We start from the raw sequence: 70606 nt of genomic DNA on the forward strand, positions 1-70606 counted from the left end.
TCAGCCAGTGTGTTTACGTTCCATCGTCCGCTTTGAGACTTTTTTTTTTTTTTTTTTTTTTTTAATATAACATCTAGCTCTTCCTCTTCTTACCGCCATCATCATCATCATCATCGCCACAGACTTCTTAGCAGCATGTTTGATCACGACCAATATCGCCATGGAGACAAAAGCGACAAACGAAAAAAACGGAAAAAAAAAACGTAGAGAATTGTCATACTTATCCTCTTGATGATTGATTATTGTTGTTATTATTATTAATAATATAAGTTTGTTTTATTTCATCGCTTGGGATGAAAATATTTTTTTTCTTGGAATAAAAAGAGGAAAATGTTTCGGACAAGACGTGCCGAGTGGTCTTTAAAAAGTGACGACGTCGGACTTGTTTTGTGACGAAGCGCTCGGAGCTGAGGTCCGCACACTGAAAAATTAAAGCATGCGGGGGCCATTTTTATATATATTTTTTTACCTTTAGGGCTCTCCTCAAGTCCCGAAAAGGTTCCCATAAGTCAGATAGTGTATTTTTTTTTTTATTCAATGCTTGAATCTCCAGATCAGAGATGCCCAAAATGGGCAATTTGGCTCGTTGTGTCATTTTGTTTGGCCGGGGTGGCTACCAAGTTGAATACATATCATCACTGTTACCATGTTTCCATTTACAGTAAGGCACTGTGAAAACAGTAATTGTAGATTTTGCAGTAAAAATAACAGTGAGACAGTTTTTCAATTTATAGTGATGCACTGTAATGCATAGATTATACGGCACTTTTTTTTTTTTATGGCAGCTCACTCACCAAGATTTTTACGTAAAAACAGTGGTACAGTTTTTTATGATTTGTGTACTTTTTTGATAATATGAGCACATAATTCACTTGTATGACCCAATCCAGACAACCTATCCTAGTCATGGGGCAGGAAAAAAAAAGTCAACACACAAAACACAAACTGCTCACTGAAATTTGTGGATGTTATAAAAAAAACTGTCCCATCACCATAACAAAACATTACACCCATTTAAATCCATTCCTAGGCATGATGGGAAAATGCAAAACCCTCCACACATAACCATGTTTAACTTTTAGCTGATTAAATACAAAACTTTAAAGAGGTCGTCAAAGAAGTAAACACACACACACACACACACACACACACATATATACTGTGTAAATATTGGCTTCATTTTGAAAGCAAGTTACCCGTCAAATGAGTTACGGCCCAGGCCTGGTGGGAGTCTCGTATGAGGGGTTGAGATCTTGGCCGCAGTTTCTCTCTCTCCCTTGTGTGTGTTTGCAGGTTCCGCACCTGCAGCTGGTTGGGCCTCATCAGCGGGAATGGATATCAGCTGGGACCTCAGGACCTCAGCCCTGTTTTCTTGCACCATTAAACCGTCGTACTCTTTTTTTTTTTTTTTTTTTTTGTTATATAAATTATTATTTTGTACACGTTTACCTTCAGGCTCGTCTCCCCCTTTGTCATAAAAACTACATAAATGAAAAAAACAACAATAACTGGTAGCTCAGTCGCCAACATTTTACTGTAAATAAAAACACAACTGTGGTATCGTTTTTCTAAACTTAAAAATTAAAATCCCCAGTAAACAAAAACAGATCAAAACGGAAGTTTAGTTTCCTCTTCTGACTTTTTTTACTTTTTCAAAGTAAAAGTGGGGATATTACGTTACCCGTGTGCCTGGTTAAAATGTATTAGGATTTTGGAGCCCTGCACAAATTACTAAGACGTGACACGAGGACGGACGTCTACAGAAACCCCTACGCAGATATCACACGTAAGTGAAGGCAAAAAAAGATTTGTTCAGGAGCTTTTTACAATAATATAGTACAGTTTTTTTTCTCACAGGCCCTACTTTAACTTAATAAGGGGGCTATTAATATGCTATGTTGCATGTGACGTCACATCCGTTTATCTTAATTCACACGATGGTCAAGCAGATTGAGCATAGTGTAACATTTGATTTGGTATGTTATTCTTATTTATGTATGGAAAGTCATTTGTGTTAGGCACGAATTCTATGTACATATTAACGGGTCACATTACGATTATTTTCAGGTAACACATTTGGTGTATTGTGATTTATTTTATTTTATACAGTCCCGTAATTTGGTTCCTACCTGTTGTTTCCGCGTACCCGAATAGGGAACGGACAAGGGAAGTCAAGCGTGTCTTTACGCTGTGGTACTTTTAGCAAGGAAGATAATGTAACCTATTTTTATGGGCATGCCTCTTTATGATGTTAAGTTCCTGTTATAAGCTGTTTTACAGTATATGCTTTGAGCTTTTATTTGGAAGGCGCCTAGAGCGGAAGTGAGGTCATGTTGTGTGAAGCGGGGGTTTTTGGAGGGGAGAAAAATAAAGTGGTCCTCGTGTGAACTGGAGCCTCCGTGTTTGTTATTTTGGAGTTTTATACAGTATAGGCGATATTTATAAACCCTCGGTTACATTGGTGGCAGCGGTGGGATTTAGGTCCCGCAAAAGAAAGACGTTTAATTACTGCAAAGTTCTGAGAATCAGTTAGCTTCATAGTTAGCCGCAGCTAGCAACGGCGGAGCGTCGTCTTGTCAGGAAGCACGAAGACTTATTTCATCTTGCTGCTGCAATGTGGAATAAAAGCGAGGACCCGCTGGACTATAGCTACAGAGAGCAACGTGGAGACAGATCGTTCGCCAGCAATGTAAAAATTGAGCTCCCACAGCCATTTTCCGGTGAGGAAAAACAAAGTTTCCCCTGCTGGGCCAGGCAATATGAAGTAGCAGTGAAGGCGCTGGTTGGAGGCACGGGCAGTAGCTTTGATTATGAACTGGTGAGGACTTTACCCACGCGGCTGACAAAGGCTGCTTTTCTTCTATGGGATAGCTTTCCAGCTGCTGTTCAGGTGGACTACGATCAGGTGAAAGAGAAATTGCAGGAGGCTTTCGGACAAAAACGTTTCCTAGACTGTTTCAGAGCAAACATCTCTGCCCGCCTACGTGCTCCCGGAGAGAGTCTGGAAGTATACGCAGCAGACATAAGCAAGCTAGTTCAAGAAGCATTTCCAGGCTACGGTGATATAGCCCAGAAAGAGGAGAAATTTTGCAGATTTTTGGCTGGACTCGACCCAGCTCTGAGAGCTAAATGTCATGAGCAGGGAGCGACTGATTTGGAGGAGGCCCTGATCATCGCTGGCCGGTGTGAGATGGCCAGAGAGGCCCTAAAGATGGACTATGTCAGCACACAGGTACGCCCACCTCCCACTGAAAGCGGTACAGCGGCCATGGTGCACTCCATATCTGATGATGGCGGTGGGTTGTATAGGACTATGGACAGACTTACGGCAGATATGAGGGAAATGAGGATAGAAATGAAACGAATGGCAGAGGAAAACACCCGACTGCGATCCAGCCACTGGAAAGATGAACGGCGAGCACCTCATCCAGTACGTGGAAGTCAGTGTCAATGTACTTGTGGGGAGCAAGGCTGTCCGTCTCGCCCATGGGGTCAACAGAGAGGGCGTTCACCTGACCGTGGCTATGAACAGAGAGGGCGTTCACCTGACCGTGGCTGGCGCGAGCGGCGCACAGAAGGAGGGCCGAGGGAGAAACAGGACTATTGGGGCCCCTACAACAACCGAGCCAACTCCCCAAGTTGGCGGGGGCCAAGACCTGCTAGAAGCCCCTCTAATGAGGAAACACAGAGACGGCGAGGTGTGCATTTTCTCTCCCCCAGGAGGGAAGACGCAACAAACCAGTCGGGAAAAGAGATGTAGCTGATGTTGCAGCCCAAACGTCAGCTACAGAACCTATGGGCCCTATGGAGGGAGGGATGTTCATCCCCTCCATGAGCAATGCAATGACACCGGACAAGACTGAACAGCGAACCTCATATGTGAGGGGAAGCATTGAAGGGACTGAAATTAACATATTGATCGATTCAGGAGCAACCGAGTCGTTCATCAGTGACAACTTCCGCAGGTCTGTTCCAGCCCTGCACAAGCGACCTTTAACGGCGGATTTTATTGCTGCACGGGCAGTGAATGGACAGTTGCTCGACACACTGGGCACTATAACAGTGACTATGCGTCTGGAGAACACCTCCCGACAGCAGGTTTTCCATGTTATTAGGGGGTCCACACAAACAGCGCTACTGGGCTTGGACTTTCTTGTCGCAAATCACGCCCTTCTGGATTATGCCCGTGGCAGACTACACCTATGGGACACTGCACTTCCACTCCTGAGTGGCAAAGACCTGATTCCGGAGTGTTGTAATGTTTCCATCGCCACTGTTGTGACACTGCCCCCCCTCAGTGAGATGCTGGTGCCTGTGAGTGTGTCCCCACCTGGGCCCGTTGATCAACTTCCTGACTTTGTGGGTTACTTATCACCCAACCTTAAAGGCAAAAGTGAGTGTGTCATAGCTCACACAGTGACATCTGTAAAGGACGGGGTTACCACAGCCCGTGTGTTGAACCCTACAGATCAGGACATTATACTGAGAGAGGGTGTGCACCTGGGGGTGTTTTTCTCCGTGGATGAGGCGGAGATCGTGACACTTCCTCAGGGTCCAGCCGAGACTGTCTCTACCATTTCATCCAGTGAGGTGCCTGTTTTGTCACTGGAGGAGTCTTCTGTTAGTCAGCAACAGAAAGCACAACTGGCTGCACTGCTGGCCGAGCATCAGGGGATTTTCAACCCGTCAAAAGGGGGGACTGGCAGATGCACCCTTATCCAACATCACATCCAGACCGGTGATCATCCTCCTCTGCGGCAGCGCGCCTACCGGACTTCACCAGAAAAGAGAGAGGAAAAAGACAGGCAGGTGACTGCCCTGTTGGCAGACGGGGTGATTGAGGAAAGCTGCAGCCCATGGGCCTCGCCTGTGGTCCTTGTAAAGAAGAAGAATGGTGAGTGGAGATTCTGCATTGACCATCGTCGTCTGAACAGTGTAACCGTGAAAGATTCTCATCCGCTCCCCAGGGTGGATGAGACCCTGGATGCACTGGCGGGCTCCCTGTGGTTCAGCACATTGGATTTCACTAACGGATATTGGCAGGTCGAGGTCGCTGAGGGAGACAGGGAGAAAACTGCCTTCACCACCTCTACCAGTGGCGGTCTATGCCGATGGGCCTTACTAACTCACCTGCAACATTTCAGCGCATGATGGAGCTGGTGCTCAGAGGGCTCCCATGGCAAGTGTGTATGGTGTACCTTGACGACGTGTTAATATATAGCCCCACCTTTGAGGCCCATCTCACCAGTTTGCGTGAAGTTTTCTCCAGGATCCATGCAGCTGGCCTCAGGCTGAATCATAAGAAACGTCATCTGGCTCGAGATCATGTAGTGTTCCTGGGACATGTTGTTTCTCGCCACGGCTTACAGCCCGACCCTCGAAACACAGACAAAGTCAGAACCTGGCCCACACCACAGAACCCAACCGAAGTGAGAGCCTTTGTGGGTCTTTGCTCTTACTACAGACGCTTTGTTAAAAACTTTGCCCAATATGCAGCCCCTCTGCACCGCCTCACCTGCAAAGACACACCTTTTAAATGGACAAGTGAGTGTGACACAGCCTTTGAGTACCTGAAGGGGGTGCTTTCATCTGCTCCAGTTGTCACCATGCCTGATTTTAACATCCCTTTTAAAGTGTACACAGATGCCTCTTTGGAAGCAGTAGGGGACCAGGACGGACTGGAGCGTGTGGTGTCATACGCTAGCCAAGCACTCAGTTCCCCAGAAAAGCGCTGGTCTACATTTGACATAGAGCTGTGGGCCGTAGTGTGGGCTACACGGCAATTCAGACATTACATAGGATCAGCTGCTTTTACCATCATAACTGATCACAAGCCTCTGCTGGGCCTGCGTGGCATGTCCATTGACAAGGATCCCACGGGACGCCGAGCAAGATGGATACTGGAACTGGACCCTTATAACTGGAGTATGCAGCACAAGGACGGCAAACGGCATACTAACGCTGATGCACTTTCACGGCGTCCTCAAGACCCTGAGCCCAGTGTGGTAAACACAGGTGAGACAACCACACAAGTGAATGTTATAGGCTCAGATATAGAGCCCAGCGTTCCCCAACCAGTCACTCAACTGCTACAAACACCCACGGGAAACCCACCGACCTCTGACCTCCATACAGGGGAGCGGCGTGTGGAAAAGAACAGTGGGGCGCAGGACTTGTCATTCAAATATGTACTGTCACATGACGGAACGGAAATGAGGGGGCTACAACGGGCCGACCCAGATATTAATCGGGTGTTAGACTGGATGGAGAGAAGTGGCTCTCGGCCATCTAAGGGGCAGATGAGAGGTAGCTCTAGGTGGCTTCGAAAATTATGGACTGAATATCCCCGCCTCGCTGTTGTTAATGGACTACTTTGCAGGACGGTGAACTCTCCCCTCACCGGAGATGCTCTGTGTCAGGTTGTTATGCCCTCCTCACTTATCTCTGATGTGTTGCAGCATCTACATGGGGGCTCTACATCGGCACATTTTTCCGTGGAACGAGTGTGGGAACGTGCAAGGGAAACTTGCTACTGGCCGTTCATGTTCAAAGATATTCAGCGGTGGTGTGAACAGTGCATCCCCTGTCAAACCCGCAAGGCCCCGGTGCCTAAGCATCGGGCACCAATGGGGGGCGTCCATGTAACTCGGCCACTCGAGAGAGTGGCAACGGACATTCTTGAACTGCCAGTGACTGCTAAAGGAAATAGATACGTGTTAGTAGTGGAAGACTACTTTACCAAATTTGTGAATTTGTATGCTCTCTCTAACCAAACAGCACAGTCGGTAGCACAGTGTTTGTTCGATGACTATGTGATGGTGCATGGTGTTCCTGAAGTGATTCATAGTGATCAGGGGCAGAAGCTGAGATTGTTCAAAGAATGTGTCAGCTCCTGGGAATTAAAAAGACACGCACTACACCTTATAATCCCAAATCGGACGGAATGGTTGAACGCTTTAACCGCACGCTGATCGACCAGCTTGCCAAATCGCTGCTCGCCTGCGGTGGTGAGTGGGATGATTATCTGAAACAGGTGGCTTTCGCCTATAACACATCTGTGCATGCCTGCACCAACTACAGTCCGTACTATCTACTTCACGGACGGGAGGCTCGTGTTCCAGTGGATGTGTTGGTGCCGTCTCATTTGGTGCGCTCTGACTTGCCCTTTTCTCATGCTGATTTTGTGGCCTCTTTAGCAGAGAGGCTGGAGACTGCTTTTGCTGGTGCCAGGCAAGGTGGCGCCAACGCTCACGAGAAGCAAAAGCTCTACTATGATGGAGCTGTGCGTCACCGGCCGTATGCAGTAGGGGATCTGGTATGGCTACGTAATCCGACAGAGGACAGGATGAAACTTGCTCCCCACTGGAGGGGGCCCTACAGGGTCCTGTCTGTGTTGGACTCTCAAGGGGAACCTGGACTCACCTATCATATTGGCAACCCTTTGGAATTTGATGGACGGGGGCAGGTCGTCCATTATGATAGACTGAAACCATACACACTACCGATGGCTGCTGGTTTTTCAAATGGCATGCCTACTTCTCCTAGTCAGGCTCCCTCATTGCTGGACGAGGGGTCGCCAGAAGGGGGTGCTGGGGCTGACGAGCCGCTGACCTCTGGTGACACAGGGACTGTTCAGATTACAGGCATCAGAGAGCCACTACAGACTGTTTCTCGTTCTGGGAGGAATGTGAGACAACCAGTTCGTTTCAAGGACTTTGTCACTTTTGGTTAGCTGTTTAGAAATAGAAAGAAAATTAAACAAAAGTTGGGCTTTCGGTTGGAGGTTGTCAAGGTCACTTAATATGTTCTTACTATGATGGCAAATGTTTCATATGTGTATAGTATGTCTGGATGCTATGGTGTATCAGAATTTTCTGGTGTACGTGGGAATAGTGTGGCATGCGTGACTGTGCAGTGGTGTGAGGGGAACATGCATATATTTTTTTTTTTGTGTGTGGGTTAACTCCTGTGTTTTGACTGCCTGTGTTGTTTTTGCAGTTATTCTGTTATGGTGTTGAAACGAGGACGTTTCTTTTTGTAGGAGGGGAGGTATGTAACCTATTTTTATGGGCATGCCTCTTTATGATGTTAAGTTCCTGTTATAAGCTGTTTTACAGTATATGCTTTGAGCTTTTATTTGGAAGGCGCCTAGAGCGGAAGTGAGGTCATGTTGTGTGAAGCGGGGGTTTTTGGAGGGGAGAAAAATAAAGTGGTCCTTGTGTGAACTGGAGCCTCCGTGTTTGTTATTTTGGAGTTTTATACAGTATAGGCGATATTTATAAACCCTCGGTTACAATAACAAAACTACCCTCTAAACAACTCAACTGTGACCTGCCTTTAACCCACGGTCGTCGAAGTGGGTGAGACACCAAATAATAGAGTGACAGTAGCATTAAAGGCCTACTGAAATGAAATTTTTTTAGTTAAACGGGAATAGCAGATCCATTCTGTCATACTTGATCATTTCGCGATATTGCCATATTTTTGCTGAAAGGATTTAGTAGAGAAAATCGACAATAAAGTTCGCAACTTTTGCTCGCTGATAAAAAAAGCCTTGCCTGTACCGGAAGTAGCATGACGTCACAAGCGGTAGTGCTGCTCACAATTCCCCGTTGTTTACAATGGAGCGAGAGAGATTCGGACCGAGAAAGTGACGATTACCCCATTAATTTGAGCGAGGATGAAAGATTCGTAGATGAGGAACGTTACAGTGAAGGACTTGAGAGGCAGTGATGGACGTATCTTTTTTCGCTCTGACCGTAACTTAGGTACAAGCTGGCTCATTGGATTCCACACTCTCTCCTTTTTCTATTGTGTATCACAGATTTGTATTTTAAACCATCTCAGATACTATATCCTCTTGAAAATGAGAGTCGAGAACGCGAAATGGACATTCACAGTGACTGAACATGTAAATACACGATTAATAATTCAGCTTTGCGAAGCTAAAAAAAATAGAAGCTAACCTAGCTACGTAGCCAACTTGATAGCAGCAGTCTCAAATGCAGATAGAAACTAAATTTTAAAAAAAACCTGACTGGATGGATAGACAGAAGATCAATAATACTATTAAACCATGAACATGTAAATACACGATTAATAATATTCCGCTTGGCGAAGCTAAAAAAACAGAAGCTAACCTAGCAACGTAGCCAACGTGATAGCGCCAGTCTCAAATGCAGATAGAAACTAAATTTAAAAAAACCCTGACTGGATGGATAGTGTTGCGTTTGACCAGATGTTCCTCCAAGTGGGATGTAAAACGCTGGTCAGTCCCAAGTTCCTTAGATGACATATAAACTGAACTCAAATGTACCACCAAACACAGGATAGGTATTTTGTAATTTATTTTCAAATATTTGAGAATAGAGACCAGCCTCGAACAACACATACAAATGCATAGCCCAAGTTGATCTGACAACATCCCGGAATGCACTCTCCTCTTCAATATCCCCCCCCCCCCCCCCGCCCTCACTTGTCTCACCTCAAACACATGCTCATTGTGCTTCTTATCTAGAGTTGGGCTGCAGGAAAGCAAGGAGGATTCCTTCTCTCTGCCTTCCACCCCAAGGCCATCACCAGTGCAAGCACTTTGTCATGAGATGATTAGAAAAGCAAAGAGTACAATATGGAACATTAGCTATATGTAATATGACTATGAAAATTAATAAGTAACACAAAATATGGATGTATGAAGATATATATATATATATCCTTCAATAGACAGAAGATCAATAATACTATTAAACCATGAACATGTAAATACACGATTAATAATATTCCGCTTGGCGAAGCTAAAAAAACAGAAGCTAACTTAGCTACGTAGCCAACGGGATAGCGCCAGTCTCAAATGCAGATAGAAACTAAATTTAAAAAAACCCTGACTGGATGGATAGACAGAAGATCAATAATACTATTAAACCATGAACGTGTAAATACACGATTAATAATATTCCGCTTGGCGAAGCTAAAAAAACAGAAGCTAACCTAGCTGCGTAGCCAACGTGATAGCGCCAGTCTGAAATGCAGATAGAAACTAAATTAAAATAAACCCTGACTGGATGCATAGACAGAAGATCAATAATACTATTAAACCATGAACATGTAAATACACGATAAATAATATTCCGCTTGGCGAAGCTAAAAAAACAGAAGCTAACCTAGCTGCGTAGCTAACTTAGATGCGGCGGCGGGCGTTGTACGCTTTTGACGACACCCCGGCCGCCATCAGAGTCGGCAAGAAACATATATTTCCCCAAAGTTACGTACGTCACATGCACATATCGACACGCACGTACGGGCAATCGATCAAATGTTTGGAAGCCAAAGCTAGACTCACCATAGTGCGTCTGTTATCCTGCTCAAAACACAACACAACCTCCTGGTGTTGGTGTTGCTGTAGTCCGCTGCTCCACCGGCTCCAACTTTCTTATTTGCAGTCTCCATTGTCCATTAAACAAATTGCTCAATCGCTTTATTAACAAGCGGTAACTGGTTGTAGTTCAAAAAGTAACGCACACACATACACGAGCTGCTGTTAGCCAAAAGTCATGCTCACACACACTGAAGTTCTCCGCCAACTCACTCGCGCATGCGCGTTCTCCAAACCCTTAAAGACACAGTACACTAATGCAAATATCACGGATATTACAGTATTGTACTTAGCCGCTAAGACACCGATCGATCCCACCTACAACGTTCTTCTTTGCAGTCTCCATTGTTCATTAAACAAATTGCAAAAGATTCACCAACACAGATGTCCAGAATACTGTGGAATTTTGTCAAAGAAAACAAGAGGCTTTTCTATCGGGTCCGATGGGGTCCAACCACTTCCGTTGCTTTTGTGACGTCACGCGCATAAATCATATCCAAAGGAGTTTTTCAACCGGAAGTGTGGCGGGAGTTTTAAAATTGCACTTTATAAGTTAACCGGGCCGTATTGGCATGTGTTGCAATGTTAAGATTTCATCATTGATATATAAACTATCAGACTGTGTGGTTGGTAGTAGTGGGTTTCAGTAGGCCTTTAAAACAAGTGAATGTAGAGTTTGGACAGAAAACGTTGTATCGCTGTTTGTTATTGGGTATTCTAGTCGTTCAAATAGAGCGATAGGAAAGCGCTTTCATAGGCCCCGTTTACACTAAGGCTATGTCTACACTAAGTCGTTAAACCCCTTAAACGAATAATTATTTAGCCTAAGCCCCGTTTCAGCCACACTAAACCAGCGTTTAAGGTCCCCCCCTCCTCGGCCAAATTTTTACACGAGTAAGTCAGCCGTGTATTTCTTGAATCTCCAGCACTTAGCTTTGTATGGACTCGTTGATCGTTTACAAACTGAGTTCGGAGAGGAAGTGACGCCAGAAAGACCATGCCCACACAGGAAGTGACATCAGAAAGAACGCGCCACAGCCAGCTTCATAGTAAAGCGGTTTCGTAACTCGGAGCTAACCACTGGAAATATGAATGCGAGTCATCCAGACATGCCCGTGTTTCTCCTTTTTCTACATGTACAGACGCTTGTGGAAATCACACATGAATACCTTAAGACAGTGGTTCTTAACCTTGTTGAAGGTACCGAACCCCACCAGTTTCATATGCGCATTCACGAACCCTTCTTTAGTAAAAAATAAAATGTTTATTTTTTTCAAATTCAAGACAAAGTTATATGTTTTTGGAAACACTTTAGTATGGGGAACATATTCTAAGTAACAAAGACTTAATTTAGAGTTATTTGGACACTAGGAGAACATATTCTAAGTAATAAAGACTTAATTAGAGTTAATTGGTTAGGGTTAGAGGGTTAGGGTTATAATAAGGCCATTCCGAATAAGGCATTAATAAGTACTTAATAATGACTAGTTAAGAGCCAATATGTTACTAATTTGCATGTTAATAAGCAACTAATTAATGGCGAATATGTTCCCCATACTAAAGTGTTACCATGTTTTTTTACTGGTGCATAAAATGAACCGTGCATGAACATCACCTTGTTCAAACAACAAAACCAACACAGTGCATAAACTCACAACAAATTACACACCTGCAAATCAGTGTGACTTCTGCTGTTGCCGTATCCGTAATATGCCGATAGGGAGAAGTTTGTATTTACACGATGAGTCGGGTGTGTTTTGACCTCCGCCGAACCTCTAGGGTTCGATTGAACCCAGGTTAAGAACCACTGCCTTAAGAGAAAGCGATTGCAGCTACAAACCCCGTTTCCATATGAGTTGGGAAATTGTGTTAGATGTAAATATAAACGGAATACAATGATTTGCAAATCCTTTTCAACCCATATTCAATTGAATGCACTACAAAGACAAGATATTTGATGTTCAAACTCAGAAACTTTTTTTTTTTTTTTGCAAATAATAATTAACTTAGAATTTCATGGCTGCAACACGTGCCAAAGTAGTTGGGAAAGGGCATGTTCACCACTGTGTTACATAGCCTTTCCTGTTAACAACACTCAGTAAACGTTTAGGAACTGAGGAGACACATTTTTTAAGCTTCTCAGGTGGAATTCTTTCCCATTCTTGCTTGATGTACAGCTTAAGTTGTTCAACAGTCCGGGGGTCTCTGTTGTGGTATTTTAGGCTTCATAATGCGCCACACATTTTCAATGAGAGACAGGTCTTGACTACAGGCAGGTCAGTCTAGTACCCGCAATCTTTTACTATGAAGCCACGTTGATGTAACACGTGACTTGGAATTGTCTTGCTGAAATAAGCAGGGGCATCCATGGTAACGTTGCTTGGATGGCAACATATGTTGCTCCAAAACCTGTATGTACTATTGCGTTCTAACCAGATGTTCCTCCAGGGAATTTAAGTTTCTGGTCACTCCCAAGTTCTTTTGATGACACAGCTGAGCTCAAATTGTCCACCAGGCAGTAGTTGGTATTTTGTGGTTTATTCTCAAAGCTTTGACAATAAACGTGAGACCAATCCACATACTTGCCAACCTTGAGACCTCCGATTAGGGCGGGGGCGTGGTTAATAGGGGAGTATATTTACAGCTAGAATTCACCAACTCAAGTATTTCATATATATATATATATATATATATATATATATATATATATATATATATATATATATATATATATATATATATATGAAATACTTGACTTTCAGTGAATTCTAGCTATATATATATGTATATATATCTATTTTATTATACATATAAATAAAATAAATACTTGAATTTCAGTGTTCCGGGGGCTATCCAGTAGATGGCAGTATCGTCCTGTTTAACTTCTCCTCCGTTCATGACTCGGCCACCGTGTTCAATGGTGCTCTCCCCGACCATCTTAGAGCACCACAGTCGGTCGACCATTTTAAGAAGGGACTAAAAACCCACCTTTTTAGCACAGCTTTTATCTAATTTCTCTGCCTTCTTGTTTTTAAATGCACTGCTTGCTTATCTGTTTTTTTATCCAGTGCTTTCAGGCTCTTATTTCTACTTTATCTATGTTTCTGTTTTATCTAGTGTGTGTCATGATTCATTTCTATTTTATTTTTTTTATTATATATTCTTACTTTCTATTTTTATTTTTAATACTTTGTAGCACTTTGAGATTTTAACAAATGTAAAGTGCGTAACAAATGCAATTCATTATTATTATTATTATTATTAGAAGTCTGTTTTACAAAATGTACAGGCAACATAATTACATACACCTTCCCCTTCGAACTGTCCTGGATGAACTGAAATTCTTGTTTCCATTCGTTTTGGAACTTGCAAGCGTATTTCTTCATCTTGCTCGTCGACGGCGTCGCCATGTCTGTAACTTCCTCGTTCTTCTGCTTCGTCTCCTTGTTGTGTGCGCAGTTGTGCACTATACTCTCTAAAAGCCGTAGATGTTTTGACATCATTGGGCAGGCAAGCTGTTTATACTGTGGAAAAGCGGACGTGAGAACAGGCTGTCCCCACTCAGGTCCGCATTGAGCTGGAGGGGGCGTGGCCTCCAGCTCCGGCTGAATACCGGGAGTTTGTCGGGAGAAAATTTCTGCCGGGAGTTTATCGGGAGAGGCGCTGAATACCGGGAGTCTCCCGCTAAAAACGGGAGGGTTGGCAAGTATGCCAATCCAGTACAGAAGCGTTCACTCGCACAGCTAAGATCGATCTCCCCCCCCTACGCCAGCGTTGCCCTCTCTCCTCTGTCTCTCGCCCCGACCTTCGTTGTTCCTCGCCCCCACCTTACAGAAATGACTACAGATGCCCATTGTGTCTCTTATCTCAAGCCGGCCCGAGAAGGGAGCAGGGAGGATTCCTTCTTCTCTGTCTCCTGCATTCCAGAGCTATCAAGGCCAGACCATACCGTACACTTTGAAGACTCAAGAGAACAAAATGGAGCTGTTTTGCAATACGACCACGAAACTAAAGAAGTAACACTTAAATATGGATATATGTAATTACCCACTTCTGTCAGTACCTTTCAGCATTAATGGCGCCTTCACAGATGTGTAACTTGGGCACTAATACACCCCTATACCATCACAGATGCTGCCTTTCACACTTTGGTTCTTTTCCTCTTTGGTCCGGAGGACACAACGTCTACAGTTTCCAAAAACAATTTGAAATGTGGACTCGTCAGACCACAGAACACTTTTCTGAGATGAGCTCAGGCCCAGCGAAGCCGACTGCGTTTCTGGGTGTTGTTGATAAACGGTTTTCGCCTTGCATAGGAGAGTTTTAACTTGCACTTACAGATGTAGCGACCAACTGTAGTTACTGACAGTGGATTTCTGAAGTGTTCCTGAGCCCATGTGGTGATATCCTTTACACACTGATGTCGCTTGTTGATGCAGTACAGCCTGAGGGATCGAAGGTCACGGGCTTAACTGCTTACGTGCAGTGATTTCTCCAGATTCTCTGAAACCTTTGATGATATTACGGACCGTAGATGGTGAAATCCCTAAATTCCTTGCAATAGCTGGTTGACAAAGGTTTTTCTTAAACTGTTCAACAATTTGCTCACGCATTTGTGACAAAGTGGTGAACCTCGCCCCATCCTTGTTTGTGAATGACTGAGCATTTCATGGAATCTACTTTTATACCCAATCATGGCACCCACCTGTTCCCAATTTGCCTGTTCACCTGTGGGATGTTCCAAATAAGGGTTTGATGAGCATTCCTCAACTTTATCAGTATTTATTGCCACCTTTGCCAATTTATTTGTCACGTGTTGCTGGCATCAAATTCTAAAGTTAATGATTATTTGCAAAAAAAATACATGTTTTATCAGTTTGAACATCAAATATGTTGTCTTTGTAGCTATTCAACTGAATATGGGTTGAAAATGATTTGCAAATCATTGTATTCCATTTATATTTACATCTAACACAATTTCCCAACTCATATGGAAACGGGGTTTGTATTTCGGGTACAACACTTCTCAGACGGCAAGAGAGCTTTCCAATGTCCGGCCGGGTCAGCTGTGTTTCTATTTGGCGAAAAACTTTGTCCATTTGTCGAAGGAGAGACAACGAGAATGCGAGCTCCGGTGGATGTGATAAAAAAGGTAGCGTGTGCTTTGTATTACCTGGCCGTCAAGGGAAAACGGCGAATGCGTTTGGACTGGCAAAGCAGACTATCAGTTATTTTCCGCCATGTATGTCGCCGACTCGACGTCTAGGTCCAGAGTGTATAAAGTCACCAAAAACGAATGGACAATGAAGGTGAAGGCAAAAGAGTGAGGAGTGTCCTGACCAGATATCTAGATCCCTAGTTGGATTGATGTAAAATGTTCTTTATCACATTAAATGCTCGCTTTTACTTTGAAAAATAAAATATTCCGGTGTCAAAATATGAAAAAAACATCCGTTTTGATCTGTTTTTCCGTTTCTATTTACCAGGGTTTAAAATGTTAGTTATATGAAATATAAAACAAAAATCATATTATTCTTGCTCTTTGACACCAAAACAGTTTCTTTCTTTTCTTTTTTATTCTAATAAACCAAGCGTTTTTCGTTTTTCAATATGCATTGATGAAAAGAAAATCCAATGACCAAAACATACTGATGAAAGGTGTTCCGTGTTTTTTTTCCCCAGGGAGTCGGCAATCTTAATTCAAGATGAAAGGCTCTCCGGTTCGGATTCGGATTTAGGGATCTTTGAAGGGAGCCGGATCTTGGGGAGCCCTTCCTATCAAAGGGCTGTTCAAAAGAATGGCACTTTATCATAGGTCATTTTTTAACTGTTTTTTCCCCGTTTTTCTATCAAGGAAGCAATCACGAGCATCAGTTATACGATAAAATGTAGATCCAAAATATTTAATTTACACAAATATTAAACTATTGGTGGGAATTATTCTGAAATATTGGATGTATATATTTTATATATATTTTAAGAGTTTTCATTTTATATATTCTATAAGGCGGTGCCATATTTCCATGCTTTGACAGTGACAATGGTCCGTGTACCTTCCGTTCATTCTATTTCCAATTCTGAAACTCAAATCAAAAACCAAAATTAGGGCCGTTTTTCGATTTTTATTATAGATGGCAGATTTAAAACAAACAAAAAAGGGTTGATTTTCATTAAAATATTGCCATAAAATTGGATTTTGTGCTGTTTTCCTTTGATGTATTTTTTTTTCTCCAGATAAACACAAAAATCGAATATATGTTCATCCAAAATGCAAAAATGCTTGGTTATCTGTGTGATGACAAATTGAACCTGAAGCAGTATTTTAGCTTTTCCTTTGCGCTTAGCATGTTTTTAGCAGAACGGTAACATCTTTGCTCAGCAGGAGTCCTATTGTCGTTTTAAAAATGTGCCATTAAATAGTTGTCCAACTTCTGTTTCAGAAATAAAAATAGAAAAAATGTCCTGAAATTTGTTTTTTGATTTGCATTTAAGAATTGGAAATGGAATGAATGGAAGGTACACGGACCGACATCACTAGTCTCAATTTTCCCTTACCTAAATTTTTTTTTGTCTTTTATCAAAATAGAAAAAAAAATACACTATGTAAAAAAACAAGTCATTAATAACTATTAAGAACGTATAAGTAAAACCACAATAACAATTAGAACATAAAAATGTGACTACAAAATTGTACGACCATAGCTGATGTGTGTACGCCTGAACTACTCCAGATTTTAGAATAATGAACCCGAAAAAATAATAAAAATAAATACAATTAATAAAATCACCTAAAAAATGTTTGTATTTTAACAAAATAGGAAAAAAATACATTATGTAAAAAATAATTCATTAATAAATATTAAGAACATATAAGTAAAACCACAATAACAATTACAACATAAAAATGTGACTACAAAATTGTACGACCATAGCTGACCATAGCTGATGTGTGTACGCCTGAACTACTCCAGATTTTAGAATAATGAACCCGAAAAAATTATAAAAATAAATACAATTAATAAAATCACTTAAAAAATGTTTGTATTTTAACAAATTAGGAAAAAAATACACTATGTAAAAAATAAGTCATAAATAAATAAATATTAAGAACGTATAAGTAAAACCACAATAACAATTACAACATAAAAATGTGACTACAAAATTGTACGACCATAGCTGATGTGTGTACGCCTGAACTACTCAAAATTTTAGAATAATGAACCCGAAAAAATAATAAAAATACAAATAATAAAATCACCCAAAAAAATGTGTATTTTAACAAAATAGGGAAAAAAATACACTATGTAAAAAAATAAGTAATAAATATTAAGAACGTATAAGTAAAACCACAATAACAATTAGAACATAAAAATGTGACTACAAAATTGTACAACCATAGCTGATGTGTGTACGCCTGAACTACTCCAGATTTTAGAATAATGAACCGGAAAAAATAATAAAAATACAAATGTAAATACAATTAATAAATACGTTTTAAAACATATTCATTTTTCTGTTTTTATACATGTATATTATTTTTTTATAGTAAAAACAAACGCAAAATTTACATGTCCATAAAAAAGAGGGTCCCAAACGAACCGCTCACACCTGGGAATCGGTTCTCATTGTTTACTTACTGAGCCGTTCAAAAGACTCGATTCGTTCGCGAAAGTCACAGCTCTAGCCCATGGTCCAAGTTGAGTACGGCAGCAGAGAGAGAGGGTCGTCTGCCTGCGGAACATCGCCGCTGCCGGTCGGACTTTCTTCCTACCGCGGCCTGTCTAAGACACGTCCGCCTTGGATACAACACTCGCCAGTTTTAGCCCGAAGTCGGACGCGGGGGTGTCGGCCCTGCGCTTGGCCTCGCGCCGCTTGCTAGCAAGAAGTTAGCATGGCGGAGAACCACAACCTGGTGGCCGAGGACAAGACCACCAAGCCGGGCCACGGTGAAGGTAAGAAGCCGAGTCTGGAACTCTTGTTAGCATCCCTTTACGTAATAGTTTAAACCTACTGTGTATGTTTCCTACTGACTGCTCAGCGTTAGCAATGTTTGTTACAACTTTTCATTTTGGAGATCGCCAAGTGGACGAAAGCTGCTAATGCTAGTTAGGTGAGCAGGTGCTGACGTGGAGCTCCCCACTGGCCAGGTGGTGTTTGCCCAGCTCCACTCCCTGATGAATGCCTGCTTGTGTCTAGTTGCGGCCACGTCTCCCGGGGGGCTGTTTCTTCGCCAGTGCACATGAACATGCTAAGTAGGGATGTGCGTATCGATCCTGTGGTATCGATATATCGATACTCACACGCTACTCATTTGGCATCACTTTTCTGAAAAAAGTATCGATATAAACCAAAAAACGGCGTGTGGGGGGTGCAAGCATCACTTTCAGATGTTTTTGATGACTTACTTAACTTACTATGTGCTGGGACACCCCTGTACCTGGCAGAGTATAGAGCTGGCCCAGTCACGTGACAGGAGACAGCGAATGAGCGTCGTCAACGTGCAACACACACACAGCCAGCCGACAGCAATGCAGCCAGGCATATCCAGTGTTGTCCATTTGTTGACTTAAAACAGGCATTGTTTTTTTTTTTTTTAGTAATGTTTACTGAATATTTTTGTGTGGAGTTTGCATGTTTTCCCCGTGACTGCGTGGGTTCCCTCCGGGTACTCCGGCTTCCTCCCACCTCCAAAGACATGCACCTGGGGATAGGTTGATTGGCACTAGTGTGTGAATGTTGTCTGTCTATCTGTGTTGGCCCTGCGATGAGGTGGCGACTTGTCCAGGGTGTACCCCGCCTTCCGTCCGATTGTAGCTGAGATAGGCTCCAGCGCCCCCCGCGACCCCGAAGGGCATAAGCGGTAGAAAATGGATGGATGTTTAAATGATTTTCCTAAATTCAAATAATTTCCACACAGGGGAATTCACTGTTAGTTGAAAATTGCTTGAGTATTTAAAACAAGATAAGAAAGAGATACAATTTGGAGATTCTTCATCTTTGCATTAGTTTTATTTTTTTCCAAGAAAATCTTGAATATATGATTGAATGTGATTTTGGTTTTAATCTGTGACATGATTTCTTACATCTCGAAAACATTAGCCTATTTCATATTTCATTAATTGCTAATTATATCACAAACTTTAAAAAATAACTGCAGCTTCTTGCAATTCGGATTTGACTGTTAATTGGAAAGCCCTAATATTTAATTATTATTATATATAATATATAGTTATTATTATATATAATATTTAATTTATTTTTCATATTTATGTTATTTATTTTAATTTTACTTTTATTATATATTGACCATAATAAATGTGGTATAAATGGTCTGTATTTGTCTTGTGATTTGTCTTAAATAATAACAATAGTAATAATATTTTTGACTGACAAAAAATTGCCAATAAGAAATTATTGGTATCGGTATCGGTATCGATGAAAATGCAAGAAAAAGTATCGGTATCGTATCGAATCCTAAAAGTGTGGTATCGCCCATCCCTAATGCTAAGACAGGTGTCACCAACCTTTTTGAAACCAAGGGCTACTTCTTGGGTACTGATTAATGCGAAGGGCTACCAGTTAGATACACACTTAAATAAATTGCCAGAAGTAGCCAATTTGCTGAATTTACCTTTAACTCTGTTATTATTAATAATTAATTATATTTATCTTTGTGGAAACACTGATCATCTTAATGATTTCTCACAATAAATATATATAGAAACAGATAAATATCAATATGCAACACTTTATTTTTATATTTTCTCTAAGTGCACATTTTTCAAATTGAACATTTTCAAATGATCACTTCTAAGACAGTCTTGTGAAATCACAATATCCCATTTTAACTAGCTAGCCACTAACATTTTTTAACAAATCATGAATTACTTTGCACCATGTTTGTACAAATAATAACTCATGTAAAATACAAAAGTAAACTCTCAAATTTTTAAATCATGTCCCACTTTGAACTGGACACCAAATCTGTTATCTGTTTCTTTGTCAGTTAGTGGGAAGCCTGGCATTGCATGCTGTTAACTAGTGTGTTGTACTCTGGTGTGTAACTTGACACTGCAACTCTGAGTGAGTCTTGCAGATGTGCATCAGTGAGACGTGTTCTGTGTTTGTTCTTGATGAAGTTCATGTCAGAAAAGGCTGATTCACAAAGATAAGATTTTTCCTCATTGTTTGCGGAACCTTCTTAATCTTTTGGGCATATTTTCACAGCAATCTGGCCTTAAGCTTAATTATGATAAATGTAAAATGTTAAGGATCGGAAATCTAAAGGGAATGTCCTTTCGAATGGAATGCAAAGTGCCTGTTTTGTGGACAGATGGACCAGTTAACATACTTGGTGTTGTTGTCCCAGAAAATCTGGAAGATCTAGGCTCAGTAAATTATGATAATCGACTAAGAAAGCTGGACAAAATTATGCAATTATGGAAAGGGAAATCCCTAACCTTGTATGGTAAAATGTCTATTGCCAACTCGTTAATTATTTCTCAATTTATTTATTTGTTTTTGTCATTACCAGCTCCATCACAAAACTTTTTAAAGATTTATGAGCGGAGGGTCTTCGATTTTGTCTGGAACGGCAAACCAGAAAAGATTAAAAGAAAGGTTTTGTACAATGAGTATGAATATGGGGGCCTGAAACTTCTCAACATGGAAGCTATGTGTCTGTTTTTAAAAGCATCAATTGTTCCAAAGATGTATTTAAACATTGAGTGGTACACAAATGTCCTGTTGGAGAAAAAACATGTACTGTATCAAAAGAAATTGTATCCTTTTTTACAAGTGATCCCCTCCCAGAGAGTCTGCTGGGAAACATAAAGGAAACAATCCACTCATAGTGGTGTTTTCAATTTTATGTGCCAGAAAAAAGAGACGATATTTTGCAGCAGTTAATATGGATGAACTCTAATATTGTAATAGATGGAAAGCCTTTCTTTTGGAAAAATATGTTTGAAAGAGGAATCATTTTTGTCAATGATATTATCAATGAGAATGGTAAAATTATGAAGTATGATGAATTTAGAGCTATGTATGGTGATGCTTGCTCAAGCTTTTCATTTAATCAACTAACTGGAGTAATTGGGAAAAGATGGAAACAAATAATTAATTATGGAACTACTAAATTATTAGTTTGTAAACCTCTAATAAGAAATTCTAGTTGGCAAAAAGGAACTAAAATAAATAGAAAAATATATAATTTTTATTTAATAAAGAAATCTTTTGAAGGCTGCCTCATACAACACAAATGGAAAATGGGAGGACTTTTTTGACTGCCCGTTGCCATGGGATGCCATAGTCAAACTAATCTATAAAACCACTATCGATGTGCAAAATCGTTATTTTCAAATTAAAATTATTTATAACTTCTTACCCACAGGGAAAATGTTAAAATTATGGAATATGACAGAGTCAGATGATTGCCGATTTTGTTGTCAGGAGCCTGAATCCACCCTGCATTTGTTTTGGTATTGTCATATTGTGTCTTTGTTTTGGGTGGAAGTTGAACAAATGTGTTTAAGGATTGGTTTGTTTATGAAGCTTAATGTGGTTTCTGTTATTTTAGGAGAGTTCATTGACAATCATGATTTAGTCAATTTAATTATAGTACTCGGTAAAATGTTTATTTTTAAGGCCAAAAACAGATATTCACTTAGTATTACTTTCTTTAAAACATTTATTCAGTATTTTCTAACTTTAGAAAGTTACATGGTTGAAAACGATAATCATGCCAAAAAACATTTAAAAAAAGATGAGAAGTCCTCAAAGACTTATTTTGAAAGTATAATTATGTTTATAGATTATATGATATCTGTTGTTGTGTTCCCTAATTTGAGTGACCTGGACATAATCTGCACTGTACATAAATGCTTATTTTGAAAATGTAATTTTGTTTATAAATTATATGCAATCTGTTGTGTTCCCTAATTTTTTTCTGTGTACATGAATGAAGGTGTGTGTTGCTGAGTCCGACTTGGACATTTTCTGGACTGGGCCTGGTTTAAAAAACCCTTTAAACAAATCTAATTTCATTGACAACCTGGGGCCGTACTTATCAAGCTTCTTAGAGTGCCATTTTACACTTAAGTCCTGAGAATTTGTGAAATTTAGTCCTACTCTCAAACTTAAGAATAAAAGCTTTTTATCAACGTTCTTAAGTCTAAGAATCACTCCTACTCTCCACCTTCAGACCTTCAGAGGTGTCTTAAGTGGTTAGGAGTTGCCAGCAGGGGATGGCACTGAGGCGAGAGAGACGTGCGCGAACGTTCAGGGAACGGAACAATGTTTTTTTTTTTTTTGATGACGAGCAGCTGATCAAACGGTATCGTTTAGACAGAGCTGATATTATTTTTGTCACATATTTAATACTTTTCGATTGCAGTGGGCTAGTATATATAGAGCCACCCACACCAGTTTCAAATTAGTTGCCTAATTAATGAATTGGAAAGAAAATGTTATGACAGTAGCGTATGTGTGTGGCCGTGAGGTGAGTGACGTCAGTGAGTGTGTGGGCGATAGAAGAGAGGGAGCGGTAGCGTGAGTACCGGCGGGGACTAGTTTGTTTTGTATTATTTTGTAGTTTATTGTCAAAATATACACTCCCATTGTCCACTTAAATATTTCCAAGATATTTCTTTATTCTTAGACAACGGATTCCCTTCCGTGATTGGTCATTTCTATGGACACAGAAATGACGTCACCTAAAATTCCGTTTACGGCACATAGTAATGTCGTAATTCAGCTCTGAGTGTGACACTTAAGATTCAGTCCTACACTTCGCTGAAAGTGTGAGTAAGACGCTTGATAACTGACTTTTAAGTGCAGCTTTCAGCGAATAATTTATTTACTCTTAAGTCAACTCTTAGCAGACTTCTTAGGAGTAATTCTAAGAAGCTTGATAAGTACGGCCCCAGAATATTGGTAGCAGAAAGAAATAACCCCTTTTGTGTGAGTGGGTGTGGATGAGTGTGCATGGGGGAGGTTGTTTGGGTTGATGCACTGATTGAAAGTGTATCTTGTGTTTTTTGTATGTAGATTTAATTTTAAAAAAAAATAAAAAAATAAAATAATTTATTTATTTATTTAAAAAAAAAAAATTTTTTTAAATTTTTTTTTAGAACAGGCCCGCGGGCGACTCATCTGGTCCTTACGGGCGACCTGTTGCCCGCGGGCACCGCGTTGGTGACCCCTGTGCTAAGATATGCCGTGCTGTGTGTCAGTCTTCTCCAAAGTGGGCTGGCTCAGGGTGGAGGACAGAGTAAAACAACTTGCACTGAGCCTAGTCTATAAAATCCGCTACACCTCCCTGATACCGAAGTACATGTCAAGCTACTTCCTTAACGTAAATGACCGCCATAACCACAACACCAGGGGGAGCTCCACTAACCACGTTAAACCCAGATTCAGATCTAACAAAGGTCTTAACTCATTCTCTTTCTATGCCACATCAATGTGGAATGCGCTCCCAACAGGTAATTAAGAAAGGGCATCTCTATCCTCCTTCAAAACCGCAATAAAAGTACACCTCCAGGCAGCTACAACCCTAAACTAACTCACTAACTCGCTCTCGCTCTTTCTCTCTCTTTCTTCCCCCCTCCCTCCTATGTGTCTACTACTTGCTGTACATATCCTACCAAGTCAGACCTACACTGTTCCAATATCCATTTCTCTGTTCTCAATTGTTGATGACTGATGATAACAACCACACCTCGGATTGTAAATAATTCAATGTGATTATCTTGTGTGATGACTGTATTATGATGATAGTATATATCTGTATCATGAATCAATTTAAGTGGACCCCGACTTAAACAAGTTGAAAAACGTATTTGGGTGTTACCATTTAGTGGTCAATTGTACGGAATATGTACTTCACTATGCAACCTACTAATACAAGTCTCAATCAAGTCAACCACAGGTGGAAGTACATCAGCCTGGCCCTGCTGGTGGTCCAGAACTCCGTGCTCATACTCAGCATCCGTTATGTGCGCACGATGCCGGGCGAGCGTTTCTTTGCCACGTCGGCTGTGGTCATGGCAGAGGTCCTCAAGGTGCTGGCGTGTCTCCTCATCATCCTGTTGCAGGAGAGGCGTAAGTAGCAACGACATGTCCTCTCCTGTCTCCTGTCCTTACCATGAATTGATTAACGTGGACCCCGACTTAAACAAGTTGAAAAACGTATTCGGGTGTTACCATTTAGTGGTCAATTGTACGGAATATGTACTGTACTGTGCAATCTACTAATAAAAGTTTCAATCGATCAATCCTCGCCGTGAGGCGTCGTACTGCCAGCAAAGATCCTCGTAACACACTTTACAACGATTGCCGTATTTTTCGGAACATAGGGCGCAGTGAATGGGTCGTATTATATTCCTACATTTAAAACACTTCCTTGTGGTCTACATCAGTGGTCCCTGACCTTTTTTGCACCACAGACCGGTTTAATGTAGGCATTATTTCCAAGGACCGGCTTTCCACTTGTGCCAGATAAATACAGCAAAAATAAGTGCATGAAAAATACAACTCACCATAACGCTGAATTAGTGGGAGGCCTGGGCTTGTTTCTTTGCAATGAGATCCCCAGCAGGTTACCATCAACCTGCTGGGCACTGCAGATGGAAATCAGCCTTTGGCTACAATCTGTCACATTTAAGTATCATGTCACAAAAGTTATAACAAATATAACAAATGGCAACTTTCTATGAGGAGTTTTATTGTACATCTAGTGTACAGCTCCACTAATGGACATTGGAGTGTTACTTTAGGTGTACAGCTCCACTAATGGACATTGGAGTGTTACTTTCAAAGACAAAATTAAAGTATTGCTAGAAACATAATTTTATATGGGACTTCATTGTATAATATGTATAGTACATGTTCCAAAAAGAAAAAAAGCATAAAACACCACCAGAATTACAGATATTACAAGTCAAAGTGATGAAGCTTAGTGTTACGCTCATGACTTGGTGTAACTAAACATTACCCTATAAGATGAAGGCAATTGCATTTTATTGATATTTGAAATGTATTCAATGTTTATAAATTAATATTTAAATATACTAAATGTAAAAAAGGGAATAAATATTCAAAATAATATCATTCAATGAAATCTAGTTTGGTTACGCCATCATGAGCGCAACACAAGGTTGTAAAAGTTTCAACTACAATTCTAAATAAGATGTCAAAAGCAAACTGAAATCAAATACACACAGCTTAAAGATTGATCAATACCTATTTAAAATTAGTAATACATAAATATGATGATTTATCAAAATATAAAAGAAATATACCTGAACAGAACGCTCATGATGGTTACACCAAAAAGTAACGCTATGAATCGCGTGTTTCCAAGTTTTAGGGGAATTTTTATGCTATTTCCAAGCATCTCCTTTTTATTATCGTTGATTTTAAATGGTCAAACTAATGCATATTATATATGCATGCCCTAGTAAACAAAAAAAAAAGTCATATTTGTTTTGATTGTTACATTTTGAAGTACATTTGTGCAGGTGGGTGCGAATGTACCCATTACCAGAGCTGTACACTCTATAAACAAGCTTATTGGTGTTTCTAGTGCAGACCTGGGCAAATTAAAGCCCGGAGGCCGCATGCGGCCCGTTAAGCTTTTCAATCTGGCCCGCCGGACATTCCCCAAAATGTTTTTAGATCTTTAAGATGGAAACTGTAGCTGCCATTATGAGGTGCAGTGATGTTTTCAAATGACCGTAAGTCTTGAACTATACAAAGTATTTCAATGGTTGGAATCTGCTTTTGCATGATATTATAGTTACTATGGTAATCTGATTAGTTACTATGGTAATCTAATTAGTTACTATGGTAATCTAAATCACAGCAGCTCAGACGAGGCGCCAAGCAGTGTGGGTGGGGAGCGTTTCCACAGTGTCAGCCTGAAATGCGGGTGTCAGGGACAGACGCGGAAGGAGATTTTTACAACCAAGTTCTAAAGCTTAGTGATCTATCACATATATCAGATTTTAGGTGTGTTTTTTTTTTACCCTATTCATTCATATTTCGCTGTTTGTTGCATTTTTGTTGTGTTTTGCTTGATTATAAAATATGTCGATAAAGAGGGGGTGTGACATTCATATGTTGTCAATATTCAGTGTTTTTTCATTCATTGTTGATGTTGTAAATCCCACATTCTTTATTTTCATGCACATTATGGGTGTCTCATTCAGTAAAATTGTTTTAAATTACATTTCGTCTGTCATAACGTTTTTTTAGCATTCAATCAGACATTATTGTGAGTTTTTGTATTAGTGTTCCTAAAAATCATTTATATCGGCCCCTAGACAAATTTTTTTTTCTCTATAATTGGCCCCCGAGTCTAAATAATTGCCCAGGCCTGGTCTAGTGGGACAGACGAAAGTTAAGTCGGAGAAAATGCAGTCGTTAATAAATTATTTAATGTTTCTCTGCGGCCCGGTGGTCAATGCGTCACGGACCAGTCCCTGGACCGATGGTTGGGGACCACTGGTCTACATTACATGTAACGGTGGTTCTTTGGTCAAAATGTTGCATAGATTGTTTTACAGACCATCTTCAAGTCGCTTTCTGATAGTATCTTCAGGATGCGCCGTTTTGCGGGCGGTCTTCTTTTTGGTGGCTCTACTTCGACAGGATCTTCTCCCCGTCATCTTTCTGTTACGGGTATTTTTTAGCGCTTCCATAGCGAGGCTACTGACAGATATAAGCTAGAACTGTACGCTACTTTGTATTAGAAATGGCCCCACAACAAGAGGATAGAGAAAAAGGAACTTATTAACCACAGCGTGGGCTACAATGGAGGACTCGCGCAAATTTTTGGTGATTACGCAGATCCCAAATACACATCAGCAGGTACCAATAGGTAAGAAAAGTTGGTTTTGCATAATATTGCGAAACAAAACACCAGAAATGCCTCCTAATAGGTGCCCTTTTGGGGTCCTTGTACACACACCAAAATAATACGTATGTTGAAGCACAGCATGTCTCACTATGCTAGCCGTAAGGCTCCGACAATTTAACGTAGCTTACCCAAGACGTACGAAAACATTTTGACAGATTTTCAAGCACCGAGTGTAACGTTCTATATTCTCAATGAAACATCAAGGTTTTACTGTTGCTTGCTTACGGTGCTTGCTAGCGTCATTCATCTCTCGCGTGTGACTGCCACTTACTGGCCACTTTTATCATTACGCCATGTACCAAATAGTTTCAAGGTCGGTAAGCACAATTAGATATGATACGTACATTAGGCTCAACGGGTTATAAGGTGCATTGTCGATTTTTGAGAAAATTAAAGTATTTTAAGTCCGAAAAATACAATAGTTTAAATACTTAACGTGTGTGTGTGTGTGTGTTTCCCATCAGTCAACGTGAAGGAGACGGCGGCGCTCCTGGTGGACGGCATCTTTTTCCAGTACAGGGACACGTTGAAGTTGGCAGTTCCGTCCCTCATCTACACGCTACAGAACAACCTGCAGTACGTCGCCATCTCCAACCTGCCCGCCGCCACCTTCCAGGTCAGAGATCGCAGTGTTGCGTCACGTTATACGTGTGTTGTTGTGCAGCGACATTGATGCTGTTGTGAACGTAACCTGCTTATGTGTAGCCAGGTAGTACATGTGTGTAACTAATAAGGCTGCGCAAAAATAGATACATGTCCGAATAGCCTTTTTTTTTTTTTTTTTCACAGTAATTAATTTAAAAAACAATTGTTTTTAGGCCATCTCCATGCAACCAGAATGTGCTTTTCTAGCTGGTTACCTGTTTTGAAAAACCCTCTGAATTGGATCGTTATATGCGCATTGATTCACACCCCTAATAAATACTGCTAACTGATGATGAGGGTGGTGATGATGATGGTGAGGGTTAATGTGAGGATGGTGAAGGTGCTGAGAGTTACGGTGAGGTTGAGGGCAATGAGATGAAGAGGGTTATCAGTGTTACCCATAAACTGCCAAGATACCTGTGGCGGTGGGGGCGTGGCTATGGGCGTGGTCACCTTGACATCATCGAGTAATTTGCATAATTTACTACAATGATTTGATTTTCTCTAAAAAGGCTAAAAAAATTTATACTTAGTAATTAATAATAACCATCCATCTATCCATCCATTTTACAATATAATTACAACACTTTATGTACATATTTATATACAGATTTGAACAATAATTTATTCACTGAAATATATTTATTAATTGTGGTTCTTACAAAAAATATATCTTATAAAATATAAAAGCTAAAATGTCTCAAAGCTCTGCCCCTTTAATTAGTGCATACTAAATAATTTAACTTTAGCCTACTACTACAACCATATTATTTACCAGCAACATAAAGTGAAACAGAGGCAGAGGTGTCCTGCCACAGTCAGTAACAAATAAACAGAAAACAGTAGTGATGGTAGATAGACACAGAGCTTCATCAAACATCTGATTCACTGAACAAAGAGCTCCAAAAATCTTGAACTTTAGACTGCCATCAGTTTTACTCCCTACACTTAACCATGTGTTTCCTACTGCCTGCAGACTTTGCACCCTTTGTTATATACACATGTTGTGTTTCTAATATAAATACATTTAATAAAGTCAAATACAAATAAGGCAACAAGAGAAGTATCCTACACTTCTCTTTTGTAAAGTAAATCTGAACAGCTGATATGGGCATCTACATCAACTATATGATTTGCCTGAGAAGCTGGAGAGGACAAAAAAAAAAAAAAGGTTTTTAAATTAAAAAAAAAAAAAATTTAAATTTTTTTTTAATTTGTGGCGGACGTAATTCTTTCGTGGCGGGCCGCCACAAATAAATTAATGTGTGGGAAACCCTGGTTATTGCGAGGATGGTGATGACGACGATTGTGATGGAGGTGATGAGGGTTATTGTTAGAATGATTGATTAAAGGCCTACTGAAATGACATGTTTTTATTTAAACGGGGATAGCAGATCCATTCTATGTGTCATACTTGATCATTTCGCGATATTGCTATATTTTTGCTAAAAGGATTTAGTAGAGAACATCAACGATAAAGTTTGCAACTTTTGGTCGCTGATAAAAAAAGCCTTGCCTGTACCGGAAGTAGCGTGACGTCGCAGGTTGAAAGGTTCCTCACATTTCCCCATTGTTTACACCAGCAGTGAGAGCGATTCGGACAGAGAAAGTGACGATTACCCCATTAATTTGAGCGAGGATGAAAGATTTGTGGATGAGGAACGTGAGAGTGGAGGACTAGAGTGCAGTGCAGGACGTATCGTTTTTCGCTCTGACCGTAACTTAGGTACAAGGGCTCATTGGATTCCACACTTTCTCCTTTTTCTATTGTGGATCACGGATTTGTATTTTAAACCACCTCGGATACTATATCCTCTTGAAAATGAGAGTCGAGAACGCGAAATGGACATTCACAGTGACTTTTATCTCCACGACAATACATCGGCGAAGCACTTTAGCTACGGAGCTAACGTGATAGCATCGGGCTTAACTGCAGATAGAAACAAAAGAAATAAACCCCTGACTGGAAGGATAGACAGAAAATCAACAATAATGTTAAACCATGGACATGTAACTACACGGTTAATGCTTTCCAGCCTGGCGAAGCTTAACGATGCTGTTGCTAACGACGCCATTGAAGCTAACTTAGCTACGGGACCTCACAGAGCTATGCTAAAAACATTAGCTATCCACCTACGCCAGCCAGCCTTAATCTGCTCATCAACACCCGTGCTCACCTGCGTTCCAGCGATCGACGGAGCAATGAAGGACTTCACCCGATCATCGATGCGGTCGGCGGCTAGCGTCGGATAGCGCGTCTGCTATCCAAGTCAAAGTCCTCCTGGTTGTGTTGCTGCAGCCAGCCGCTAATACAACGATCCCACCTACAGCTTTCTTCTTTGCAGTCTTCATTGTTCATTAAACAAATTGCAAAAGATTCACCAACACAGATGTCCAGAATACTGTGGAATTTTGCGACGACAACAGAGCTTTTTGTATTGGATACAATGGTGTCCGAATACTTCCGTTTCAATCATTGACGTCACGCGCATACGTCATCATACATAGACGTTTTCAACCGGAAGTTTCGCGGAAAATTTAAAATTGCACTTTATAAGTTAACCCGGCCGTATTGGCATGTGTTGCAATGTTAAGATTTCATCATTGATATATAAACTATCAGACTGCGTGGTTGGTAGTAGTGGGTTTCAGTAGGCCTTTAAGAGGACGATGAGGGTTGCAGTAAAGATGAGGGCGATGAGATGAAGGTTATTGTGAGGATGGTGAGGGTTATTGGGAGGATGGTGATGACGACAATGGTGATTGATGAGCATGGGTGTCAAACTCTGGCCCGCGGGCCAAATTTGGCCCTTGAGGCGATATCAAATTAACACTGGAGGTGCCCCGCCGATTATATACAGCGGCGGTGCCGCGGTAACGCCTCATTCACCGCTAGTTCTCATACTTGCCAATTCTCATACTTGCCAACCCTCCCGGGAGACTCCCAATTTCAGTGCCCCTCCCAATAATAGTCACGTCTGCTTTTCAACCAGTCCAACGAGTGCTGGCCCAGTCACATATGTGCGGCTTCTGCACACACACACACACACACACACACACACACACACACACACACACACACACACACACAGTGCCCCTCCCAATAATAGTCACGTCTGCTTTTCAACCAGTCCAACGAGTGCTGGCCCAGTCACATAATAAGTGCGGCTTCTGCACACACACACACACACACACACACACACACACACACACACACACACACACACACACACACACACACACACACACACACACACACACACACACACACACACACACACACACACACACACACACACACAAGTGAATGCAAGCATACTTAATCAACAGCGATACAGGTTACACTGAGGGTGCCCGTATAAACAACTTTAACACTGTTACAAATATGCGCCACACTGTGAACCCACACCAAACAAGAATGACAAACACATTTCGGGAGAACATCCGCACCGTGACACAACATAAACACAACAGAACAAATACCCAGAACCCTTTGCAGCACTAACTCTTCCGGGACGCTACAAGGTGTGTGTGTGTGTGTGTGTGGGGTTGTTATTCTTTGGCTTTTAACACTACGTGAGTTGTGTGGTCTTCTGTCCTCTGTGGTTTTTTTTAATAAATTTTGATTTCTATTTACTGTATTAATTGGTTTTACCCTTTAAAATAGTTTTTAATCATATTTATATTTTTATTGTTTTTATATTGGTTTTATATTTATTTTTTGTTTTTATTCAGTCATTGGTGGAGAATAACATTGTTTTTAATATTGTTTTTAATATTGTTTTTAACATGGCTGTGCAGCACTTTGGAAACATTCTTGTTGTTTAAATGTGCTATATAAATAAAGTGGATTGGTGGTAGCGGGGGGTGTATTTTGTAGCGTCCCGGAAGAGTTAGTGCTGCAAAGGGTTCTGGGTATTTGTTCTGTTGTGTTCAAGTTGTGTTACGGTGCGGATGTTCTCCCAAAATGTGTTTGTCATTCTTGTTTGGTGTGGGTTCACACAGTGTGGCGTATATTTCTAACAGTGTAAAAGTTGTTTATACGGGCACCCTCAGTGTAACCTGTATCGCTGTTGATTAAGTATGCCTTTCATTCACAAGTTTGGGCATACAGACGCCGCACATATTTTGTGATCGGGCCGGCATGTTGACGACGGCTCGTAGTCGACGCTAGAGGCAGTGCTTTTAAGGCAAGCCCCCAAGACTGTGGTCCGGTCGGACTACGAGATATAATGATTGATGAACACCTTCGTTCGATAATGAAGGTTGCCTCAGTTCAAAGCCTGAGCCCCGACATTAATGAACTAGCATCCAAGAAAAGATGACAGGTATCTGGCTTGGGCACATCAGATTAGATCAGTGTGTTGCAAACTGAGCAGTTTAAAGTCCTGAATGGTTGGTTTATTCATTGTTATTTTATTTTCTAATGTATTAGCCTGTGGAAAAAGTTAATGTTGATATTTACCTCAGAAGGCTGCAAATAGAAAAGAGGCATTCAATTTTTTTTTAAATTGTATTTGATATGCCACTGATATTTTTTAATTATTATTAGAAACTCGATTTTGCATGTCACTATAAAGTTATATAAGCCTTGCTTGTTCAATATTCAATGCAACACTTGTTTGGGTCCCTATTAAAAGGTTCATTTGTTCAACCTTGGCCCGCGACTTTGTTCAGTTTTAAATTTTGGCCCGCTCTGTATTTGAGTTTGACACCCCTGATGATGAGGGTTATTGGGACGATGGTGAGTGTTATCGGGAGGATGGTGGTGAGGGTGATCGGGAGGATGGTGGTGAGGGTGATCGGGAGGATGGTGATGAGGGTGATCAGGTGATCGGGAGGATGGTGATGAGGGTGATCGGGAAGATGGTGATGAGGGCGATGAGATGATTACAGTTATTGTGAGGATGCAGGCATGTGATTTTTCTGTCTATAGTCAGAAATCCGTCTTTTTTTATCTCTGTGAAAATCCAAAAAATTATTTTCAGTTTTGTCTTCGTTTTTTTCGACCTACAATGTGTGTTAAAATCTTGATCCGTCTCTTTGCCATACCTGCCAACAACTACGGTTTTCCCGTAATAAGTACGGTTTTCCTGTAATAAGTACGGTTTTCCCGTTATAAGTACGGTTTTTGATAATCCAGTGGTAGAAACTACGGTTTTCCATTAAAAATTATTAACTTAAAAATGGAAGTTCGAAGCGAAGCAACTCCACGGGCAGGGGACAACATATACGGGAAAGATCAATGATGATTGGTTGGTCTACGTATAAGAACATCCATGATTGGTTGGTTTACTATGATTAGTTACGATTGGTTAAGAGTAGGGCAAAACATTAGGGACAGGCCAATCAAAGGCAAGATAGGGCGGGTCATCAAACCAGGAAGGGAAATCACAACAGATATCATAAATGACAACGAGACATTCCTAGAAGTGAAGAGGGAATATTCAAGTGAAGTGAAGTGAATTATATTTATATAGCGCTTTTCTCTAGTGACTCAAAGCGCTTTACATAGTGAAACCCAATATCTAAGTTACATTTAAACCAGTGTGGGTGGCACTGGGAGCAGGTGGGTAAAGTGTCTTGCCCAAGGACACAACGGCAGTGACTAGGATGGCAGAAGCGGGGATCGAACCTGGAACCCTCAAGTTGCTGGCACGGCCGCTCTACCAACCGAGCTATACCACCCCAGCGGTATAGCGGATGATTTATATATTATATGAACTAATGGAAGATGGCAGAGGGATTCTATTCCTTAGATTTTTCTTTTGGCGATGTACACGACGTCCAGGAAACCCACAATGTGTCTACTTGGCCACATTTGGATAAATGTATGCGTCTGGATAAAACAATGGCCAACATTTGAGTTGTTTACCATGTAAGCCCAAATCAAAACTGCTCTCGACATGGAAGACGTGGAATACACATTTAAGAATACACATGATTGTGGCAGACATGTGATGACGTTTGCTACTGTATAGCCCATCTAAATGCTACATTTCATTTTCATTGGTGTGCAGAAACCAAAAAGAAAATGCAAGCTGCTCAGAAATTTGCCAGGAAGGCCAGCGATAGAAAATGGATGGATGGATAGATGGGCTCATATCAGAGCCATCCATCCATCCATCCATCCATCCATCCATCCATTTTCTACCGCTTATTCCCTTCGGGGTCGCACTCACATTCGCCATCAAAGCAGAAATGCCAAAGTAATGTGTAAATAATGTGAATAACTAGATGAACCATCTGTGGCTGTGAAGTGAACACTAGTAAGGTTGTAAATACTGTATAGCGTAAGCTAACCCACGTGGTTCCTGTGGATGTGAACACAAGTTGTAAATACTGTATAGAGTAGGCTAACCCAATAACATAGTGAATGTAACAGACATAGTGATTCATTTGGATGAATGGGCTATGTATTTCTCAACTCTGTTGATGATTTTTCAATTCTTTAAACACTAAAACATCTTTAAATGGTGTTTTTTTTGTGCTAATTTTTGCATGTTCAATTGCTGAAAAAACAGGAGCTTCAGGGGGGTACTTGTACTTCAAATCACATGCCTGGGATGATGATGATGATGAGGAGGATGATGATGGTGAGGTTGAGGATGATGATGTTGAGGATGATGAGGCTGATGGTGGTGGTGAGGTTGAGGATGAGGATGTGAGGTTGAGGATGATGATGATGAGGATGTGAGGTTGAGGATGATGATGGTGAGGATTATCAATCAATCAATCAATCAAGGTTTATTTATATAGCTCTAAATCACGTGTCTCAAAGGGCTACACAAGCCACAACGACATCCTCGGCTCACACATCAGGGCAAGAAAAAACTCAAGGCTTGGGCTTCAATGAGAAACCTTGGAGGGGACCGCAGATGTGGGGACCCCCGCCCCCCTGGGCGACCGGTGCAAAGGACGTCGATTGGATCTAGTAAAAAATGTGAGAGTCCAGTCCATAGTGGGTCCAGCAGCAGATCATCTTGAATGGAGACAGGTCAGCAGCGCAGAGACATCCCCAACTGATGCACAGATGAGTGGTCCACCCCGGGTGCCGACTTTGAACAGCTAGCGCTTCATCTGTGGTCACCTAATCTGTGCCCCCCCTCTCCACAAAGGAGCAGAAAAAGACGGCAGATCAACTGGTCTAAAAGGGAGGTCTATTTAAAGGCTAGAGTATACAAATGAGTTTTAAGATGGGACTTAAATGCTTCTACTGAAGTAGAATCTCTAACTGTTACCGGGAGGGCATTCCAGAGTACTGGAGCCCGAATAGAAAACGCTCTACAGCCCGCAGACTTTTTTTGGGCTCTGGGAATCACTAATAAGCCGGAGTTCTTTGAACGCAGATTTCTTGCAGGGACATACAGTATGGTACAATACAATCAGCAGGATAGGATGGAGCTAGACCGTTTAGTATTTTATACGTAAGTAGTAAAACCTTAGTCACATCTTTTTTTAAATTTTTTTTATTTTTTTAAATTTTATTTTTTAATAATGTCCTGCCCAGCTTCTCAGGCAAATCATATAGTAGATGTAGATGCCCATATCGGCTGTTCAGATTTACTTTACAAAAGAGAAGGGTAGGATACTTCTCTTGTTGCCTTATTTGTATTTTGACTTTATTAAATGTATTTATATTATCATTTGGTGCAGCCGGGCCGGAGCAGGAGGGGATAGAAAGAGAAAAAAAGGAAGACAGAGGGGGGAATTGTGGGGACAAGAGGGGGATTAGACAGAGAGACAAAAACAACAACAGCAAACACAACAACAACAACAACAACAACAGAGCAACATCAGCAAATACGACATGTACAAATATGATGGTAAAAGTAATAGCAAATAAGCAGTTAGCGAAAATAAAAAAATAATACAGAAATGACAATTTGCATTATTACACTAAAAATGGAGCAATATGAATACCAATAGAAATAGTGCTATTGATAATAAACAATAGATTAAAGATTAAAGTACCAATGATTGTCACACACACACTAGATGTGGTGAAATTTGTCCTCTGCATTTGACCCATCCCCTTGGGGAGCAGTAGGCAGCAGCGGCGCCGCGCCCGGGAATCATTTTGGTGATTTAACCCCCAACTCCAACCCTTGATGCTGAGTGCCAAGCAGGGAGGGAAACGGGTCCCATTTTTATAGTCTTTGGTATGACTCGGCTGGGATTTTAACTCCAACCTACCGATCTCAGGGCGGACCAATACTTTACCTTTATTATCAACAATACAATTGTTCAAATGCAACAATACATATACGTAATGATAACTTGAGATACGAAAGAATGCAGAAAAATGGAGGGGAAGAAAGAGAAGCAACCTACATTAACCTTGTAGATTGTAGATGTGTTATGTGGGCTCTGTACCGAGGATGTCGCTGTGGCTTGTGCAGCCCTTTGAGACACTTGTGATTTAGGGCTATATAAATAAACATTAATTGATTGATTGTAGTAACAATAGGTTACGCTTTGTCAGTGTGCCATGTGTTATACCCAGTTTACCCTAGGGCAACAACGTTAATATATGTTTGATGAAACGTGATTATGTGCATGAGTGTATGTGTGCATATGTACTTGTGTATGTACAGTATGTGTATATCTGTGTTTGTACAGTGAATGTATATGTACAGTATGTGTATATGTGTGCTTGTACAGTGAATGTATATGTACAGTATGTGTATATGTGTGTTTGTACAGTGAATGTATATGTATACAATGTGTATGTGTGTGTTTGTACAGTGAATGTATATGTACAGTATGTGTATATGTGTTTGTACAGTGACAGTAGTCACATCTTAAGTGCACAGGAAGCCAGTGCAGGTGAGCCAGTAAAGGCGTAATATGATCAAACTTTCTTGTTCTTGTCAAAAGTCTAGCAGCTGCATTTTGTACCAACTGTAATCTTTTAATGCTAGACATAGGGAGACCAGAAAATAATACGTTACAGTAATCAAAACGAGATGTAACGAACGCATGAATAACGATCTCAACGTCGCTAGTGGACAAAATGGAACGAATTTTTGCGATATAACAGAGATGAAAGAAGGCCGTTTTAGTAACACTCTTAATGTGTGACTCAAACAAGAGAGTTGGGTCGAAGATTCTTTACCAAGTCGCCTTGTGTAATTGTTTGGTTGTCAAATGTTAAAGTGGTATTATTAAATAGGTGTCGGTGTCTAGCAGGACCGATAATCAGCATTTCCGTTTTCTTAGCGTTAAGTTGCAAAAAGTTAGCGGACATCCATTGTTTAATTTCATTAAGACATGCTTCCAGGTGACTACAATCCGGTGTGTTGGTCAGCTTTAGGGGCATGTAGAGTTGGGTGTCATCAGCATAACAATGAAAGCTAACACCGTATTTGCGTATGATGTCACCTAGCGACAGCACGTAGATGCTGAAGAGTGCAGGTCCAAGAACCGAACCCTGTGGAACTCCGCACATTACCTTAAAGGCCTACTGAAACCCACTACTGCCGACCACGCAGTCTGATAGTTTATATATCAATGATGAAATCTTAACATTGCAACACATGCCAATACGGCCGGGTTAACTTATAAAGTGCAATTTTAAATTTCCCGGGGAACTTCCGGTTGAAAACGTCTATGTATGATGACGTTTGCGCGTGACGTCAATGGTTGAAACGGAAGTATTCGGACACATTGTATCACAATACGAACAGCTTTGTTTTCATCGCAAAATTCCACAGTATTCTGGACATCTGTGTTGGTGAATCTTTTGCAATTTGTTTAATGAACAATGGAGACTGCAAAGAAGAAAGCTGTAGGTGGGATCGGTGTATTAGCGGCTGGCTGTAGCAACACAACCAGGAGGACTTTGAGCTGGATAGCAGACGCGCTATCCGACGCTAGCCGCCGACCGCATCGATAATCGGGTGAAGTCCTTCGTCGCGCCGTCGATCGCTGGAACGCAGGTGTGCACGGGTGTTGATGAGCAGATGAGGGCTGGCGTAGGTGGAGCGCTAATGTTTTTATCATAGCTCTGACGAGGTCCTGTAGCTAAGTTAGCTTCAGTGGCGTCGTTAGCAACAGCGTTGCTAGGCTTCGACAGGCGGTACAGCATTAACCGTGTAGTCGCGTTCTCGACTCTCATTTTCAAGAGGATATAGTATCCGAGGTGGTTTAAAATACAAATCCGTGATCCACAATAGAAAAAGGAGAAAGTGTGGAATCCAATGAGCCCTTTTACCTAAGTTATGGTCAGAGCGAAAAAAGATACGTCCTGCACTGCACTCTAGTCCTTCACTCTCACGTTCCTCATCCACAAATCTTTCATCCTGGCTCAAATTAATGGGGTAATCGTCACTTTATCGGTCCGAATCGCTCTCGCTGCTGGTGTAAACAATGGGGAAATGTGAGGAGCCCTTCAACCTGTGACGTCACGCTACTTCCGGTACAGGCAAGGCTTTTTTTTTATCAGCGACCAAAAGTTGCGAACTTTATCGTCGATGTTCTCTACTAAATCCTTTCAGCAAAAATATGGCAATATCGCGAAATGATCAAGTATGACACATAGAATGGATCTGCTATCCCCGTTTAAATAAAAAAAATTCATTTCAGTAGGCCTTTAACATACTCCGAGGTCCCATTGTTATGGGAAATGCACTGCATCCTGTCAATAAGATAGGAGTTAAACCTAGACAAGGCTAAGTCTGACATACCAATACGTGTTTTGATACGCTCTAATAAAATATTATGATCGACTGTATCGAAAGCAGCGCTAAGATCAAGAAGCAGCAACATGGATGACGCATCAGCATCCATCGTTAGCAACAGATCATTAGTCATTTTTGCGAGGGCTGTCTTCGTAGAGTGATTTGCCCTGAAACCGGACTGAAAGGGTTAACAGAGATTGTTAGACGCTAAGTGTTCAATTAGCTGCTGTGCAACAATTTTTTTGAGGATTTTCGAAATAAAGGGAAGGCGTTTACCATGAGGTCAGGATCGAGGTTAGGTATTTTGAGCAGAGGATGAATAACCGCTTTTTTGAATGCTAGGCGAACAGCGCCAGAGGAAAGTTATAAGTTTATAATATTTAGCACTGATGGACCTAATATTACAAACAGTTCCTTGATAAGTTTCCCAGGAAGTGGGTCAAGTAAACATGTTTGTTTTGTCCCATTTACACGCCGCAGGAGTTCCTGTTATTTCATCAAAAAGAGAGTCTATTTTGGAGGGCAATATCCGTCGTATATACATTCTTATCTGTGTTAATAGAACCTAGTTGTAGCTGTGATGCGTTGTCTTTAATCTCCTTTCTAATGAGTTCAATTTTCTTATTAAAGAAATTCATAGTCATCTGCCGAGTGGGTGGAGCTACTGGGAGGAGTTCCTTGTTGAGTTAGCGACGCTACTGTACTGAACAAATATTTAGGATCGTTTTTGTTGAGGCGGATGAGATTTGAGTAGTAATTAGCTTTAGCCAAGGTAAGCATGTGTTTATTAGTTATTAAACTATTACTCCGTGCTTGATGGAAAACCTCAAGTTTAGTCGCGCGCCATTTGCGTTCCAGCTTTTTACATGATAGTTTAAAGGCCTACTGAAATTTTATTTTTTTATTTAAACGGGGATAGCATATCCATTCTATGTGTCATACTTGATCATTTCGCGATAGTGCCATATTTTTGCTGAAAGGATTTAGTAGAGAACATCGACGATAAAGTTCGCAACTTTTGGTCGCTGATAAAAAAAGCCTTGCCTGTACCGGAAGTAGCGTGACGTCGCATATTGAAAGGCTCCTCACATTTCCCCATTGTTTTCAATGATGGCCGCCAGCAGCGAGAGCGATTCGGACAGAGAAAGCGACGATTACCCCATTAATTTGAGCCAGGATGAAAGATTCGTGGATGAGGAACGTGAGAGTGAAGGATTAGAGTGCAGTGCAGGACGTATCTTTTTTCGCTTTGACCGTAACTTAGGTACAAGGGCTCATTGGATTCCACACTTTCTCCTTTTTCTATTGTGGATCACGGATTTGTATTTTAAACCACCTCGGATACTATATGCTCTTGAAAATGACAGTCGAAAACGCGAAATGGACATTCACAGTGACTTTTATCTCCACGACAATACATCGGCGAAGCACTTTAGCTACGGAGCTAACATGATAGCATCGTGCTTAACTGCATATAGAAACAGACGAAATAAGCCCCTGACTGGAAGGATAGACAGAAGATCAACAATACTACCAAACTCTGGACCTGTAACCACACGGTTAATGCTGTACCTCCTGGCAAAGCCTAGCAATGCTGTTGCTAACGACGCCATTGAAGCTAATTTAGCTATGGGACCTCGACAGAGCTAAGCTAAAAACATTAGCTCTACACCTACGCCAGCTCTCATCTGCTCATCAACACCCGTGCTCACCTGCGTTCCAGCGATCGACGGCGCGACGGAGGACTTCACTCGATCATCGATGCGGTCGGCGGCCCGGAGACGGAGGAAGTCACGGTAGCGCATCTGCTATCCAAGTCAAAGTCCTCCTGGTTGTGTTGCTGTAGCCAGCCGCTAATACACCGATCCCACCTACAGCTTTTTTCTTTGCAGTCTCCATTGTTAATTGAACAAATTGCAAAAGATTCACCAAAACAGATGTCCAGAATACTGTGGAATTTTGCGATGAAAACAGAGCTGTTTGTATTGGGATACAATTGTGTCCGAATACTTCCGCTTCAACCCTTGACGTCACGCGCAAACGTCATCATACCTAGACGTTTCCAGCCGGAAGTTTCCCGGGAAATTTAAAATCGCACTTTATAAGTTAACCCGGCCGTATTGGCATGTGTTTCAATGTTAAGATTTCCTCATTGATATATAAACTATCAGACTGCGTGGTCGGTAGAGTTGGGTATCGAGTATCGATTGGAACCGGGACTAACTTTCCGATTCTCCCGGTATCGTTCAAAAGTGTAAATTTCGATTCCTATTTTCGATACCCAGTCCGCCGACCGGAAAAAAAAAGAAAGAAAAAAAAAAAAAAGAAAAGTCCGCCGAACCGGAAGAAGAAGCCGCTGAGCACCAATGAAGAAGCGCCCACCCCCGGAAGTGTTAGCATAGTCAGTCAAGCTCAAGCATGGATAGCGGGCGTCGGCGGTCGAAAGTGTGGCTTTACTTTACAAAAAAAAAAAGAAATAACCGCGAAATAACAGAGCTCCATGTCCATCAAGAAACGAGTGGAGAGAGAGCTGCAGATGTACCAGGACGTTCCACCGATACTTATGTCTGACGACCCTGCTGCATGGTGATGGAACCAACAAAAGACTTATCCTTTGCTGTCAGATCGCGCTTTCTCCTATTTATGCGTTCAAGCTTCTTCCACACCCAGCGAACGTGTATTTTCCACAGCAGGAGACACTATCTGTCCAGAACGCTCACGCATCCTGCCTGAGAAGACGGATATGGTCATTTTCCTAAACAAAAACTGTCTCTGTTTTTATACTGTACCTGCTGCTAATCTGGACTGGGTTTTGCAAGTTGTTTCTTATTGTTTATTTGCTTTTCTGCACCAGGTTAGCCCATCAGTGGGAGCACGGTAACATTTTTAAGTACCTGCAGTATCATACACTTGTGTGTGTAAATGTGTTTTCATGAGGTTTTCAAAAATAAAGCTCTCTTGAGGAAAGTGTACCCCTGGGAAAATGTATTCATAATTTATAATATTTATATTCAAGTTCATAGATTTGATATTTATATTCTAGTTGAAAACAGCCCTGTGAGGAATTTATAGTAAAGTTCATAACAAGTTAATAGAATTAAAATGGATGGAGAATGTCAGACTATTTCATTCAGAAAGACTGTAGGTTAGCTAGCTCATTTAAAATATCCTAAACTTTTTTTTGACCCTGCCTCTTAAAAGAATCGGCACCGAGGATCGTCAGGAATCGGAATCGAAACAAAGAACCGGAATCGGTATCGGAATCGTTCGAATTCAAACGATACCCAACCCTAGTGGTCGGTAGTAGTGGGTTTCAGAAGGCCTTTTAAGAGCTCTGGTTTATTCTGTAAACCATGGGGTATGCCTTTTAGGGGCCTTTTTTTAGCTTTAGTGGTGGTATACTATCAATGGTGTCGCGCAGGGCGTCGTTAAAGTTGTCAGTGAGGTTATCGATGGAGCCCACATAATTTGGGAATGGCGCCATTAACAAAGGCAGTAAGCCAGCAAGAGTCATCATTGTGACAGCATTAATGTTGCAGTTGCTAAAGCAGTGATTATTATTAGCTTGTTGACAATGAGTCAGAACTTCGAATTTTATAAGGTAATGATTGGACATTACTTTAGTGTACAGGAGTATCATAACTTTGGAGGTGGTGACACCCCGGACAAGCACTTGATCTATCCTATTACAGTTGCGATGCGTGGGTTTATTTATTATTTGCGTAAGACCACAGCTATCAATTATAGTCTGGAGCGCCACGCACGGAGGGTCTGATGGGGTATTCATATGGATATTAAAGTCCCCCGTTATAATTATATTGTCAGCGTGCGTCACTAGATCAGCGACAAACTCTTGAGAATTCACTGATAAAGTCCGAACAGAGCCCAGAGGGGTGGTAGATAACAGCCAGGTAGAGAGGCAGCGGTGCGACAGACCTCATAGTAAGCACCTCAAATGATTTATATTTATTACTTAGGTTAGGGGTAAGGTTAAGATTTTCATTATATATTAGTGCGACCCCCCCCCCCCCTTTTTAAGGGGATGGGCAATATGCACATTTGTATAGTTAGGAGGAGATGCCTCGTTAAGCGGGAAAAATTTGTTTGGTTTGAGCCAGGGCTCGCTGAGACCAATGATGTTAAGATTGTTGTCTCTGATGACCTCATTAACTAATAACGTTTTGGGAGACAATGATCTTATGTTTAAAAAGCCCATATTATAGGTAGTGGGCTGTTTTGAGGAATTTTTGTTAATGTTATCCGTAGTAGTAATATTAATAACGTTACGTTTATTTTGTGTAGTGCGCTTTAAATAATTTCGACCATATCTAGGAATTGATGTGACGGGAATCGTCAGATTGTTTGCTTGGTGCTGCGATAAACTGAACGCGTCATAATTTGCCACCTCAGTAGAATGCATGTCCATCTCGGGCACAGTCACTGCAGAAAAAACATTATGTGAGTTGTGTATTATTCTAGGAGAAATGCTATGCGTGCAGGGATTTTCCAGCCTGGCGCTGGCTAGTTCTAGCTTAATTGACTCCTCACCCGGACTAACAGACACTGTAATTGCCTGTGACTGGGCTTGCTCCAGTGTAGTTACTCAAGTGTGACTCAAACAATAATCTATGTTCCTAGTCAGGATGATGGCACCTTCCTGGTTAGGGTGAAGGCCGTCCCTCATCAGCAAGCCCGGTTTAACCCAGAAAGAGGGCCAATTATCAATAAACGTTAGTCCCTGTTGTCTACAAAAACTAGCCAGTCACTTGTTAAGCGAGACTAATCTGTTATACCTCTCATCATTGCCTCACGCAGGCAGGGGGCTAGAGACAAGTACTTGATGCCTGGACATCTTTTTAGCAATATTACAAGTCCTATCTATGTAGGCAAGGCAAGGCAACTTTATTTGTATAGCACTTTTCATAGACAAGGCAGACTCAAAAGTGCTTCACAGCACAACATGTGGTACAACAAAGTGACATGAAAGAAAATAAAATTAAAATTAAAATGCAGACAATAAAAAAATAAAAACAGTGCGGACGTTAAAAGTTAAAAGATAAAAAGATTTACCTGAAAGCTAAGGTGAACATAAAAGTTTTCAGTCTAGTTTTAAAAGTAGTCAGAGTTGGGGAAAGTCTGACATATTCAGGAAGTTTATTCCAGCTATTTGTTGCATATTGACTGAATGATGCTCTCCCTTGATTTGAGTTCACTCTGGGAACCGCTAACAGATTGGTCTCAGAAGATCTTAGTGTACCTCTTTGTAATCTCTGACTGTCTCATTCTATTATCACTGGAGCCAACGGTTACAACTATGTTTGCATAGCTAGTGGTGCCATTAGCCTGTCGTACGTGTTTACTAGGCCTGTTGCGAGTTAGCTCCCTAAGATTAGGTTCAATGTCAGGTGCTCTGGCCCTGGTAATACACTTAATTGTGGCTGGTTTGCTAAACTGCATGTTTTGGGTGATGGAGTCCCCTATGACTAAGGTGTGGTGCCCGGTAGACTGGGGTGTAGGACTAGCTAAAGGCCTGAATCTATTATGTGTCTCAACCGTTTCACCGTTGCTTATAGGCCACTTAGGGCTGCTATAAGCTGGGCTAGTTAGCTCGCTACAGCTAACGCTAGCAGATGTGTCCGCAACGTCTAAAGTTACGAGATTACTCTGCTCTACCTGCCTATGGCCCTCTAGCAGAGCCAACCTATCCATGAGAACGGTGCACGAAGAGCAGGGAGCCATACTCACGTTGTTTCTTTCATCGAGTCGAGTTCTTGCTGTCTTCAGGGAAGTGGTCACACCGTGTGGGAGCAGATGCCTTCAGGCCGACGCCGCCTTCTCCGCACTAAGCTTCGTTAGCAGCTAGCTAGTTGCAAAAAACGGAAAATATAGGTTAAGAGGAGCAGCAGTGTGTGGCTTGTATACTTCTTTATTATGGTGATGGTGGTAAGGATGATGATGGTGAGAATGAGGATGATGGTGGTGAGTATGATGATGGTGGTGAGGATGATGGTGATGGTGGGGTTGAGGATGATGTAGGGCTGGGTGATATACCGAATATACTCGATATATCGCGGGTTTGTCTCTGTGCGATATAGAAAATAACTATATCGTGATATTCGAGTATACGTTCTCACGCAGTTGTATTTAGCTGTGGGCATTACACTGCAGGCTCTTTTCACTCTTTCTTGTCTCCTTCTCACAGAGACAAAACAAGCGCACCTTCTTACATACGGTGCAACGTCATACGGTCTCGCGGAGCACAGGTAGCAGCATGGTAACATTAGCTGTGATGCTAGCGGAGTGGTAATACAAGACAAAGTAGGTGCGAATCTGGTAACAAATGAAGGAATAATTAATTCCCAAGAAAAACAGCACGGGGTCCATCGTCTGGCGGTGGTTTGGCTTCAAGCGGGAAGATGTCGAACAAGTATGCGGCAAAAGCGTTGTTACAAAATGTAGCACCTACTGCTAATTTGTAGCATCATTTGAAAATTCACCCGCTAGAGAATGAAGAGTGCTTGAAACCCTGCATGTCAACACCTCCGTTCGGTGCCACACCCACAAAATGCCGAAGCAACCATTTCCAGATCAACACCGTATGACAAAAATAGTCAACAACAGAAGGAGATAACGTCCGCAGTAACCTACCACATAGCGAAGGACATACACCATTTGATTTCCTGTTATGCAGCTAAATTTTATTTGACAGTTATTGAAATATCTTGTGTGACATCATGCACAAAAGTGCACTTTATATGTTTTAAACTATTGTAGTGGCGTTCTGTACAAAAAGTGCACTCTAATTTAGTGTTGTTTTGATATGTCATCTTAGTGACATCATGCACAAAAATGCACTAATAGCTTGTTTTGAAATGTCTCTGACAATCTTGCACTTTCTGTTTTGGAAATGACATGAATGTTTGTGCCACTGCTTAATAACTGTTTAATAAATACCGTTTTGGTAAATTGACTTAGTTGTGGTTTCCCTCTCTGCATGAAAGTTTAAAATGAGCATATATTAATGCAGTATGGACATGAATGTTTTAATGTAGACACACAGAATCATCATACTGCTGTGATTATATGCATCAAGTGTTAATTCAATGCTAAGGCAAAATATCGAGATATATATCGTGGATCGTGACATGGCTTAAAAATTTTGAGATATTAATAAAAGGCCATATCGCCAAGCCCTAAGATGATGGTGGTGAGGAGGATGATGATGGTGAGGTTGAAGATGATAATGGTGAGCATGGTGAGGTTGAGAATGATGGTGAGGTTGAGGATGGTGAGGATTATAGTGGTAAGAATGATGGTGGTGAGGTTGAGGATGATGATGGTGATTAGGATGAGGATGATGAGGATGTTGAGGATGATGGTGGTGGGGATGAGGATGGTGAGGATGATAATAATGATGAGGATGATAATAATAATGATGAGGATGATGGTGGTGATGAGGATGGTGAGGTTGAGGATGATGGTGGTCAGGATGAGGATGGTGAGCATGATGATAATGAGGATGATGGGGAGAATGATGGTGAGGTTGAGGATGCAAATAGTGAGGATGATGATGATGGTGTTGAGGATGGTGATGGTGAGGTTGAGTAGGGTGATGGTGAGGATGATGATGATAATGAGGATGATGGTGATGAGGACGACGGTGGTGATAAGAATGTTGAGGATGGTGAGGTTGAGGATGATGTTGGTGAGGTTCAGGAGGATGATGGTGGTGGTGGTGATGAGGATGTGAGGATGAGGATGCTGAGGATGAGCATGATGGTGGTGAGAATGATGGTGATAATGAGGATAATATAGTGAGGATGGTTATGGTGAGGTTGAATGATGATGATGGTGGTGAGGAGGATGATGATGGTGGTGAGGATGATGATGGTGATGAGGATGAGGGTGGTGATGAGAATGAGGATGGTGAGGTTGATGATGATGGTGAAGATAATGGTGATAATGAGGATGATGATGATGATGGTGATGATGTTTTCTCAGGTGACGTACCAGTTGAAGATCCTGACTACGGCGCTGTTCAGCGTATTGATGCTGAGGAAAAGTCTGACAAGAGTCCAGTGGTTGGCTCTGCTGCTGCTCTTTGTGGGTGTCGCCATTGTGCAGGTAGGCCACGCCTCCACCTTGGTACAGGGTGCCTGGTCTTGCCCTAGCACCTTGGCATCATTGCATCTCCACTGATCGGCAGGTGCAGCAGGACGGCAACAAGGAGGCGGCGCACGCCGACCAGAACTACACCATCGGCCTGATCGCCGTGGTCATCAGCTGTTTGTCGTCGGGGTTTGCCGGCGTCTACTTCGAGAGGATCCTGAAGGGAAGCGCCCCGTCCGTCTGGGTCCGTAACGTACAGCTGGGCATCTTCGGCATGTCCCTGGGCATGCTGGGACTGTGGTGGAACGACGGCGCCGCTGTGAGCCGGCGCGGCTTCCTGTCGGGCTACACTCCGATGGTGTGGGGCGTCATCCTCAACCAGGCGTTCGGTGGCCTCCTGGTTGCCGTGGTGGTCAAGTACGCCGACAACATCCTCAAAGGCTTCGCCACGTCCCTCTCCATCATCATCTCCACCGTCCTGTCCGTCTACCTCTTCGCCTTCAACGTGGACCTAATGTTCACTGCCGGGGCTGGGCTGGTTATCAGCGCCGTCTACATGTACAGCCTGCCCAAAGCTTCGCCACGCCCCAGCCTGTCTTACGCCGCCACGCAGGAGTGCGCCGATATGGAGGCCTTTCCGACAAAGTCAGTGCTGGTCAAGTGACCCTTGGCCACTCCCCGCCCTCTTTTGCTCTCTCTCTCTTCCTGCCTGCTTTCAAGAGGTCAAAGGTTATAAGATATTTTCACAGCATGCCTCCTGACTTGACCTTTGCCCCTTTTACCTGGCTGACTCCTCCCCTTCCTGTGTTGGCCCCTCCTCTCAGCTAACACACTAACTCGTTTAAGCACACCAAGGGTGTGGGGGGGGGAGGGGGGAGGGGGGGGGCAGATGTCCCAAAGCTCCTCCCACCGCCTCGCTGCCTTACACTTGTATCGATCACTGATTGATTGACCAATCACACGCTGACAAGAATGAATATTAACCGTGTGTGTGCGCGCTCCTGCCGGGGACGCCGACGAATTGTTGCGATGGATGCCTTGTCGTCTGTGAAGAAGCCATACAATCGCGTCTCGCAGTCACATGACCTCTGCCCGTTTAGGTTTACTTGGACGCCGTGATGACCGCCAGCCTCATCGCCGCCATTTTGAACAGCTCGGACTTCATCTGTACCTTTTTTTTTTAAAATCGCGGTTCTTTCCTGTCCAGTCTCGCTTGGAATGGCTCCTGTGGTCCTGCTGATCTCAGGACACCCATGTGACCTCTTCCTCCCAAAGTGTCCAATCAGGAGACATGTAAAAAAAAAAAGATTTTATTATGATTGTGGGTGAAGACCACCTGGTGTCTGAATGCATCACAAGTAATATAATAATTATTTATCATAATTGTGTGGTGTATGTACATAAGTGATTTATAATAGTGAAGCACATCAACATTTATACTTGATGCGTGAGATAGGCTCCAGCGACCCCGAAGGGAATAAGCGGTAGAAATCGATGGATGGATATCTGCTCTACTAGGAAGCTGCAGCACCCCCTGCTGGTCAAGGAAATCCTGCAGCCAGTCGGATGGGATTTGGGAATGTCTTTTTTGTTTTGTGGAAGCTGTGGTGGGAATTTGCACTTCATTTGTGAAAAAAGAATTTGTATTTTTATATCTATAAAACCGAAAGTGGATTCAAAGTTGTCCCTTATTGTGTTTTTAAGGCGGGGAGAGGGCGGAGCTTGAGACCTGCCATCAAATAATTAACATTGTTGGTCATTTAACGGTTGACTTTTATATTCGCTGTTTAAGTAATGCACTAACAACAAATGTCGATGACGTCACATGACTGTAACTTTCCTCTTCCTCTCCATCGTTCAGGTGTGCCAGGAAGCAGAAAGGATCTTGAGAGGAAGAGCGCTCTCTGACGCCCCCTGCTGGTGCAGCACACTAACATGTGACGGCTCAATGGATAGGGCACACGACCTGTCACTCAAAGGAGCTAATTTCTCACGTTTTATGTCAAATTTTAATGCAAAACTCAGGTTTTTTTTGGTTTTTTTAATAGCCACGAGTTATGTTGGGACAAAATACAGTACTAGGCAAATAAAGCTCGTTCCAATCAACGGAGAAGAGTAAGAACAGGTGTTAATTTTCTTTTTGGCCCTCAAATGCCGCTGTAGTCACTACGACGCGGACTTTCGGGATTAGCCGTTTGAGATCGCTACTAGCCACACGTTTAGTCAACAAATGCACACTTTAACATTTGTTTCAGATTGTCGAAATCAAATAAAAAAACATTAGTAATTTACCTAGTGATACACCTGCCGTTTAAACTTAATTGAAAGGAGCTCCATGGGTCTCAAACGCGAGCTCGTCCGTGACGACAGCAACGATTGCAGTGCATTCTGGGACTTGTAGTATTAGCGTCGCCGTAGCATTTAGCCAACAAACACATAGTGTACTGACATATGGTCAAACATAATACCAGGAATAAACTTAGTAATAGAACTGTCTTTTAAACTTGATCGATAGGAGCGCCATGGTCCACGCGAGCCTGTCCATGACGACACAGCAGCTATCGCAGTGCATTCTGGGACGTGTATCAGCGTTGCCTGCAAGAACCCTAACTGGACACATTAGACACAAAACATCTTTTTGTAATCACACTTTATCTGCTTGTCAGGGCTATAAGTAAGTTAATGTATATAAATGTTGCAAACAGCTCCTTTTAGTGTTTAAAAATGTATATAATTGCTAGTATCGCCATTGTTCTCTTCAGAGCTCTCACTGATGCGTTTTGATGCAGCTAGTGACGTCATGGTCACCAAAAACAGCTTGCCTGGTCACGTGCTACAAAAGTCACATGACCGACAGCCCCAGAAAGGGGAAGTAACAACATACTTCCTGTAAATGAACTTCATATAGCAACAGACATGGAGGACAGGATGGCGGTCGTCTTTGTTTGACTATTTTTTGCGTGGAAGAGAAGGCAAAGAAAGAGGAAAAAGAAAGTGAAGGAAGGAAAGAAAAGGACGTAGGACGAAAAGAGCCAAAGCTACATGAGCATTAGCTTTGGAAACCTGTCAGCAACATGAATGAAACGTACGCTGTGGTCAACAAGCCCAGGCGTCCCCGCCCACCGACGGATGACCACGCCCACTCCGGTGTAGCCCCGCCCAGACTGGCAGGAAACAGGTACGTCGAAGGCTACAGGGGAGCTGAGCGGATCGCTCACCACGCTGTCTGATGTGTTTTAGCGTCGTCCATCACTACGACAACGACCAACCCCCGCTCTACAGCGCCATCCATGATGCTGGACCAGCGTTAGAGGCATCAGGTAACCAAAACATAAAGTGCAAGTTAAAGTGCCAATGATTGTCACACACACACTAGGTGTGGCGACATCTCATTATAACTAAACATCAACTCTGACTTTTAACCCTGGGAAAACCTAGACACGCACCTGTCTTCCATGAACAACGATTACGAAGTCTTCTCGGCCTCAGCGACACATGTGATCGACGCGTGTGCACGCGACGGCCTTGGTCAGTACCTTTAATTATTATTTTGTATTATTTTATTACTATGCCGTGGCGCAGTTGGGAGAGTGGCCGTGCCAGCAACCTGAGGGTTCCTGGTTCAATCCCCACCTTCTACCAACCTCGTCATGTCTGTTGTGTCCTTGAGCAAGACACTTCACCCTTGCTCCTGATGTGTCGTGGTTAGCACTTTGCATGGCAGCTCCTGCCATCAGTGTGTGAATGTGTGTGTGAATGTGTGAATGTGGAAATAGTGTCAAAATGCTTTGAGTACCTTGAAGGTAGAAAAGCGCTATACAAGTATAACCCATTTACCATTGAATTATTAATTAATTTGTATTTTTCATTTTAATTATTGATTAACCAGCAGGCACAAGACATTAAAACAATGTTGAGAACTTGTTGAATTAGGTCCTGATGTTGAGCAACTGAGAGATAACGTTGAAACAACATGCTTTTTGATGACGTTTAATCAATGTTGGATGTCTCGGCTTTCAAACAAATATAAGCCTAAAGGACGCCTCGGGACGTAATTCTCAACGCGCTGCGGTATCACTTACTTGTTGTCGTTTTGCTTGAAGATGGCCAGGTTTTAGTGGGTGAGTGTTTGAAGGAGCAACTAAGGACATATGTGTGTTTGCTATGTCAAAGTAAACATAGAAACTCAAAGCCGATGCAAACTGTCGGCTCAAACCCAAATCAATAAAACAAAACCAACAGCGTCACTTAAACGCTTTGCACTTTCTTTTCATTTCAAAACTAAGGTTCAATACTGAGCGAGAACGAGCCAAAGAGATGAAAAACCTCGATTTGGACGAGGCATGCCTACCTGTGGATAGAGGATTATTTTTCCAGGTTCCTTGTAACCTTAAAATCCCAGACATTCACCAGAAGAGCAATCCTTTCTATAGTAGCTTCGTTATATGATCCCATAGGATTTCTTGCTCCGTTTACTTTTACAGCAAAGTACATTTTACAAAAGCTGTGTAAACTGGCCGGTGGGTGGGATGATGAAATTCCAAGTGAGTACCAACTGAAATGGCAACAATGGCTCATTGGACTGCAGCAAATGGAGAGCTACAAGGTCAACCGATGCGTCAAACTAAAGAACTTTGGAGCAATTGCATCTGCTCAGCTTCACAACTTCTGCGATGCCAGTGAGGCAGGTTATGGCGTCGTAACCTACTTGCGACTCACCAATATCCAAGATGCAATACACACAGCATGTCTCTTTGGGAAAGCCAGGGTAGCGCCCTTGAAAAAGGTGACTGTTCCTAGACTGGAATTGACTGTTGCGATGTTAGCAGTCAAAATTGAGAGGGTGTTAAAGACTGAATTACAAATCCCACTTGTAAAGTCGGTGTTCTGGACGGACAGTACCTCCGTTTTAAAATACATCCGAAATGAAACAAAGGGGTTCCATACATTCGTTGCTAACCTACTTAGTGGCCTAGTGGTTAGAGTGTCTGCCCTGAGATCGTTATCGAGTCATCCCAAAGACTATAAAAATGGGACCCATTACCTCCCTGCTTGGCACTCAGAATCAAGGGTTGGAATTGGGGGTTAAATCACCAAAATGTATTCCCGGGCGTGGCCACCACTGCTGCTCACTGCTCCCCTCACCTCCCAGGGAGTGATCAAGGGTGATGGGTCAAATGCAGAGAATAATTTTGCCACACCTAGTGTGTGTGTGACAGTCATTAGTACTTTAACTTTAATCGTGTTGGAGTAATCAGAGAGTCAACCGACATTGATCAGTGGAGGCATACATCCATCCATCCATTTTCTACTGCTTGTCCCTTTTGGGGTCGCGGGTGGTGCTGGAGCCTATCTCAGAGGAGGCATATTGGCACCAAAAGTAACCCAGCGGATCATGCCTCTTGTCGCATGACAGCCGAAGCATTCCTGAAGCCCAATGTTTGGATAAGCGGTCCTCAATTTCTCCTTGGCGCAGAGGAAAACTGGCCTCATAGTCCCGTTGATCTTGGTTCAATCTCTCATGAAATTTCACAAATGGCGACATTGTGGTGATAGTGGATGGAAATGCCCCAAGAGGGTCGTGGATTATTGCTAAAATTGTTTAAGTTAATTATACCATGTGCAATTTTCTTATATGATTGGAAATAGGGGCGGCCTAACTCGGTTGGTAGAGTGGCCGTGCCAGCAACTTGAGGGTTCCAGGTTCGATCCCCACTTCCACAATCGTAGTCACTGCCGTTGTGTCCTTGGGCAAGACACTTTACCCACCTGCTCCCAGTGCCACCCACACTGGTTTAATTGTAACTTAGATATTGGGTTTCACTATGTAAAGCGGTTTGAGTCACAAGAGAAAAGCGCTATATACAGTAAATATAATTAAATTCAATTCAATTCAATAGCATGTGTTTGAATCCTTTAGAGGATACTTCTAAGGTCAAAAGTGCATATGTCAATCACAGCTTGTCCAGAGATGGGGTTTATGACCCCAGGACATTGGGGAATTTAAAAGACAACAGCAGTTGGAGTTTACGAGGAAGTGCAAACACAATAACGACATTTGGTAAGAGGGCCCCCCGGTAAGGAGTAGAGATCAGTGCTTGGAGGTCCACCGACTCCATTGAGCAAAGTGACAACGCCCAGGTGTTGTCTGCATTTGTACAAGCAAACTGGGTGTTGGCCAGACTGCCCGGCACCAAGACTAGACCCTCAAAGAGTGGGGGTCTACAGGAAAGATATTTAAGCACAGTTTTCCGAGAGGACATCAGAAGAGATTCGGCCAACTTCTTCTCCGGGATACCTGCAGGTCCTATCTGAGGCTTGCTGAAACAAATAAAGCTTTTTGTTCGACGATTCCTCTTGGCGTCTCCTTGGCTCATTACCCATCACACGACCATCAAATATACAACAATACCAACCCTGACTGAAGAGGGATCATAAGGAGTGTAAAGCTTCAAACCCGGACCAGCGTAATCGAAAGACCGGTCTCCAAGATTATTCTTTTGGTTCCGGCTTACATACCGTCACATTTTGATTTGGTTGTGTTTTTTAGTTGGCTCCTATTTTTGTTTTGATATTGTTAGTGCGCACCTCACATAACAATAGGAGCCGGTGTTGTTGGAGCCATCTAAAGAGAAACTACAAATAACGCATTTTTGTTGGTTTTGAGCAGTGACGCAATCAATGCAGGCTGTCGCCTTGATAATCAATCTGACACAGTTGCGCGAGCTGCACACAAAAGATCGTAGGCGCCGATCCCGTGGGTGCTCCCGTGGGCCCGAGGACCCACGTGGGATTGATGACAAATTCTTTCTCACCACCAAGCAAAAACCGCGCATGCTCGAGCCCCTTCTACACTAAACCGGCTAAGGTTATCCAGAGTAAATCCCACCTAGCTTTATCCTTGTCCACACACACACACAATGGTCGTTTAAGACCCCCTCCCCCTTCTGTCAGCCGTCGCAACGCAACCTAGTACGCATGCGCAGAAAATGCGCATGTCATAGTCACCTCCAGTGTTGCTTTTTGTGCAAGTTCTTAAATGTAACTTATCTGAACAATATCCAGTGTTGTGGTATTTCAATTAACTGGAACCCAGTGTGCTGTGGGGCCCTATTGTAGTGAATCACACCTGAGACATCATAAATGAATCCGATCTTTATTAGACACACAAACAATGTGATAAAGAACATTTTACATCAATCAAACTAGGGATCTAGATCTCTGGTCAGGACACTCCTCGCTCTTTTGCCTTCACCTTCATTGTCCATTTGTTTTTGGTGACTTTATATACTCAGGACCTAGACGTTGATCTTGCGACATACATTGCGTACAATAACTGATACAGTCTGCTTTGCCAGTCCAAATGCATTCGCCGTTTTCCGTAGTATTCCTTCGACGGCCAGGTAATAGAAAGCACACGCTACCTTTTTTATCACATCCACGGGAGCCCGCATTCTCGTTGACTCTCCTTCGACAAATGGACAAAGTTTTTCGGTAAGTAGAATCACAGCTGACCTGGACATTGGGAAGTTTTCTTGCCGTCTGAGAAGTGTTGTATCCCAAATAGCTGCAATTGCTTTCTCTTAAAGGCCTACTGAAACCCACTACTACCGACCACGCAGTCTGATAGTTTATATATCAATGATGAAGTCTTAACATTGCAACACATGCCAATACGGCCGGGTTAACTTATAAAGTGCAATTTTAAATTTCCCGCCACACTTCCGGTTGAAAACGTCTAGATATGATGACGTATGCGCGTGACGTCAATGGTTGAAGCGGAAGTATTCGGACACATTGTATCCCAATACAAACAGCTCTGTTTTCATCGCAAAATTCCACAGTATTCTGGACATCTGTGTTGGTGAATCTTTTGCAATTTGTTTAATGAACAATGGAGACTGCAAAGAAGAAAGCTGTAGGTGGGATCGGTGTATTAGCGGGTGGCTGCAGCAACACAACCAGGAGGACTTTGAGTTGGATAGCAGACGCGCTATCCGACGCTAGCAGCAGACCGCATCGATGATCGGGTGAAGTCCTTCGTCGCGCCGTCGATCGCTGGAACGCAGGTGAGCACGGGTGTTGATGAGCAGATAAGGGCTGGCGTAGGTGGATAGCTAATGTTTTTAGCATAGCTCTGTCGAGGTTCCGTAGCTAAGTTAGCTTCAATGGCGTTGTTAGCAACAGCATTGCTAGGCTTCATCCGGGGGTACAGCATTAACCGTGTGGTTACAAGTCCAGAGTTTGGTAGTATTGTTGATCTTCTGTCTATCCTTCCAGTCAGGGGCTTATTTCTTTTGTTTCTATCTGCATTTAAGCACGATGCTATCATGTTAGCTCCGTAGCTAAAGTGCTTCACCGATGTATTGTCGTGGGGATAAAAGTCACTGTGAATGTCCATTTCGCGTTCTAGACTCTCATTTTCAAGAGGATATAGTATCTGAGGTGGTTTAAAATACAAATCCGTGATCTACAATAGAAAAAGGAGAAAGTGTGGAATCCAATGAGCCCTTGTACCTAAGTTACGGTCAGAGCGAAAAAAGATACGTCCTGCACTGCACTCTAGTCCTTCGCTCTCACGTTCCTCATGCTTGAATCTTTCATCCTCGCTCAAAATCAGGGGGTAATCGTTGCTTTCTCGGTCTGAATCGCTCTCGCTGCTAGTGTAAACAATGGGGAAATGTGAGGAGCCCTTCAACTTGTGACGTCACGCTACTTCTGGTACAGGACAGCTTTTTTTATCAGCGACCAAAAGTTGCGAACTTTATCGTCGATGTTCTCTACTAAATCCTTCCAGAAAAAATATGGCAATATCGCGAAATGATCAAGTATGACACATAGAATGGATCTGCTATCCCCGTTTAAATAAGGACATTTCATTTCAGTAGGCCTTTAAGGTATTCATGTTTGATTTCCACACATCTGTACAGACGGAAGGAGAAACACGGGCGTGTCTGGATGACTCGCCTCCATATTTCCAGTGATTAGCTCCGAGTTACGAAACCGCTTTATTGTGAAGCTGGCTGTGGCGCGCTCTTTCTGATGTCACTTCTTGTGTGGGGCGCAGTCTTTCTGGCATCACTTCATCTCCAAACTCAGTTTGTAAACGATCAATGAGTTTATACAAAGCAAAGAGCCGGAGATTCAAGAAATACATGCCGCTCTTACCCGTGTAAAAAAATTGTCCAATGAGGGGAACCTTAAACGCTGGTTTAGTGTGGCTGGTGGGGCTTAGGCTAAATAATTATTTGTTTAAGGGGTTATCCGGCTTAGTGTAGACATAGCCTCAGAAAAGTAGCGTCAGATTTACCGCCCGTCCGAGCATCCACTGGCAGAAATGTAGATCGGCGCCTATGCAAGAGATGCCAGCAGAAATAGTTTTTAACCGCTCGGTACCGCTCAGTATTGAACCTTAGTTTTGAAATGAAAAGAAAGTGCAAAGCGTTTTAGTGACGCTGTTTTGTTTTTGTTTTATTGATTTGGGTTTGAGCCAACAGTTTGATGCATGCATCAGCTTTGAGTTTGTTTGTTTACTTTGACATAGCATACACTCACAACACATATTTCATTAGTTGCTCCTTCAAACACTCACCCACTACAACCATGCCATCTTCAAGTAAAACGACAACAAGTAAGTGATACCGCAGCGCGTTGAGAATTCCATCCCGAGGAGTCCTTTAGGCCTATATTTGTTTGAAAGCAGAGACAACAAACATGTACTTATAATCAATGTCTTGTGCCTGCTGGGTAATTATTACCTTTACTCAAATTACCAGGCAATACAATAACATTCAGTAAGGTAAGCTAGCTGCTAGCTCACTATTAGCTAGCACATTGGTCGGCTACATTTACAGTCAAAGATGCACATTTATGACGTTATAACAGGGCTAATGTTAGCATGAGGTTAGCTAAAACATAAAACACATCTGCAACTTACAGCAACATGTTTCTTCTAGTGGGAAGTGGAATTCTGACAAGTACAATTTATCCACAAAGTTACTAAAGTATTAAATGTAACAGAGTAAATGTAGCGTATTAATACCCACCTCTGTGCATTAGCATGCTAATGTCAGCATTTAGACTTTATTTGTCTTGTGTTTTAGAGTTTAATCATCGTGTTCAGAAGCCAAGAGGACCCAGAGCGCCACCTGCCGGCTGGACCTGCCTGGAAGGATGATACATTTATTAATGGTACCACCAAACCCAACTTTACAAACACATTAAAAAAAATAGTTTTTTTTCAAACTTCAAAAGTGTTTGCCTTGAATTATTTCACAGCACAATAACATTTGACAAAATGTGGTGTGATTTGTTCTCTTTTAAAAATAAATGTTTTAAAGTATAACAGTATTGCCTCCTTGGCATAGAGCAGGGGTGTCCAAACTACGGCCCGCGGACCAAATGTGGACCGCCGGTGTCTTCAATTTGGTCTGTGAGACAGCACGAGTTGAACAAACAATTTGACAGTGAATGGTGTAACCATGTCATACATAAATATCTAGTGGTCTGATTTGGACTTCCGGTTCCGGTTCACCGTGCGTGACTACTCGCCGCCTGTTCGCTGTTGCGAAAAAGGCTAAGTATCGCTCTATCTGTGTGCTTTTAATTGTTCTACAGCTTTCTTTATCACTTCTCAAACATATTTAGTGGTACTATTTAACTTGCAAATCACCAGATCTCTGTCCCACCACCCTTTCCTCAGCTAGCTAGCTGCTAAGCTAGCGCGGAGAAAGGCAGCGCCGGTCAGGAGGTAAGTAGGAAGCTACTCCCGCAGACCGCGACCACTTCCCTGAGGACAGCAGGAACTTCACTCGGTGACAGAAAACACCGTAAGTAATGGCTTCCTGCGCGTCTTGCACCTTACTCACGGAGAGTTTGGCTCTGCTAGAGGGCCGTGTCCGCCAGTTAGAGCAGAGTAATGTCGTAACTTTAGATGTTGCGGACACATCTGCTAGCGTTAGCTGTAGCGAGCTAACTAGCCCAGCTTGTAGCAGTCCTAAGCGGCCTACAAGCTACGGTGTACCGGTTGAGACGCATAATAGATTTAGCTCTTTAGCTAGTCCTTCACCCCAGTCTACCGGGCACCACACCTTAGTCATAGGGGACTCCATCACCCGAAACATAAAGCTTAGCAAACCAGCCACAATAAAGTGTATCCACGGGGCCAGAGCACCTGACATTGAAGCTAATCTTAGGGAGCTAACTCGCAACAGGCCTAGTAAACACGTACGACAGGCTAATCGCACCACTAATTATGCGAATATAGTTGTACACGTTGGCTCCAATGACACTAGAATGAGACAGTCAGAGATTACAAAGAGAAACATAGCCAGGACTTGTGATCTCGCCAGAAAGATGTCCAGGCATCGAGTAATTGTCTCTGGCCCCCTGCCTGCGAGAGGCAATGATGAGAGATATAGCAGATTAATCTCGCTTAACAAGTGGCTGACTATCTTCTGTAGGCAACAGGGACTAACGTTTATTGATAACTGGCCCTCTTTCTGGGGCAAACCAGGCTTGCTGATGAGAGATGGCCTTCACCCTAACCAGGAAGGCGCCATCATCCTGTCTAGAAACATAGACTACTATTTAAGTCTCACTTGACTGACTACACTAGAGCAAGCCCGGTCACAGGCAATTACAATGTCTGTTAGTCCGGGTGAGGAGTCAGTTAAGCTAGAACTAGCCAGCGCCAGGCTGGATAATCCATGTACGCATAGCAATTCTCTTAGAATAATACACAATTCACATAATGTTTTTTCTGTTGTGTCTGTGTCAGAGGTGGACATGCATTCTACTGAGGTGGCAAATTATGATATGTCCAGTCTATTGCAGCACCAAGCAAACAATCGGAAAATTCCCGTCATATCAATTCCTAGATATGGTCGAAACTATTTAAAGTGCACTACGCATAATAAACGCAACATTGTTAATATTGCTACTACCGATAATCTTAACAAAAATTCGTCAAAACAGCCCAATACCTATAATATGGGCTTTTTAAACATAAGATCATTGTCTCCCAAGGCGTTATTAGTTAATGAGGTCATTAGAGACAACAATCTTAACGTCATTGGTCTTAGCGAAACCTGGCTCAAACCAGACAAATTTTTTGCGCTCAATGAGGCATCTCCTCCTAACTATACAAATGCGCATGTTGCCCGTCCTCTTAAAAGGGGAGGGGGTATCGCACTAATATACAATTAAAATTTCAACCTTACCCCTAACCTAAATAATAAATATAAATTGTTTGAGGTGCTTACTATGAGGTCTGTCACACCGCTACCTCTCGACCTGGCTGTTATCTACCGCACCCCTGGGCCCTATTCGGACTTTATCAGTGAATTCTCAGAGTTCGTTGCTGATCTAGTGACGCACGCCGACAATATAATCATAATGGGGGACTTTAATATCCATATGAATACCCCATCGGACCCTCAGTGCGTGGCGCTCCAAACCATAATTGATAGCTGTGGTCTTACACAAATAATACATGAACCCACGCATCGCAACGGTAATACAATGGATCTAGTGCTTGTCAGGGGTGTCACCACCTCCAAAGTTATGATACTTCCATATACTAAAGTAATGTCCGATCATTACCTTATAAAATTTGAAGTTTTGACTCATTGTCAACAAGCTAATAATAATAATAACTGCTATAGCGGCCGCAACATTAATGCTGCCACAATGATGACTCTTGCTGACCTACTGCCTTCGGTAATGGCACCATTCCCAATTTATGTCGGCTCTATTGATAACCTTACTAACAACTTTGACGATGCCTTGCGCAAAATTATTGATAGTATAGCACTGTTAAAGCAAAAAAGGGCCCCTAAAAGGCGCACCCCATGGTTTACAGAAGAAATTAGAGCTCATAAATTATTATGTAGAAAGCTGGAATGTAAATGGTGCGCGACTAAACTTGAGGTATTCCATCAAGCATGGAGTGATAGTTTAATAACTTATAAACGCATGCTTACCTTAGCTAAAGCTAAATACTACTCAAATCTCATCCGCCTCAACAAAAACGATCCTAAATTTCTGTTTAGTACAGTAGCATCGCTAACCCAACAAGGGACTCCTCCCAGTAGCTCCACCCACTCGGCAGATGATTTTATGAATTTCTTTAATAAGAAAATTGAACTCATTAGAAAGGAGATTAAAGACAACGCATCCCAGCTACAACTGGGTTCTATTAACACAAATATGACTGTATATACGACGGACACTGCCCTCCAAAATAGTCTCTCTATTTTTGATGAAATAACATTAGAGGAAGTATTTACAGCGTGTAAGTGGGATAAAACAAACAACATGTTTACTTGACCCACTTCCTGGGAAACTTATCAAGGAACTGTTTGTATTATTAGGTCCATCAGTGTTAAATATTATAAACTTATCACTTTCCTCCGGCACTGTTCCCCGAGCATTCAAAAAAGCGGTTATTCATCCTCTGCTCAAAAGACCTAACCTCGATCCTGACCTCATGGTAAACTACCGACCGGTCTCCCACCTTCCGTTTATTTCCAAAATTCTCGAAAAAATTGTTGCACAGCAGCTAAATGAACACTTAGTGACTAACAATCTCTGTGAACCTTTTCAATCCGGTTTCAGGGCAAATCACTCTACGGAGACAGCCCTCGCAAAAATGACTAATGATCTATTGCTAACGATGGATTCTGATGCGTCATCTATGTTGCTGCTTCTTGATCTTAGCGCCGCTTTCGATACCGTCGATCATAATATTTTATTAGAGCGTATCAAAATACATATTGGTATGTCAGACTTAGCCTTGTCTTGGTTTAACTCTTATCTTACTGACAGGATGCAGTGCGTCTCCCATAACAATGTGACCTCGGACTATGTCAAGGTAACGTGCGGAGTTCCCCAGGGTTCGGTTCTTGGCCCTGCACTCTTTAGTATTTAAATGCTGCCGCTGGGTGACATCATACGCAAATACGGTGTTAGCTTTCACTGTTATGCTGATGACACTCAACTCTACATGCCCCTAAAGCTGACCAACACGCCGGATTGTAGTCAGCTGGAGGCGTGTCTTAATGAAATTAAACAATGGATGTCCGCTAACTTTTTGCAACTCAACGCTAAGAAAACGGAAATGCTGATTATCGGTCCTGCTAGACACCGACATCTATTTAATAATACCACCTTAACATTTGACAACCAAACAATTACACAAGGCGACTTGGTAAAGAATCTGGGTATTATCTTCGACCCAACTCTCTCGTTTGAGTCACACATTAAGAGTGTTACTAAGATGGCCTTCTTTCATCTCCGTAATATTGCTAAAATTCGTTCCATCTTGTCCACTAGCGACGCTGAGATCATTATTCATGCGTTCGTTACGTCTCGTCTCGATTACTGTAACATATTATTTTCGGGTCTCCCTATGTCTAACATTAAAAGATTACAGTTGGTACAAAATGCGGCTGCTAGACGGTTTAGCTCCAGCCTATCTCGCCGATTGTATTGTACCATATGTCCCGACAAGAAATCTGCGTTCAAAGAACTCCGGCTTATTAGTGATTCCCAGAGCCAAAAAAAAGTCTGCGGGCTATAGAGCGTTTTATATTCAGGCTCCAGTACTCTGGAATGCCCTCCCGGTAACAGTTAGAGATGCTACCTCAGTAGAAGCATTTAAGTCCCATCTTTAAACTCATTTGTATAATCTAGCCTTTAAATAGACCCCCCTTTTTAGACCAGTTGATCTGCCGTTTCTTTTCTTCTCTCCTCTTCTCCCCTGTCCCTTGGGACGGGGAGTTGCATAGGTCCGGTGGCCATGGATGAAGTGCTGGCTGTCCAGAGTCGGGACCTCGGGTGGACCACTAGCCTGTGCATCGGTTGGGGACATCTCTGCGCTGCTGACCCGTCTCCGCTCGGGACAGTTTCCTGCTGGCCCCACTATGGACTGGACTCTCGCTGATGTGTTGGATCCACTGTGGACTGGACTTTCACAATATTATGTCAGACCCACTCGACATCCATTGCTTTCGGTCTCCCCTAGAGAGAGGGGGGGGTTACCCACATATGCGGTCCTCTCCAAGGTTTCTCATAGTCATTCACCGACGTCCCACTGGGGTGAGTTTTTCCTTGCCCGTATGTGGGCTCTGTACCGAGGATGTCGTTGTGGCTTGTGCAGCCCTTTGAGACACTTGTGATTTAGGGCTATATAAATAAACATTGATTGATTGATTGATTGGTTGCTGCCATTTGGTGGCCAACAAAATTAAATCTGCCAATATTTGTACTCTCAAATCATTGAAATATAGCATTTACTTGTATTACCTAAGCCAAAAAACTTTCCCTTGTCAAAACCAACCAGCACAAAAATGCAACAAACATGTCACACATAACACAACCTGCTCATTGAACTTTGTGGACACCATAAAAAACTTCCAATCATCATTACAAAATCAAAAGTATACCCGTTTGAATCAAATCCAATCCACTTTATTTATATAGCACATTTAAAAAAACAATAGACGTTTCACAAAGTGCTGCACAGAAGTTAAGACATACATACTAGAAGGGTCATTAATATAAAACATTTAACTATAAAAATAATAAATACATAAAATACATCAGGGAAAATATAATAGACTAAAGTCACACAACTCTCATGCTGGTTTAAAAGCCAAAGAGTAAAAATATGTTTTAAGACGTGATTTAAAACTCATTAAAGAGGGAGCCGTCCGAATAGCAAGAGGGATATCGTTCCAAAGTTTTGGAGCCACAGCAGAAAATGCATGATCACATCTGGATTTCAAACGGGTTTTTGGGACGACAAGAAGAAACTGATCAGCTGACCTCAGAAACTTTGTGGGGGTGTACATTTTTAAAAGGTTATATATATATTGTGGCGCTAATCCGTTAAGAGATTTAAAAACCAACAACAATATTTTAAAATGAATTCTAAAATGAACTGGGAGCCAGTGAAGAGATTCTAAAATGTGTTCATGTTTTTTAGTGCCAGTTCAAAGGCGAGCAGCAGCATTTTGGACTAACTGCAATCGAGCGATTGAGGGCTGCTTCGTTCCAACGTAGAGGGAGTTGGAGTAATCCAAACGTGATGAATTAAAAGCTTGTATTACCCATCCATCCATCCATCTTCAACCGCTTATCCGGAATCAGGTCGCGGGGACAACAGCTCCAGCAGAGACCCCCAGACTTCTCTCTCCAGAGCAACATTAGCAACCTCCTGGGGGATCCTGAAGCGTTCCCAGGCCAGAGAGGAGATGTAATTCCCCCCATCTGGTCCTTGGCCTGCCCCGGGGTCTCCTCCCAGTGGGACGTGCAACGAGGACCTCCCTAGGGAGACGCTCGGGAGGCATCCGCACGAGATGCCCGAACCACCTGAGCTGGCTCCTTTCCAAGCGAAGGAGCAGTGGCTCTACTCCGAGTCTCTCTCGGGTGACTGAACTTCTCACCCTATCTCTAAGGGAGATGCCAGCCACCCTTCTGAGGGAACTCATTTCTGCCGCTTGTATCCGCGATCTTATTCTTTCGGTCATGACCCACACTTCATAACCATAGGTGAGAGTAGTGGCTCAGCTCTCGTTTTGTCACAACAGTCCGGCAGAGAGACTTCAATACTGCCCCGGCTGCTCTGATTCTCCGGTTGATTTCCTTCTCCATTTTTCTCTCACTCATGAACAAAACCCTGAGACACTTAAACTCCTCCACCTGGGACAGAGTCTCGTTCTCTACCTGGACCGTACAAACCATCGGTTTCCTGCTGAGAACCATGGCCTCAGATTTGGAGATGCTGATCCTAATTCCAGAACACTCGGCTGCGAACCGATCCAGTAAGAGCTGAAGGTCACGAACAGATGTTGCCATCAGGACCACATCATCTGCAAACAGCAGTGACGCAACCTTTAGCCCCCCGAAACGTATACCCTCTCCGCCATGGTCACGTCTCTGCCTCGAAATCCTGTCCATGAAAATAACAAACAGGATAGGTAACAGAGCGCAGCCCTGGCGAAGACCAACCCCAACTGAAAATGGATTCGACCTACATCCAAGCACCAGGACGCAACTCTTGCTTTGGTTGTACAGAGATTGGATGGCCCTCAGAAGGGTCCCCCTCACTCCATACTCCCTCAGCACCTCCCACAGGATCTCCCGGGGGACCCGGTCGTACGCCTTCTCCAAATCCACAAAGCACATGTAGATTGGATAGGCATATCCCAGGCCTTCTCCAGGATTCCCGCAAGGGTAAAGAGCTGGTCAGTTGTTCCACGACCAGGACGGAATCCACACTGCTCCTCTTGAATCTGAGGTTCGACTATCGGCCGGACGCTCCTTTCCAGTACCTTTGCGTAAACGTTCCCAGGGAGGCTGAGTAGTGTGATACCCCTGTAATTAGCACACACCCTTTGGTCCCCCTTTTTGAATAGGGGAACCACTACCCCAGTCTGCCACTCCCTCTGCACTGTCCCAGACTTCCACGCAATGTTGAAAAGGCGTATCAACCAAGACAGCCCCTCAACACCCAGAGCCTTCAGCATTTCTGGACAAATCTCATCAACCCCCCGAGCTTTGCCACTGTGGAGTTGTCTAACTACCTCATGACTTCACTCCGAGAGATCAACATCAATCCCCCATCATCTTCAGGCTTCGCTCCTGTCAGGAAGGGTGTGTCTGATATAGTTGGGTTCAGGAGTTCCTCAAAGTGCTCTTTCTAACGCCCTACGACTTCCTCACTTGAAGTCAGCAAAGTCCCATCCTTGCTGTACACAGCTTGGATGGTTCCCTGCTTACTCTTCCTGAGGTGCCGTATGGTCTTCCAGAACAGCTTTGGTACCGCCCGATAGCCCTTCTCCATGGATTCCCCAAACTGCTCCCACACCCTCTGCTTAGCCTCGTCCACAGGCACGGCCGCTGCCCTTCGGGCCTGTCTGTACCTTGCAACTGCCTCCGGAGTCCCCTGGGATAACATACCCCAGTAGGACTCCTTCTTCAGTCGGACGGCTTCCCTGACCACCGCTGTCCAGCTGGGTGTTCGAGAGTTACTGCCCCTTGAAGCACCTAAGACCTTCTGGCGACAGCTCGCAGCTGCAGCTTTAGCAATAGAGGCTTTAAACATTGCCCATTCCTGTTCAATGTCCCCAACCTCCACAGAGATGGCAGAGAAGTCCCGCCGGAGGTGGGAGTTGAAGTCCTTCCGGACAGAGGACTCCTCCAAACGTTCCCAGTTCACCCGCACTACACGCTTGGGTTTGTCAGGTCTGTCCAGAGGTTTCCCCCACCATCTTACCCAACTCACCACCAGATGGTTATCAGTTGACAGTTTAGCCTCTCTCTTCACCCGAGTGTCCAAAACATACGGCCTCAGATCAGATGGATACGATTACAAAATCTATCATTGATCTTTGGCCTTGGGTGCTCTGGTACCAGGTACACCTATGAGCATCCTTATGCTTGAACATGGTGTTTGTTATCGCAAGACCATGACTAGCACAGAAATCCAATAACAATCCACCACTCAGGGAAGGACGTGACCACAAGTGTCATACGTGTCGGACGACTTGCGTGAACCCCGCGGTGCAACAGGGGGTGCAGCTTTAATTCAAAATGTATGTTGGATGTATCAGTGAATGCACTGGTTGAATGTTGGTGACATCTAGGAGGGGAGGATGTAACTAATGTGTTATGTAAATTATTTGTATTTAACCGATGATTAATTTTTGTTCCAAATATGTAAATGTATCTACAGTATATGTACCGTTTTATCGTAAGTATTTTTTTAAATGTCTGTGGTATTTGTATTGTGTGAACTTGACACTGCTATGATGTCACTTCCTGTTGTCGTTGTGCGCGCTTTTTAAGTCACTTCCGGACTGTGGAAGAGGTAGGCTGCTTGTTGTTTGCGCCGCTGTTTAATGTGAAAATATACATTGAAATGTGTATAAATAACACTTATTGTGCACTTTATAAATGATAATGATAAATGGGTTATACTTGTATAGCGCTTTTCTACCTTCAAGGTACTCAAAGCGCTTTGACAGTATTTCCACATTCACCCATTCACACACTGATGGCGGGAGCTGCCATGCAAGGCGCTAACCAGCGCCATCAGGAGCAAGGGTGAAGTGTCTTGCCCAAGGACACAACGGACGTGACTAGGATGGTAGAAGGTGGGGATTAAACCCCAGTAACCAGCAACCCTCCGATTGCTGGCCCGGCCACTCTACCAACTTCGCCACGCCGTCCCCATGTTTATGTTGTACACAGCAGTTTAGTACAGCCCATGAAGGTTATGTTTATCGATAGAACTGATATTATGGAGACTGTAAGTTTATCTTCTCCTTAAATGTGTGTGTGATAAACTTTTCTCAATTTTGAGTCTCTATATACTCAGAAAATAAACGCCCCCTGGTGGTCGACAGTAGGATTGCAGCAGTTTCCCTTTTATTTATTTTAATTTTATTTTATCCCAAGCGACAAAAGACACAACGCAGAGTTTATTTCCAGTCAGTGTCAGCACAGACCGGTGACACTTACATAAACCAAGACATAAAATAATATATAATTTACATTGCTATTGTCCTTGGCGTTACAGTACTTCACACTGAACCTTGTAAACATTGCATTGTGTTTTACTACAGTGCGACAGCACCCTCTGGTGGGCGAAATACCGTCAAACAGTAAATTGTACACTCGGAAAAACATGACAAAAAGTACATTTACATCACAAATTGTATCACCAAACTTGTTTCCTCATCAACCAGGTGTTAAGATACCGTGATTAGTTTCGCTGTACACTTTGGAAGTGACTTGAACTCTGATTCAACTGTGGAGCTCACTTGACTTTTTGCTGCACTTTGTAGGTTTCCCGCCGCTGAAATATCGATACCGCCAATAGCAGATTTTTATGCTTTAATGTTGATTTTCAAATGAAAATACAAATACTTTTGATACATATTAACAGGAAAACAGTGTTACGTGACAAAATCATTGCGATCTTGTCTACAGGAAACGCGATTAGTTCCATAGTGGGAACTATTTTTTCTTTTATTTACAGAACTGTCGCAAAAATCCCTTTTCAATAGCACGAAGAGAACATTTCAACCATCAACAGCTTTTTGGTCATGTGACCTAGATCCTCAAAACCACTTTCATGTTGTTTGTTCATCATTACTGTAGCACATTGTTTTTTGCAGTTTTTTAATTTGTTGAACATTTATGAAAGTAGCATTTGGACATGTGACCAAGAAACTCAAAACCACTCTTATATTCTTTGTTCATCACCATTATTATACTCTGTTCATATTTTGCTTATGACAGTTTTTGTTTCTTTTTTTAAAACTTCAATCGTCAATAGCTTATTTGGTTATGTGTAGGAGTTGATGTGGGACATTATTATTAAATTGTCAATTAAAGGCCTACTGAAATCCGCGACTACAGACCACGCAGTCTGATAGTTTATATATCAATGATGAAATCTTAACATTGCAACACATGCCAATACGGCCGGGTTAACTAATAAAGTGCAATTTTAAATTTTCCGGGAAACTTCCGGCTGAAAATTTCTAGGTATGATGACGTTTGCGCGTGACGTCAAGGGTTAAAGCGGAAGTATTCGGACACCATTGTATCCCAATACAAACAGCTCTGTTTTCATCGCAAAATTCCACAGTATTCTGGACATCTGTGTTGGTGAATCTTTTGCAATTTGTTCAATTAACAATGGAGACTGCAAAGAAGAAAGCTGTAGGTGGGATCGGTGTATTAGCGGCTGGCTGCAGCAACACAACCAGGAGGACTTTGAGTTGGATAGAAGACGCGCTACCGTGACTACAGCTTTGGCTTCCAAACATTTGATCGCTTGCCCGTACGTGCGTGTCGCTATGTGCATGTCTCGACGTAACTTTGGGGAAATATATGTTTCTTGCCGACTCTGATGGCGGCCGGGGTGTCGTCGAAAGCTACAACGCCCGCCGCCGCCCTGCTGTCCTCACTTTGACTTCCTTCGTCTCCGGGCCGCCGACCGCATCGAGGATCGGGTGAAATCCTTCGTCGCGCCGTCGATCGCTGGAACGCTGATGAGCAGATGAGAGCTGGCGTAGGTGGAAAGCTAATGTTTTTAGCATAGCTCTGTCGAGGTCCCGTAGCTAAGTTAGCTTCAATGGCGTCGTTAGCAACAGCATTGCTGGGCTTCGTGTGGTTACAGGTCCAGAGTTTGGTAGTATTGTTGATCTTCTGTCTATCCTTCCAGTCAGGGGCTTATTTCTTTTGTTTCTATCTGCATTTAAGCACAATGCTCTCACGTTAGCTCCGTAGCTAAAGTGCTTCGCCGATGTATTGTCGTGGAGATAAGTCACTGTGAATGTCCATTTCGCGTTCTCGACTCTCATTTTCAAGAGGATATAGTATCCGAGGTGGTTTAAAATACAAATCCGTGATCCACAATAGAAAAAGGAGAGAGTGTGGAATCCAATGAGCCCTTGTACCCAAGTTACGGTCAGAGCGAAAAAAGATGCGTCCTGCACTGCACTCTAATCCTTCACTCTCAAGTTCCTCATCCACGAATGTTTCATCCTGGCTCAAATTAATGGGGGAATCGTCGCTTTCTCAGTCTGAATCGCTCTCGCTGCTGGCGGCCATCATTAAAAACAATGGGGAAATGAGAGGAGCCCTTCAACCTGCGACGTCACACTACTTCAGGTACAGGCAAGGCTTTTTTTTATCAGCGACCAAAAGTTGCGAACTTTATCGTGAATGTTCTCTACTAAATCCTTTCAGCAAAAATATGGCAATATCGCGAAATGATCAAGTATGACACATAGAATGGATCTGCTATCCCCGTTTAAATAAAAAAAATTCATTTCAGTAGGCCTTTAATTTTTTGTTTATTTATCAAGGACATGGGTATATATATATATATATGTATGTATGTATGTATGTATGTATGTATGTATATATATATATGTATGTATGTATGTATGTATGTATGTATGTATGTATGTATGTATGTATGTATGTATGTATGTATGTATGTATGTATGTATGTATATATATATATATGTATGTATGTATGTATGTATGTATGTATGTATGTATGTATGTATGTATGTATGTGTGTGTATGTATGTATGTATGTATGTATGTATGTATGTATGTATGTATGTATTTATGTATTTATGTATGTATGTATGTATGTATGTATGTATGTATGTATGTATGTATGTATGTATGTATGTATGTATGTATGTATGTATGTATGTATGTATGTATGTATGTGTGTGTATATGTGTGTGTATATATATATATATATATGTGTGTATATATATATATATATATATATATATATATATATATATATATATATATATATATATATATATGTGTGTGTATATATATATATATATATATATATATATATATATATATATATATATATATATATATATATATATATATGTGTGTGTGTATATATATATATATATATATATATATATATATATATATATATATATATATATATATGTGTGTATATATATATATATATATATATATATATATATATATATATATATATATATATATATATATATATATATGTGTGTATATATATATATATATATATATATATATATATATATATATATATATGTGTGTATATATATATATATATATATATATATATATATATATATATATATGTGTGTATATATATATATATATATATATATATATATATATGTGTGTATATATATATATATATATATATATATATATATATATATATATATATATATATATGTGTGTATATATATATATATATATATATATATGTGTGTATATATATATATATATGTAAGGAAGGGATAGTAGTTCCTTTCGATTTGGGACACGATGGAAAAATTCCGGCCAGAGAATCCTTTAATCATCTTTATTGCTGGAAGGTAGATGTGTGTGTGGTGTGTGTGTGGTCTAAACAAATGGAGAAAAGAGGAAACATTATAATCCAATTATATACTCATTAATATGCAGTACATGTATATGCATACATAATATAATATGAAGGTGTGCATAATAACATATATACTGCACTTAACTATGCATGAACTACAACAAGTTTCTAAGCTTCAGAGACATAAATGGCGATTATGTGGTCTCTCTCGCCCTCTGGAAGCCAAACTACGCCATCACAATTGCAATGGCGTTACATAAACTACGTGAAGGGAAACGCCGTCAACGAGACTAATTATCTCTCAATTCACCCCAAAACATCTCAACTTGCATACGATGCACCAGACAAGTGCAGAAGTAGCAAAACACAACATTTGGTTCAAATGCTGTATATATATGACTAACTTACATTTAGTTGTCAATGCACACAAGGCTGGCTGCCACCATTGATCGAAAAAGGGCTATTCTGAGAATGATGTGCTTAAGGGGGGAAATGACGTCACAGATTAAATTACCAAATTAAAGGCACAGGAACATTACAGAACTAGTTAACGGCACACAATAGGCTTTCGTACACAGCGACCCCCAACTGTTGAAACCAGAAGAAAGTCTATGAGATAGTGTCCTCATCATCAAGAGGTGGAATCATGATCAGTCGGGCGACTGGGCGAAGGTAGGTGCGATTCTTCACTTGAACTCTGGCAGTCCGTACCCGTCCATCTGCTTCTAGATGTGTCTGAGTAATTTTGTGGCTCCTTCGTATTCTGGTGAAAGTGCTGCAAGTAGACTGTCTGAAGGCAGAGACTGTCCAGTCTTGAGAGCTCTCAACTCTTCTGGAAAACAATCTCCTTGAACCCTTTGCAATATAAGCTTTTCTGGTTACAGAAAATCTGCAGCGGAAGGTGGGGATGAAGCACCAGCATCAGCCGCCCCATAAAG

The 70606-nt window shown here is 42.1% G+C and overlaps 2 protein-coding genes across 4 annotated transcripts in view; both read left to right on the forward strand.

Annotated features, from left to right (window-relative positions):
* LOC133660574 (OTU domain-containing protein 5-A-like) overlaps positions 1–2378 on the forward strand; it is a 48894-nt gene extending 46516 nt beyond the window's left edge. For all 3 annotated transcript variants that reach the window (XM_062064129.1, XM_062064135.1, XM_062064144.1), the window contains one exon: positions 1–2378. This exon is cut by the window's left edge and continues 843 nt beyond it. The gene's annotated coding sequence lies outside the window, so the exon portion shown is untranslated.
* Positions 2379–17992: 15614 nt separating this feature from the next.
* On the forward strand, positions 17993–56976 carry LOC133660597 (UDP-galactose translocator-like). Its single transcript, XM_062064152.1, has 9 exons — positions 17993–18324; positions 24293–24475; positions 27758–27909; positions 46622–46744; positions 46827–47374; positions 48591–49907; positions 49970–50049; positions 50168–50257; positions 56833–56976. Exons 1-6 carry the CDS (start codon positions 18264–18266, stop codon positions 48616–48618), a joined length of 1095 nt encoding a protein of 364 aa, XP_061920136.1. The 5' UTR covers positions 17993–18263; the 3' UTR covers positions 48619–49907; positions 49970–50049; positions 50168–50257; positions 56833–56976.
* Positions 56977–70606: the final 13630 nt, after the last annotated feature.

The sequence above is a fragment of the Entelurus aequoreus genome, linkage group LG01 (genome assembly GCF_033978785.1).
Source record: "Entelurus aequoreus isolate RoL-2023_Sb linkage group LG01, RoL_Eaeq_v1.1, whole genome shotgun sequence".
NCBI classification, from domain to species: Eukaryota; Metazoa; Chordata; class Actinopteri; order Syngnathiformes; family Syngnathidae; genus Entelurus; species Entelurus aequoreus.

Bases quoted from the DNA above. Each gene is read 5' to 3' on its own strand.
- LOC133660597 (XM_062064152.1), top strand. From the start codon at position 18,264: ATGGCGGAGAACCACAACCTGGTGGCCGAGGACAAGACCACCAAGCCG. The intron at 27,910-46,621 runs GTCAGAGATCGC...ATGTTTTCTCAG, and splicing joins TGCCCGCCGCCACCTTCCAG to GTGACGTACCAGTTGAAGAT. The intron at 46,745-46,826 runs GTAGGCCACGCC...ACTGATCGGCAG, and splicing joins TGGGTGTCGCCATTGTGCAG to GTGCAGCAGGACGGCAACAA.